General features: G+C 50.0%; 1 protein-coding gene and 1 long non-coding RNA gene across 2 annotated transcripts in view; both read left to right on the top strand.

Annotated features, from left to right (window-relative positions):
* Positions 1–7,733, top strand: part of LOC129387670 (uncharacterized) — an 8,444-nt gene extending 711 nt beyond the window's left edge. The window contains exon 2 of the long non-coding RNA XR_008614861.1: positions 5,092–7,733. This is a non-coding gene — a long non-coding RNA (uncharacterized lncRNA). The remainder of the gene's footprint in view (positions 1–5,091) is intronic.
* Positions 7,734–28,034: 20,301 nt separating this feature from the next.
* On the top strand, positions 28,035–58,809 carry LOC126541699 (uncharacterized). Its single transcript, XM_050188587.2, has 3 exons — positions 28,035–28,440; positions 51,605–51,874; positions 53,340–58,809. The coding sequence occupies exons 1-3, from the start codon at positions 28,335–28,337 to the stop codon at positions 53,678–53,680; spliced, it is 717 nt and encodes a 238-aa protein (XP_050044544.1). The 5' UTR covers positions 28,035–28,334; the 3' UTR covers positions 53,681–58,809.
* The last annotated feature ends 12,987 nt before the right edge of the window (positions 58,810–71,796 follow it).

A 71,796-nucleotide genomic window follows, 5' to 3' on the forward strand; every position in this document is an offset into this window, starting at 1 on the left:
TGGAGTGCCAAGCGGATAGATTTAAAGGGACATTATAAAGAGATGAGAAACAAAAGGAAAGGAAAGGCCAGGCAGGTCAGACTTGCCTGGTTTACTACCCTATTCAATGGGATGGAAAAAAAATTATGCGTGATTGAGCGGTAAATGCAAGAGAAATCATTATGTCACACCTCTTTGAGGCCCCGGAATCATGATTTAAAACTAGTTCACCACATTACGATTTGTTTTTCAGGAGCTCAGGAGCTCACTCTACACACGTCCTATGCTTAGACGATCGCTTACAACGCTCTGTGAAGATGGTTAGAAATTGAACGTGGCCAGTCTTTCGAACTTCCTCAGTGCAAAAACAGCCGATGCGCATGAAGACACCTTGAAATCCGTTAATTGACACAGAAGTATATATATATGTATATATATATATATATATATAGTCGTAATATCGTAAGAAGTCGGCAAACAAATGCACCTAGGACAGCATAGGGGAAATTACATGTACCTATTGAATAAATTAAAGAAATTATAAATTAAGGGAAATGAAAGTGAACGAAAAAACAACTCGCCGCAGGTGGGATACGCAACCACGTCTTCGCAGTATACGTGTGACGCTCTTACCAGTTGAGCTACCGGGGCGCCGTGTTCTCATCCACTTTCCGGGGCATTTATGTTTTATAGTACTAGAACTAGAACGCCTGCGACAGAAAGGATGTTCCACATCGGCCGCCTAGCTAGGTTTGTTAGGGGCGGCGCTGGTTAGCCCTCCCAGGGTTATTTCTAGTAGTAAAACATAAATACTCCAGAAAGTGGATGGGAAATCGGCGCCGCAGTAACTCAATAGGTAAGAGCACCGCACCCGTAATGCGAAGACGTGGGTTCGTATCCCACCTGCGGCCAGTTGTTCTGGTTTATTTTTTTCATGCACTGTAATTTTCATTAAGTTACCATTTCTTTCACTCAAGTAATAAGTACAAGTAACTTCCTCTATGTTGTCCTTGGTGTCATTGTTGGCTTCTTATAATATATATATATATATATATATATATATATATCGACTGAGTATGGCATTTCTTCAAAACTTGGATGATTTGTTTATTTATATGGAAGGATGGTTATGCTAGCGGAGAAAACAAATACCAAATTTCTTTATTTGAGTTAAGCGCAATAACAGCAATGTCAGTGCTTCTGTGTCACTTCACGGATTTCAAAGTGCTTCATGCGTTTCTGCACTGAGGAAGTTTGAAAGGCTGGCCACGTTCAATTTGTCACGATCTTCACTTGGCGTTGCAAGCATTCCTCTTCAGCTAACCGCCCTCGAGCAGACGCTATCAATATGCACGACGTCACAGGGTATTGGTGCAGGAATTTGAGTGTGGGGTGGCCATTTTTATATTCGCCTCTTTTCTCGTCTACCCAGGCGTCAGTTTGCACAAAGAGGGATCTTTTTGCTATTCCAGAAACACAATTTACCAATACAGCGTAACTTATTATTCCTCTTTTCTTTATTGCATGGTATTTAGGAGACGTTGGCGCCTTCAAGCGATGCATGGTATACCACTTTTCACAAAGAACGAATCTGTACTAAAACGAAATAACAAACCCGCACTGAACAAAACAAAGGTGACAAGAATGAAAGAGCCACACTTAAAGTCGGGTCACATAAATGCACTAAAAACAACTCGCAACAGAGATCACATAACGAAGCACTGAAACTTCGTTCAGTTCACATGAGTCAGAAATGACAACTTACCGAAGAACTCGCATAAATCGCACTGTAGGATGTAAAGCCATCTCCCATAAATACAACTAAAGACAGATAACGTGAAGTCAGGTCACAGAAAGCAATGCAGGCTGTAATCAATGATTTTCAAGAATGTTACTCTCTTCCAGGAATCCCTGCAGGTCCACTAGCGTTTGCCTTTGTAGCATAGCTGTTGGTCATGGGCCTGGGATCTTTTTGAGGCTTAAGGGCTTGCGGCGGACCAAGGCGCGGTCGCCCTGTGGCCAGTGCTTGGTGTCCTAAACGCGCATTTACCCTCTGCCGTGTAGCTCAGTGGTTATGGAGCTGCGCTGCTGAACACAAGGTCGCAGGTTCCATCCCGGAAACGGCGGCCGCATTTTAATGGAGGCAGAATGAGAGAAAAAAAAAAAAAGATAACGCACCGTTAAAAAAACCCACGTGGTCCAAATTATCCGGAGCCTTTCGCTACGGCATCCTTCATAATCCATTATGCAGTTTCTGGAGACGGAACTCCACAATTATTATTCATTCTTTTCACTCCCACATTTGTAGTTGAAACGCAGCAGAGTTTTCTATACTGCGCCTTGCAACGAATACTCGTGAAAGCGTAATTATGTTTTTAGAAATCAATGGTACATCAGGCTACAGAAAATGACGGTGAACTGTAAGACGACTGTAGATGTAAATGACGGTGAACTGAAAGGCTCTTGCGGTAAATATCTGAACGAAGCAGCCACAACTCTACTTTTTATTCGTTTGGTTACATCTATTTAAGCATGCCATGCGACAAAGTGTTTGTGTACTAGAAGAAAAGGACTTAAGGCAAAGGCCAATCAGGTCACAGATTTTGCGTTTATAAGTCAGTCTAGTGCGACTTCGACGTGAGCTCGACCTAAGTTTGATGGTGACGCCTTAATGCATCCAAATGCCTTAGGAGCCAAGCAGAACACAGCAAGAAGAGGAAGGATAACGGTGCTGCACACCCACATCTGGAAGGCTTTATTAAAACCACATATATAAATTGCACCGAACAAGCCTCACTCGAGCCACCAGTTGCAAGTAGCGCGCCATTCTCCATCGTTCTATTCGTATAGTTTTCTGCTTGACGCCTAAGGCACTGTTATGATCGACCTGTCAAGTATGAGAGACATTCAGGCGTACGTTCCCATGACAGGATGATTTGCCCCGTCCCAGAAAAGGCTGTAACGGTAAGCCTGGACATCGACCTGTCAAGTGTCAGAAGCGTTCAAACGGGCGTCCCCATGTCGACATAATTGCCCTCTTCCCCGAAACAGCGTCACCCCTTTTATTCCCCGAGCTGTCACAAAGGGAAGGACGAAGGGAAGAAAATCCCAAGGTCAGGTGCTCGATGGCAGAACCTGACGAAAGCACTAATACTTCCACAGGCTCCCCAAGAAGACGTCGACGACCACAGGACCGCGAGGGGTTATTTAAGGCCGCCCTGGTCCCCGTGTTAATCAGAACCGATCGAGACTCGAATGAGAGTCGCAACCATGTACTAGTGAAGTGAATACAATCTTTTCTACTTTTTTTTTCCATCATCACGATGCCCGGCTTCGTCGTGGTTTCCCGATTCTTGCGGTGAAAACCCACCTCACTCGGTCCAGATAGTACCAGCACCATGATGAATCCACGCAAACTGCCCCAAATTGCAGGTATTTTTCTAAAGATTAAAGGTATACTAAAGAGAAAAAAATATTATAGCTGTATATAATTACTACAATTCGACAATACAAAAAAGAAAAGAAAGAAAAAATGAAAAGTCACTCTTGCCGCGAAAAGGCGCTTGGTATACCAGAAAAAAACACCAAATCCGAAAGACGGGTGGTGACACCGCCTTGAAATTTCCGCACTAGTACCTGGTGACCTCATGGACTTCGACGTCGTCTGCTAGAGCACACAGTTATTTCCTTTTTACCGGCAAAAATGGATTAAATTGTACTCTAAAAGACCAAAAGACTTCACCTTATTAAGCTTCAAGAACTTTTTATGAAATGCCACGGACGAATTCAAAAAAGGTACCTTGGAATCAGTGACGTGACCCTGACGTTCCGATCGTTGGGTGTTAACGATGATTTCAAAAATGGAACATTGACCGTCATTTTCTCTTCTAGCAAGCAACCAATTGCCTCGAAACCAACGAAAGTAGAGTTCTTCAAGAATACTTTATCAACATGAACTGATTCAGTGCTTCTCTCCAGAGTATATTTAATGTTGGAATTGTCCCTGAAATCACACTGCCGTTCGGAGTGTTTTTGAGCGCATGGACGTTTATCAAAACCGTAGAAAAAATGGCGTGTCATAAGTGAACGTTCACATTACTGCAGACGGGATGAAATGCAGATACTATAGTCTCGTCGCTGTAAATAATACCGTTTCCTGCCGACCGTTCTCCTAAAGGTTTAACTTTAGCATTACTAAATTATTAATACTGAAATACTGACAAGCATACTAACTCTACTGTGATAGTGACATTGAACTGATGCCGTTTTGCTGATGTGCGCTCATTCTCTTCATTTAATAATTGCGTTGGCCGTACGCTGTCAACCTTCCCGTGCTTGTTGCGGTCGCTCAAGCTCAGCAGTCGGTTCTGACACGCTTAGGACCATGTTCAGGACTCGCTGCCCCTTCGCGGCACATAATATATATTCAGCTCGCAAAACTCCCAGACATGTTGCAAGACTCGTCTGCTAATATGACATTTGGTGTAGGGGAAGTAGCTTTGCAATGGCGATGGTAGCTCGTCAGTATAACAATCTTAAGTACCCCACGACCGTACGTGTGATTGACCATTATACAGGCAAAACTATTGACGCGCTTGCGGCGCATGCTGTACAGTGCCCAGCAGGCTAAACGTGTTCAAGCGCAGTCTTCAAAAGGCAGGCAACCAGCTAGTCGCGGTTTCTTGTCTGTCGATAGGGTGACGCGCTTTGTTTCGGGTTTCTCACAAGCTTCTGCAGTCCCGTGATGTGACAGTATGCTTTACTGGTTGATATCTCGCTGAGAAATTCTGTAATGACGTACGTCCTGCGAGCTAATGCGCAGAGCCTTGAACACCGTTGCATTGCAATGCAGTCCACGCCTTCCTCCCATTTCTCATATTTATGCGCAAGCCGGCGTGTGCGCTGATTTCATGCGATAGCTATTTATTTTCACACAAGACCGTCCGTTTATGCTTAAAGACGTTCTCCTTCACCTGTGCGGCCTTTCCGAGTTATCTCCTGCATTTCCATCGATAATCTTCTTCGGGGCTCCGAAGGAGAGCTACACGCCATACACAGTAGCGCAGACGATTTCGCCTTTCACTTTATTTCTCTCTTTGCTTTGCATTGCAGGGTGGCCTCCCGACGTCATTTTTTGCTCCTTTGTGGCGGGCGCCTTCTCCCGTCCATATGCTGCTGCGAGGGGCGGCCAGCCGATAAGAGCCGGCGTCGTCTGCTCCTCGCGGCGTTGGCCTCTGTGCGTGTGGGACACGAACAGACGACTCCCCTCAACCACGGCATCCCCCCGTGGGTAGCAAGGAGACAGCGAAACTGTGCTGCAGCAGACGACAGACGCTTCGCGCTGGGCTGCCTCCTCGCCGACGTATCGCCGCGAGGCTTGAAACTGTTTGAAACGGACAAGCAAGACCAACGCTGGATCATAACTGGAGAGGAGGACCGTGAGGCATTGGGCAGAAATCCTGTCTCTTCCCTTTCCCTTCTCCTCGAGAAAGCCGCGTAGGAGCTGCCGGAGAAACGGCCACCCTCTGAACCTCGCGCACGCTTATCGGACGCGGTCCCCGCGGCCTGCGACACACCGACGCCTTCATACTTCGCCGCGTGCGCGCGGTCGCCCGCGCCGCTCCGACGGGAAAAAAAAAAGCTTTTAGTCGAACCCACGGCGGTGATACGGGCAGCCCCCAGGCGTTCTCTGGGCTGATTGTCTTCGCCGGAAAGACACGACAGCAAAAAAACGAAGAGAGAAAGAAAGTGGTGGTGCGCCTGTGGACCCCCAGATGCCTTCTAGAAATGGGTGGCGAACCTTTTAGGACGATTTTTAAAGAAAGACCGGGACGCATCGCTGTAAAGATTACAAACCGGGATCGTGCTAAATGGCTTCAGCAGCTGATGACCGTCGTGACCTTCGTCGGAGCCCTCGTCTCGAACATATTCCCCCATTTCTTTCTCTCTCTCCCTCTCGCCCCCTTCTTAATTTTGACAACACGTGTGAGAGGGCTCTTGTTGGAGTTGCTGCTGGAGAACATACACTGGTACGGGGGAATGTCTGATTGTGTGAGCCGTGACACTATCTTAAAAGCGCCGCGAAATTCGTCTGGCCGGCGTCGAAGGAAGTGCAGGCTACATTAGGGAGGCCATGTATCGGTGAAGCAGCCACAGCCGTCTGGAATGCCTCCCTGTGTGCCATGTGCAGCAACGTCGACGCATCCAGCAAAAAAAGAAAAAAGAAAAACGAAATCCAGGTGGGACTGCTGTTAGCTAACAGTGGGTAACGGGAGGAACACGTACGAGACCAGTAACAGCCAGATTCGGTTTGAGTGCCCGATTTTGTGTTGTCTGTCGACCTCCCGTGTGTGTGCAGGAGCCGAATTGTGCGCAGAGGGAATACAAATAGGCCACGGGCCATTCTCCTCAATTAAGCTATCAGAGGCTCCAAAGATGGAAATTGAGATGGGATATGTCTTTCCCACAATGACGCAAGGAAGCGGTGATGCATACAGGCAACAATGACAACGACTTGCAAGCTTCATTTTTGCCAATATCATGGTTTCTAGGTCAGTAGATGAAGATGCGCTCAGTTTAGTTGGTTGGACATGTTTTAATGTCATTATAGCAGTGTACAGAGTATATACAGTGATCGCCTTCTGTTCTCGTTCGCAGTCTGTGCTAACTACAGAAAACTTCAAACTTATATTCGTTTTTCGCCGAGACGAAGTCTCGCAGTACTTGGTGTGCCTGGTGACACCTTAGCAGATCGGTAAACACACATGCCTCTTGGGAGAAAGAAAGAAAACGGCCATGAGAGGGCGTGTCGGCGCCTGAAAGGTAATTCACGCCTTTCAAACGTGTATCTTTTGCTCGCTCACTGGGCCAAAAGTGGGTTCCGTGAAACATATAAGCTTCTGGCGGCCACCGTTCTCACATTGCGGGAGAATGCGAGGTTACTCTGGCGCGGAAGGCTATGTTCCGTGGTAAACTAAGGTTTTAGACGTCACACTATGTAGGCCTTCTCCACTAATCATATTTTGAATGTCGCCCACTTCTACTCTATCTCTATCCATTTTATAATTTGTTTCTGTGCATCAGCCGCCACATAGTCAGTAAGCATGCAGCACAGGAACCTGCGTACTATGCAAGTTCGCGGACCAGCCGCTGAGATCCTGCCGGAACTTTCTCACGTAAAGGTTGTCGCATAGTCGGAGTTGGAAATCTGATCCTGACGCAGTTTACAGAATCGCTGCGGCCCGCTCTGTGGTGAAGTCGTTGCGAAGGTGACCACTGTTCACCTTCGAACGGCGGTACCGCACGTTGAACAATCAACAGAGGAAGAAGAGGTCTAAACGTCACGGTGCACGAAAAGAAGCAGAGAAATAGCCAATATCTACAGCATCAACACGCGCACCCCGCGATGTTGCACGTTAATCTTTTTTGTTTAAGCCAAGCAAAGCGGTTTTTCATACGACAAGGGGCATGAGGAGACGGTTACACTGTGCGCGTGTACGTGCAAATGCGACTTTTAGCCCCAACTAACGGAGGTATTGAAACATTTTCGCGTTCATAACATAGTAGTCAGCAATAAGAAACGAGTCGAAAAGCGATGATGTCCCTGAACTGTCTTCGCATCTGCGGATAGTCATTCAAGAAAATTACGGAAGCCATTTTCTTTTTATCACTATCACTGAAATCCCCCTAGCCCTTTAGGCCAATGAGCCATCTTTTAGTTAATAAAACTTGATTACCAAATACTTGCTCGTTAACGGACAAGGCTGCTGCTTACTATATGGCTGTATTCAGCCGCCTAATTCTAAGCGGGCGGCTCGAGATAAAGTCGCCCAGTCGTGCTGCTGCTCACAGGTGTTTCCGTGTCGCCCCGTGTAGACAGTTCGCCGCTTGATTTATGGCGGCCAACGCAATTCAAGGGCGCCCTCTTCGGACCGTGCACATAACGCGTGCGTACGCGCCGCTAACGCGAACCGGTAAGGTGAGTCACACTGTCCGCGGACTCACCTAATCGGCTCTGCCGATCTCGCTCTGCTCGTGTGATCGCTGCGGTACGGTTGCAAACACGTTCGAAGACGCGTCGATGGTGCCACTGGGGAGGCGATAGTCGGTACACCTTCATGGGATCGTCATCAAGGAGCTAGGCACGGGTTTCGATTCTCCTGACAAATGCTCTAGAGGTTCTCGCTTTTGTATAGCAATGCGGATGGCGGACGTAGACATTTACGACCTGTGAGCGCGCTCGCAGTTGTAACTAGTTCGGATGCAGGCATAGAAGATGAAATGGTCTGTCCGCAGTACCCGCGCCTCAATGGCTATGCCGTTCTGCTGCTCAGCTCGGGTTCACGGTTTCTCTACAGGCCGCCGCGGCGCGGCGTTTACGAGTTTGTCCATTCAGTCCATCACTGCCCGCCGCTACACTCGGATACGGAAATCAGGCGCCCATGAGCCGCTGCGTCGAGCATCGTGCATGACCCTTGTGAAGCTGGTTCGCTAGTTCGTTCGTTCGTTTGATTGACTGCTTGTTTTTAACGCTATAGCGTTAATTAGCCCATGTCGCATGAAATACGGTGTCGGCGTCGAGCGTCGTTTCAGCAAAAATATTTTCGAACCCCGCCTACAGTCCCTCCATGTGGTATACGAAAGGAATTTACTAAAGTAATTGAATTTCTCAAGATAGAATACGTGGAAAAATCGTAAACTACGATTTACACACAACCTACAGACATGATAGCTCTCGGATTGTGATTGAACTATACGAGAAAACATGATTCTGTTACGCGAAAACTCGAAGAAACCCCTTTTCCATCGTTTCTACAATGCACAGACCGGCCGCGACGTCCGCCATTTACGCGCGGTTGGGTGTCTTGGGGGCCACAGAGTGGCGCGCGTGGTTCCTTGAAAAACCTACAGCTGGCGCTCGCCTCCGTCGCATCGCGGCCCACGCAAGAGGCCGCGTTTCTACGACAAAGCCCACCTTCGTGCATAGCGTTCGCGGCCAGCGTTTCCCGGTAAACGTTACTGTTACATATGCTCCAGTTGCCGGGAAGCGTTAGAAGCAGTCAGGGATTTTTGAATGCTATCGCGTTCCAGTCTTAAAGGCGAAGCTTAAGCGCTCTCCAAATTTTGTTTGTGTCAAATTTGAAGTTAGCCCACACTTAAGCAGGGCATAAACTGATATTCCGGTGCAGACAAGGGGACGCAGATGAGCTCATGTGGCTATGCGACGAGAAGAGCATGGCAAGGATGCCCTCGCCAAGGAACCACCCTCGCATGTGACGCTCGGGTAATCGCTCCATTCCCCAGCTGTGAGGCGTTACGTTCAAAGCAAGCGAGGGCTTTTCGTTTGCAAGCGTTCGCACCGGCGTGACCGAGGACGGTCGCAACACTTCATTGCGCCCAGAGATGCGCTGCCCTAAGTGCGAAGACCGCTGCGCGACCGTCGCCTCACGTTACGCCGTCTTTTCCTGATATGCAAAGCACGTGCTTTCTGCTGACGCAGACGTTTGCACCTAGGGCATTGATTGATTGATTGATTGATTGTTTGATTGATTGATTGATTGATTGATTGATTGATTGATTGATTGATTGATTGATTGATTGATTGATTGATTGATTGATTGATTGATCGAGTGAGTGAGTGAGTGAGTGAGTGAGTGAGTGAGTGAGTGAGTGAGTGAGTGAGTGAGTGTAACGTACCATTTGGCACATCCATCCTTACGAAGAAACGCCGTAGTAGAGGGTTCGAAATTAGTTTTCATTTCCGAGATCCTATTATTATTCACCCAAAGCTTTGTACGGTTTGCAAGCTTTGTACGCTTTGTGGCGTTTATTGCATTCATACCTTAATGTGGCCGCCATTGCCGGGAGTCGAACTCGCATGACCTCGTGCTCAATAGTGCAGCGCCATGGCCAGTGAGATACACCGGAGGGTGCCAGACTCAATCAAAGAACACTCGTCTACTACGCTTATGTGCACGCTTGTAAGAAATCCTGGGTTGTGAAAACCCGTAGCCCTGCACTGGCAGCGTCTCTTACTTGCTTTGGGAGGTTCAAATAGACACTGCATGTACTAAAGAGAAACCCTAAATCATTACAGAATGACAAACTATTCGCTCAAAACTAAATTTGCATTTCTTTTACTTAAACACAAAGAAAAAGAAAGTTTATTATTACCTGTAAAATGGCGAAAGGTTCAGTACTTCTTTTAAAATTTTTCACTAAATCCGCGACGTCGGTGACTTCAGGCTGAGGCACTGGCGGATCCAAAGGACGAGTACTTTTCTCGAAGCAAACGAAATACTTGCTGTCTTCTTAATCACATCCTTAGAAATAAATCTATATTTAAGCGATAACGGGACACACTATTCGGTTTTGCTGGTGCTGAGAGTATCCTTCACAGAGCACAAGGAGAACGTATAGGAGAAAGTAAAATCATAAAAAGGCGGAATGGAGGAAGTAATTACAAAACGAGAAAGAAAGACTAAAGCATGCACGAGCAATTCTGCCGTTGTTTCCTTGTGCCTACATTTAGCGTTGCAATCTCTATATGGAGAAATGCATTCGATGGCTGTAGTGTGTCGGTGCCTCTAGCGTAACCGCCCGTAGGCCTATACGTGCGCTCCAGATGTTTCGCAATCGTGCATACTTCTTCAATTTACTATTTAATCGGCGATTGTATAGCTTTATCACCTTCCTTGAAACTGTTAGCCACCCGCCGTGGTTGCTCAGTGGCTATGGTATTGGGCTGCTGAGCACGAGGTCGCGGGATCGAATGCCGGCCACGGCGGCCGCATTTCGATGGGGGCGAAATGCGAAAACACCCGTGTACTTATAGATTTAGATGCACGTTAAAGAACTCCAGGTGGTCAACATTTCCGGAGTCCTCCACGTGTCTCATAATCAGAAAGTGGTTTTGGCACGTAAAACCCCATAATTTAAACTGTTAGCCGAGACCGGCTTTAAAGGATACCGATATCCCTCTTATTTTCTGACAGCCAAACATAATTTCTTCATTGTCATTTAAGAACTGATTATTAATTAATCTTCAGCATGACACCACACTTCCGCTAGTTCTTAATAGAATAACGCACAAGAGATAGCAGCCAATCCAAGGGCTTGTATTGAAGTACGAAGCATTCAGCATACTTTGCAATGCAGGCGAAGTTTTTTTCTGAACGGCTGCTGCATCACTGGAATATCACCATGAGTTGCAAAAAGAAAGGAAGAAAGAAAAATTGTGCAAAAATCATCGATGATTATTTTCAATGAAAGCGAATAGCTGAAACCAGTGGATACGAAATGTGTAATATGTTGTGAGCTTATAGGAGGGAATCAAACGGCGATTCAGATAGGACGAAGCAGAGACGCGACAGGCGCAACGCTGACAATCGCGACGTGTGCCGTCTTCGGCTTGTCTAGAATTAGAGTTGTTCGATTCCCTTCTAAGAATGCACCAACAAGCAAAGTTCAGCGCACTCCTGCACGTTGTGATGGCTTAAATAAATAAAAATTCTCGCAGAAACCCCACTGGAGTTGCCTAAGTATGCATAAGCATTGTGTTACTTGCTCGTATCCACGCAGCCCGGTGTCATTATCAATCTTATCAAACTTGATCTGACCAGTGTATAGACTTATCAACCCTTATCGGTCCTTATCAACCTTATTGGTTTAGTAGATCCGGCGTTTATCAACACTCATCCATCGTTAGCAACCTTATCGTACTCTACCCGACTCTTATCGAATATTATTGGACCTTCTCAAACTTATCGGACTCAATCCGGCCCTAATCAACCCTTATCGGTTATCAGATTTGCGCCGATCATTGTAAGCCCTTATCGCTCTCATTTATCATCTATCAACCCTTAACACACCTCATCCATTCGCGTCGAACCATTATCAACAGTGATGAGACCCACATAACCCCTCATCACTACTTATGATCCTTATCTACTCAATCACTGCTTATCTCTCAGTGTAGCGCGACGGGAAGCGCATGGTCCCTGAGATCGGAGGCATTTCGGCTGGTGAAGGAACGCCCCAATGGAAGGCGCATCTCGCAGTCATCGATCGGGGATCTGACATGTTTGGCAATACATTTTCGCAAAGTCGGAATTTTCCTGATGTCTACAAGGCTCTAAGTCGGCTCAAGATGTGGTCCTAGAGTTGGCTTTTATTCCACCATCACCAAATCTTTCGACATAGCCTTCATAAAAACTGTTCGTCTTTGAAATTTTTGTGCCGCCGGTACAAACGTTCATATGCAGAAATATTCACTTTCCGTAAGCGTGGGTGTTAAACTTGGTGGGTAAGAGACTCGGCTTCTGAGCGTGGTGTCGTAGGTTCGCAATTCACCACCGCCAACGTTTTGCCCATCGAATTTATTTTATTTTATACATTAATTTCTTTATAGCGATTCGTGTTACCAGACAGACGGACGGGCGGGTTTCCTCGTTCGGTTGGCATTGAAATATTTACGCATTTGACATGTATGTAATGTCTGTAGAAAGCTATTCGTTGACAATCGCCGTCAGTGGTCTCTGCACGATTTTCTTTCTTTCTTTGTTTCCTTCTTTGAGCGATCGATTTACTTTTTTATAGCAGAACGTCTCCAGAAAGCTATTGACATCTTCAAACGACAAACGAATGACGTCATTGGAGGCGTTTATTTGTTGCAGCGAGGATATGTGGGTAGCGTTAGTTGTTTCATTGCCCGATTCCGTAGAGAACAGAGCCGTTAACCAGCACATCTGTAGCGGTATAGCATATGTGGGTGGGGTGTACATGCAAGCCGATTCGTCCTATATGTGTAGTCTCCAGAGGCGCGAGCGCCGGTGTGGAAGGCGACGGTCATTCTCCTCTCCCGCCTTTGGAGCTCTCTCTCGCAGCCGCCGCATTGGGAGAGGCCGGCGTGAGAAAGGGTAAGGCTGTTGTCCTTCCCGAGCACTCCTCCACCGCAGCATCGAAACACCGATGCTCTCGCGCGACAGACCGCACAGACGGCCACACTTGTCTAGAGTTTATTCTAGAGAGGTGAATCGGCTGATGTGGCCGCCATCTCTCGGAAAAAAATGAAAGCACAGGCTGACGCCGCAATGAGACCACGCGTGGTCATGCCGCATGCTATAGGTACATACATGCGATATGCGACAAGTATATGTGGAACCTAGCAGCATGTGCTAAAGCGAGGCACAGCAGTTGCGGACGCTGGCCCTGTCTGCAGCCGGCCACTCGGCCACTCTAGACAAGTGTGACTATAGACCACTGGCGTAGGCGAAATTTTTTTCCAGTGGGGGGAGGAGGTTGGCACGTGCGTGGTGTGCCAACCCCTGGCTATGGTATATTCTAGGCACTATACCCTGGCTACACCACTGATTCAGGCTGTATACGTCTCAAGGAGCTACAATAGCTGGCGTTTGGTGGTGGATGCGCCCCACAACTATGTTCATAGATCGTATTCCTGCGAGGTAAAGTATGAGATAAGGAGGACGCGGCGAAGCAGCGATTTCTATACACTCTTAAGCAAAATTACACCCTTTTGCCACACTACGATAATCGTCATCTGTCTTGTCTGCATTTCCTTTCTTTAACGCGGCGAGCCCGGTATTTTCCAGTAACGAACGGCATGCGCGTTATCAGCATGACATAGCATTCCCGACAGGAAAGTAACGAGCGCAGCGTTTTCAAGAAAGGAAATGCGGGCAAGACAGATGACGATTATCGTTGTGTGGCAAATATGCACTCCAAAGGGTGTAAACTTTTCTTAGAGTGTACGCTTGCAAAGTTTAAAGACGAAATGTTGAGCCGTTTGCTTAAGGCGAAAAGTTGGATTTACTGCCTGGAGGAACGCTTTAAACGCTCTGACGGTATCCTGGAAGTTTCCTATAGCAGCTTGAATGTACATAGAACCGTAAAAATCATCCGGCGCATTTCTACCGAAATGTACTTCATTTCTGCCAATTTTCGTCCTAGTATGTCCAGTAGTTCGGGAACTAAATACAATTTACTCTTGTATAATCTTGCACACTGTAGAGCAATTTTATTTTTTATTGTTTTCTGATTTTTTAAATCATATTTCTTTGTTTCGAGGAGGAAGTTCTAATCACGTTGATGCCAGCATGCGCAGTAGACATACATGCTTCATCCGAGGCAGTATCCGAAACATCTGAAAACGTTCCTCTGGCGAACTCGTATTCCTTCCGAAGTACTGATGTTGATATACCCAAGTGTTCCTTGCCTTCATATATACGTAGCTCAGGATACATAAGGGCAGGATAGAGAGAGACGGGCATGCAAGTAGCACACAGTTCGTCGGGGACGCGTCACGCGAAGAAGTAGGAACCCGCAATAGCGCATTTTTCGATTTCCAGGTTCGCCAGCGCTTGGGACAGTGGCTTGGTTCAGGCTCCGACGCGTGAATAAGTTCCTACAGGATGGTTGGACACAGGACGCGCAGCTATAGAGATTGCAAGTATTGCTATGTCGAGTAATCACACATATATACTTATAGTATAGAAGCGCCGAATCACAAGATATGCAGTTAGTACGGGTGCTTGCTTCAAAATGAGCAGCGTGGCGCAAACGAGCACCAAACGTCAAGAACAAGGAAACAGAAAAGACATGCGCACGTCCTATACCTATTTGCTTGTTCCTCGTTTATTCGTGGTCGCGACGAACTGCTTATTGGTTCAGTCCTTATTAGTTCACGTTCTCCTGTTCACCACAGGACAACGTGGTATTCCGGCGACGACGTAACAGCCATTTGTAAAATAAAAGTTGATCATTGTGTCTCTCCTGTTCACGTTTCGATTTGCGCTGGTGTTACACTTGGAGCATGCTCAATCCAAAAATAAGTACTGTGGGTTGAAGCTTCAAAACTGTCATTTCTTGGCAGCCCTATGCGTACAGACGGCTTTCGAGCGAGAATAATCATGGAAACCGAAATGGCCTTATTTCACTTTTTCTTTGTCACAATTATGCGAAATCAACGCAGTTCTTTCCTTGGCTTCATTGTCTGCTCTTGCCTTCCTATATAGTTGCGACTACGCCCTGTGATGCAGCGTTGTTCAACGCGAACGATTTATCGCGTAGCGTATAGTCAAACTAGTTAAGGTAACGGATTAAAATGCCCGTTTCGACGCTCCACCCTGCAAACCCAACAAGAAAGTATAAGCATAGCCAACTAAAGCAGTCAGACGACGGACAATCAATAAACAAACACATACAGCGCGCGGTTTCAGAAAGCATTTGAATACAAAGACAAAAAAAAAAAAAAGAAAGCCACGGAACGAGTCAGCCACGCGCTACGATTCCGCTCGCGCTTGCCTACCTTCGCGAGATTTCCGCCCTCGGAAGAATTTCTGCTCGGGCGCCGCGCGTTATCTTCACGTTTGGTTGTTCTGGCAGCGCCACCAACAGGGCGCGGCCTGCAGGTCCCGGCCTTTAGCCGCCCTGTGCGTTGAATTCAAACGCGCACGCCCCGCCTAACGACGGCGTCGCCTTGCTTTATATACATATATCGCATACGCGCGCGCGCGCGCGCGAGCTCTGCTTGTGTAGCACGTGCAAACCGCCGCCTCCGCGTATCTCCGGGCCATCGCCGCACCGACGGCGCGATACGCTCGCGCCAGGCCATTCTACTCGCGACCGTTCCTCCAGCTTTGCTCCGAGACGCCGTCCTTGGCGAGGTTTAACACCCGTGGGTATATAGCGCCTTTCAGAGACGTCTCCCGGCGGGAGACAGAACGTTGAGACGATTACCCGAGGTTGAGGAAAAAAAGCGCTGGTTTCGGTTTAATTGGTAATTCGTAACGCTGGCGAACTAGCGCGCAATAAGGCAGAGGACAGAGCCGTGAACTGTACTGGCACAGCAATAACTTCCATGTGACGTTTAAAGCCGGACACTTCGAATTTATACGCATTCGGGAACGATGAAAAAAAAAACACACAAAAAAAGACAGAAGAATTATGAGGAAAGTCAACCGAATCACACGAAGCGGGAGTTCTCGTCCATTACATAACGAGGGTCTCTAATCCGGCAACATTGATGCCTTCAGGTAGCATGTGTGGGTTTATTGACCGGTTGCAAAAAGATCACGTACTCGTGACGCCTGCGGCAGAAAGGATGTTCCACATCCGCCGCCAAGGTTTATGAGTGGTGGCGCTGGCTAACGCTCCCAAGGTTAGTTGTAATCGTAAAACATAAGTACCCAAGAAAGTGGATTGGGAAACGGCGCCGCGGTATTTTTTGGTTAGAGCATTGCACGAGTAATGCTAATACATGGGATCGTTCCTCACCTGCGGCAAGTTGTTTTTTTCATCCTCTTGCATTTCCATTAATCTATCATTTCTTTAATTCAATTAGTACGTACAAGTAATTCCCCCTATGCTGTCTTTGGCGTTCTTGTTTGTTGGCTTGTCATGATATGATTAATAAAAATCGGCCCCTCGCCCTTTCTTCTCGTTCACGAAGCGGGAGTGCATTCAGCAGCACCGGTACATACCATATCAAGAAAGTCGAATTGTTTCTTCGATAAAGAAACAGATGGTTAACTCATCACTGCTGCTTCTTCGACAATCTCGCGCGCGCAGCGGTCTCTTTCACGTGACACAAGCACCGCGCTGCTGAGCGGGCGCTGATGTTGAATATTCCGTCGGCAGATCCGGAGCCGCCTGCAAGCTTGTGCCACAAGACGCAGTTCTCTGACAGAGAGCACATGCGCCAACCCTGCGTTTGGAATATGCTGTAAAATAATTTGCACTCTTAAATGCGAACAAGGAGCGCCTATACTCACACCCTTACAATTGAAAGGGGTGTAAGAGTGGGAGTTATAGAACAATATACACCCGTTTTCGCTTTTAAGGTTGTAAATTATTTTTTACAGTGTACTCGCGCTCCAGTCAGAAAAAAAAAAAAAAGAAAGAGGAGGCACACACCAGCATAAGGAAGAACTTGCATTTCACGCGCGGGAGTGACGCTTGTCGTCTGTACATAACTTGGGACGGCAACGGTTTCTAATGCGTGATAAACGGTTTCAGCTGCTGTCTGCCGTCAGTGCAGTCAGCGGCCGACCGCACTGTCGCGGCAAGATGAATTGCTTGAGGGACGTCACATGCTTCGTCGCATAAAAACTAAAAACTAGAACTCTGGGAAAGTTTATTTTGATTCACCCTTCTTTTTCTCATATTTTTCACCTGAGCGGCACAGATCGCCATACACAGTTTTGCGACCGGGAGGGACTTCGCCGTTGTCTGCCGCTTTCTTCATCCTAATAATACAAATTACCGCTATAGACTTTACTTCCAAGTAAAGGTTTTGTATTCTGTAACAGGACGTCCCATTACAGCCTTGCGCCATGGGACCTCCTTCTGTATACTGACATATCAATGTATTTGTATACGTTGTATGGACATATATGATTTATTTATTTATTTATTTATTTATTTATTTATTTATTTATCGCTGCATTAGAATGACTGCTATCAGGCATCCTCTGCTACAGGGAAGAACCTAGTGAACATCCAGTGAAGCAAGGAGGTACGTGCCGTATGCTTCCGATCGAATCCACTGATTTGAACGGAGAGTGCTCGAGTGCTATGCGGTGCGGTTTCGGCTGGAGATCCGCTTTCGGTCTGTATTTAGAGCAGACTTGCTCCAAGAAGAGCAGAAATATTTTATCCGGATGCGCTCCAGATTTGCTATCGGAGTTCCGCATGAGGTTGCGTCAGCAACGGTATATATGCGGTCGGCTGGCCGCACAAATATTGTGCATTGAAAGAGCAAAGTTCTGAGCCGCTTTCGGTACGAGCTGGAGGCAGAGCGTCTCTGCCGAACACGCTTCAGTTGCCGTCATGTGGACGTTTGGGCATTTCGTGATGATGATGATGATAACGATGATTTATTGGCATCCCCTTGGAAACGGGGTAGTGAAAAACGTTCGCCTAGCCTGCTTGAGCTGATCAGGGATTCTATATATGATATTCAGTCTAGCATTTTGCCTAGATCTTCTTAATAGTTTCTTTTTTTTTCCCTTAAAACAAATATATGTATATCTTGTGCCGTTACCTATGCCTGTAACGACTCCGGTCTTATCAATCTGTTCTCTGCTTATTGTTCCCACCAATACTCCAAACGTATCTCGCCTATCTCGACTGCTGACCGGTTAATGCTTTCATCCACTTTAAATCCCGGCGCTTTTGGAAAGTGTACGTGACGCATACGGGTCTCGCTGGGTGAATGTATCTTCGCATTGCACTATGGGATGTGCTGGGTTGTCTCCGGATATTTGCTGCAACAGACACATGCGTCATGCTGTTGTGAATATTTGCTCCGGTATATGTTTTTGTCCTTAGGCAAACCAGCTCGATCCTTAAATATAGCAATGCATTGCCCTTTGCGTTATCGTACAGATTTTTTCTTCTAATTTATTTCTTGCCATTCTCGTAAATCTCCGTGTATTCTTGTAAATCTCACACAAGAAGGATGGGCTCAACGCACGGACACAAGGTGCGACATCCCACCCTCCCCACATTTCGAGTGCTCTCCTTCAAAACGCCGAATATTGGACCTCGCTGCAGAGCGCTCCGGTGCTTCATAAAGTAAACGTCAAGCCGAGGATTGTCATAGCTGCAACCACGATGAGTTAACGACCTGCATCTTGCTGGCAAGATGGAGGACTCCCTCGGAAACCTGGCATGATATCGCTTTAACAAACATGCGGGACTGACAATAAGTAAATCGCGTTCGTGACCGTGTAAGTGAATTCGTGTGTCTTCCCGACGAGATTTTGGACAGTGGAAGCCCACCGCGACAGTTAGACGACGTCAATTCGGGCGCACGAGTGGAAAGCCGTGTCAAATCAAACTCCGTCTCAAATAAATGGCCTAAATAAGCTTGTCCCATATAAACTTGTCCAAAAATAGCGCAGAACAAAGGGCACATCGTATTGACATCCTGGCTGCTTTGCGTCAAACTCGGCTTTTCTGAAATTTGTACTGCGATTCTGCAAATGTCCCCACAAGTCAATATGTCACCCGGTTTCCTTTTTCTTTACCGCCTTTTTAAAACCTTCTTTTATATATTTTTTTTGCGTGTGTTACGTACGGTTGGCCAGGTCAGGAAGTGTTTCCGGAGACGTTATAATGACTATTTTAGTAAAAAAGCAAGCGGTATAGTTGAGTCACGGAAGCCGTAACTTCGCGTTATCTTGCCCCCGAAACATAATTAATGCCGGGAGACGCTATAACCTGCCCTGAGAGCTTCGTTGAGCTCTGTCTTCTTTGACCTCTTTATGCAAATGGCTTCCGCACGTAAAACTGTAGTGCGTTCTTAGCATACGTAATGCCTTCCTCGTTCTGTTTACTACCGTTTGTGTCAAGAGATGAGAGCTCGAACTCTCGCGCGATGGCAAGCGCATGTTAATGCGAGGCCACGAATTAAGACGTATACCTGTTTAGCTTCGATGAACTGTAATGTCCTGGGCGGTTAATACAGTAAGCAAAGTAAGGTTAGGTTTGAGATACTTATTGGATAGAAGAACGCAAGAGTTCATACCGCAGTGTTATAGGTCAGCAGTTTCCGGAACATTGAATCCTAAGAGTACTGACAATGAAGAAGGCTGCGAACACGGGATAAATGTAATTTGCGCGCAGTCAACAATGAACGCGATCATTCTTGAACCTTTTTACTCAATTTCTTCTTTACCTTATAAGTAGGTTAGTCCGAGCTAATTACGAACTGCCACGCGCAGCGAACGATTATATTTACAACAATATATATATTCTGAAGTAGCATAATCGTAAGATGTAATTTAATTTAATTTATTTGCTCTCAAGGTAACAGCATCACAGCGGGGAATGAACCGTGAAAAGAACAGCACAGTATAATTACCTGAAGAGAGGGAAAAATAGCGATCGTAACTTGTTGGCATCGATGACGGAGGGCGATGTCCGCGGCGACGTGGTTACAACTCCGTGTTTGTGGTTATTGTTCTTTTTTCAAATTTCTATTTGATGAAAACGGAAAGACAAAGTAATTACCAATAAAATTCCATACGCGGTTCAGTTCAATTCTCATTATTTACAGTGTTTTTCTGAATCGGTAAAAATACAAAAGGAACAAACGGCACACTGAAAATGTTTACACGCTTAAGGGTGTCTTCTTGTCACTCTGGTAACACCCTTACCGTTAGGGCCTTATAAAAATTCCTAGAGCCCCACAACGGAGCTCTAAATATACGTACGATGACAAAAGACGCGGTTGAAAATTACGTAATCATTCTGACAGCCTTGGCCGCACAGAGATATCCGACAGGATAGTTTCATATCTCTCCCTGTGAAATTCTCTTGTCGGATATTTTTTTCTCTGCGCCCAAGGCTGTCAGAATGATTACATAGTTTTCAACTACGTCTTTTGTCATTGTACGTCCAGTTAGAGCTCCGTTGTCGGCCTCTATCAATTTTTTGTCAGGCCCTGACGGTAAGGTGTTGCCAGTGCGACAAGAAAACACCCTTAAAGGTGTACACATTTTTACAGAGCAGGCACAAGGAACACACACATGATGCACCTGCTTGACAGGATGTATGTTTCCTTTGATAGCAGCAGCAACTGCCACTGTGGTAAAGTCGAAGGCTTAACGTTGTATGCAGGGTGTATAAATGGGCGTGGATAAAATGTGGTTCATGACACTCTGATGTAGTGTGTTGGATTGCAAGTAGGCGGATTATCCTTGCAGCATATATATGTCCTAGACAGCGGGAGTGGTAGCCGGTTGCCGTCTTCAGAGATGACCGAGCAGCTTGATCGGCACGTTCTTTGGCAATGATAACGCAGTTACTTGATAGCCACTGCAAAAGTTATTTCACGTCCTTTCTCAGTCATATACTGCACGGCTTCTGTGATTTCGAATACCAACTGTTCATGCGGACCGCGCCGTAAGGATGACGGTAAACACTGCAGCGCCGGTTTCGAGCCGCAGAAAACCGGCAATTTGTGTGTTGGTTCGTCATTAATAAAGTAGTGCGACTCGAAGCGCTACGAGTTCTGCGGCTGTCGACGTTGTCAAATGAGACGTTTTCAGGTTGATAGTGATGGCTTTTGCTGGAATGACGACGAGGACAGGTTCATGAGTAGAGCTGTTCGGCGAGACGGAGCCATCAGTGTGTACTTGGGTGTAATTCTGGTACTTCTCACATAATAGCAGAAAGGTAAGCTGTTTGTCAGCCAGCGATGACATATCTGCTTTTTTCCGCACGCCAGATACTGTAAGGTTGATCTTTGGCTGAATGAGGCACCAAGGAGGAGTCGAAGGTCTCGCGGCAGGTGTGAAGCAAGATGGTATAGCCTCGCGATGTGCGGATAGCGTTCGGCAGAACGAGATACGTGGTCTCTACGCAGATAGGGAGGCTAGATGGCGGCAAAGAGTGCGGGCAAGGTGCCTTACGCGCACCCTTAGCGCTTCAACTGCGAAGTGGGTCTTGATGAGGTGGTCTCTGGCGATCGCAATAGTTGCCGCCGTTGACGCTCATCGAGAAAGGCCTAGAAAAATCGGGAGCGCCTGGGCCGGAACACTTTGCATAGTACGTAAGCTTGCCTTTCTTGCGTTAGTCAATGCTGGCAAGCTGTACCGCAAAAAGCCGATAAAAAGTATCCCATATAGTTGCACCACAGCGCTAGCGGGCATTCCCCAGGTTTTTCCAGCAAAGCACTTCAAAAGGTGACAGATGCCTGTCAACCGCTTTTTCATGTGCAATACACGGGGGCTCCGTGAGATATCTCTGACAGTTATGACACCCAAGAATTTGTATGACCGTACAGATGGTATCACCTGCCCATTGATTAATACACTGCAGTGCGTCATGGGCTTACGCGTAAATACCACAAGTGCGCATTTATCAAATAAAATCTCCAGGCCTTGACTGCGGAGGTGGAGGGTAGTCTGAGTGGCAGCGTTTTGGAGCCTTGCGCGCAGCTGTAAGCGTGTCACTCCGGACGCCCAAACACATATGTCGTCCGCGTACACTGATAATTTAACTGTGCTTGGAAGGTGATCAATCAGACCAATCAGCGTGAGGTTAAACAACGTTACGCCACCCTGGGGGACGCCACAGTAGGTGTAATGTATAGGAGTGAGGCCGTCCTCGCTGCTCACAAAGGAAGATCGCACAGAGAGATAGCTATGTAACCATCTAAACATCCGACTACCGAGGCCAATACCCCTTCGAGATCAGCGAGGATGGCTTCATGTGTAACGTTGTCGTACGCCCCTTTGATGCCGAGGAACAAAGAAGACGTTCACATCTCTATTGGTGCTGAACGTAGGTAACCAGGTCGACAACATTGTCAACAGATGAGCGGCCACGTCGGAAGCCTACCATGGCATCTGGGTAGATTTTGTGGTATACCAGTCAAAGCGTCGGATTATGATCCTCTCCATGACTTTGTTCACACAGCTCGCCAATGCAATTGAGCGGTATACGATGAAAGCTCCAACGGAGACTTGCCAGAGTCCAGTAATGGCACTATACGCGACTAGTCTTCCATCTTGTGGGAAGTGTGCCAGGTCGCCAAGACTCATTATACATTTCAAACAGAACACTCCTAGCCCGCTCATGCAGATGACACAGAGCTCTGCAAGAAATTCCGTCATGTCGTTATTATGACGTACGCCTGCACAAAGCTAGCGCCGCCGCGAGTTCATGGATGGAAAATGGTAGATCCATGTGGGGCTCACATGTTGTCAGGAAGCTGATGGAATGTGATGAGTTGTTCGAAGCTGTGAGCTGCGAGTTCACCTATAGTTTCTTCGTTTCTTTTTACTACAGTGCCTCTTCCAACAGCGATCAGATAGTGAAGCCGCAGAAGACTTCTTCACTGTAGTGAAAAACAACGAAGAAACTAGGAGAAAAATACTGAAGAAAATATTCTGGATACAGACACAGGCACGTTCTAAGGCATTTCCCAACTGGGTAGACCGAAACAACAAGAAGCGATGGATTTCCAACGTGTTTCATAACTTATCGCGCCGCATAATGTGGCTTTGCGTACGCATGGAATATGTGTACAGTTTATCATTGTGGCAAATCAGCTTTGCGGAATCCCGCAAGGTGGAGGATGGTTTATGATAGGAAAAATTGTCGTCCACCCAAATGGTAGCACGAAGCTTTACAACGGAAACCTCCATACGGGTTTCACAGAAATAAAGTTTCGCAGCTAGGGAAAAAAATTCGTCCTTGTCTGGGATTCGAACGCGGGACCAACGCCTTATAATGGTCGCTCCACCATTTGAGCTAACCAGGAGGCTGGTTAGCTCAAAGAGACCAGACCGCAGCGCGAGGGCGAATTAATCAACAACTCGAGGCATTTTAGTCGACGAGGCTTGCGTCGAGTTGATTAATTTACCCTCGCGCTGCAATCAGCCAGACGGCTGGTTAACTCAGATGGTGGAACGACCGCCCCGGAAAGGTGTTGGTCCCGGGTTCGAGTCTCAGACAAGGACAAATTTTTCCTCAACTGCGAAGTTTGTTTTCTGAGCAGGCCGCATGGGGGTTCTCTTTGTAGTTTCGTGCTACGTTCGGGTGCATGACAATTTTCTCTTTCGGTTATCGTTATGCATTTAACTCTCGTTTCGTTTCTTCGCGCTGTCCAAGTAACATTATTACAACTGAGACTGTTCAATCCAGTTTGTAACGTGTTTGCTCCCTCCGTATGGTTACTGTTGTTGACACTAACTTGAATATTGCATAATTTTCTCTCGTTCTTACTTATGTACCAACTCGTGCCACGGTTGCTAGAAGGTCACCGGGCAGATATCATGAATAAATATCTAGAGCTACCTGGATTATTTTATAGGATATCTGCACAACCATCTAGGTAGGACAGAAACTACAAGAACAAGAAAGAAGCATAAAAAGTTTTAATCAAATCATTGGGTTTAACCTTCCTAAACTGCACAGTGGGACTCTGTATTGGAAGGGCTCAATATTAATTTTTGACCCACTGGGATCCTTTAACGTGCACCCGCTGCACGGTAACACGAAAATGGGCATTAGGACACGCTAGAGCACGACCCGGAGTAATAAGGAAAAAATAGTTATAAGCCTGCTGTTCAACTTCCTCCGAGACACCATGCTGATGAATGTTTGGTGAAACATCCGTGCTAATAGTGTGACAGATGCTCACCGGCGGAACAAGTGAAGGCCAAGCACACTAGGCTAACCCTGCCTGTTGCACCACCACATGAGACCTCTTCACACACACACACACACACACACACACACACACACACACACACACACACACACACACACACACACACACACACACACACACACACACACACACACACACACACACACACACACACACACACACACACACACACACACACACACACACACACACACACACACACACACACACACACACACACACACACGCACGCACACACGCACGCACGCACGCACGCACACACACACACAAAAGTAGCTCCGTGGGGGAAACGGTCCTATCATGTTTACACGACGCAAACGAACCGTAACTTCGACCTTTGCGTGTTCTCGACCGCGTAAGCATTCCTCCCATAAAGTTTGGGCGGAGGACATCCTGTCTTGGCCGGCGGGCGCATGTTTTACGTTTCTTGACATGCGTCCCTGATAAAGAAATAAAAATTGGAATAGTGTGGAACCTGTCAGAAGACAGCAGATGCAATCGAATATCTTGCACGAACGAAAATACACACACAGTGCATTCTTACACATATGTGAGATGGCGCTCTTTAATGCCTTGTAATCCAGTGGGCTCTTGGTTTACTATATATACAGGCTCGCAGTCGGCTTTTCGGGCAGGCCGTCGCTGCCTGTTCCGATACGAGTGAGTGAGTGATGAAACGTATTTATTAAAAACTAAGCGAATAAAATAAAGAAGAAAATGAAATTATACTAAGAAAATGAAGAAGTTATTTGTGCTAGGCTTTGCCGAATTAGGTAGATCTTGCGAGATTATGCATCTACTCCTCTCGGGGACTGTATAGAAAAGCGTTTCTTCGAAGCATAAAGATAACTAGTGCAGAAGCTAGGCATATATAACGCTATAAAATCTCTGAAGCTCGCGCGTTTAGCCGCGGCTCTGGATAAATATGGTGAGTTATTTTGTGTGTGTTTGAACGCGTATCGGTGCGTTGACTATGATTTGGCCATTTATGCATGGTTTTCGCATCCTAAGTACTTCAGCTAACGTTGACCATACCCGCAGGGATAACAGTATGGCTTTCGGCGATGTAACGCCGCGACGGACGATCTCCTTTTGAGAGTTGCGCGTAAGCTCACAACGACGCATTCGCGCAGTCGAGGGAGCCATTTATTCGCTTGCACGCTTCTACAGAGGCGCAGCCGTGAGCAAGTAGCGCCCACCACGGTATACATCGATGGCTCAACATACGTTCCACCGTTGAGCATGCGAATTCACCGCTTCGTTACCTTACCGTGGCCGGCCGCAGGCGCTATGCGTAAGCGCCTGCGTACTGAGATTTGAAACCACTCATGTGGTCAAAATTAACCTGGAACCATTCACGCAACACCTGTCATAGCTTAGATGTGGCTTTAGAACTCTCAACGTTATCGATGCCAATTATACCACGGCGTATCAAATTCTCGCGGTGCGTCGAACAAATTTACAACATTGTTAAGCGACAGTGCGTGAAGACGAGAAATGTAATTCTACCGCTGAACCAGTGAATGCGCGAAAAAACTAAACTGGCTACATCGAACGGACAAGGCAGGCAGGCATACGCGATGTACCAAACATACCAGACTGCCAAGCTCCCCTAGAAGTTGGTTTTTTCCTAAAGGAGGCACATGCGCGATGGGTTTAGAAGGTCGATGTACAATATGTTGCAGCACTGCAACAAAACTGAGTCATTAAAATCTCGTGGGGCCGTCTAACTCCCTGTTGCAGGTGCAGTGATTATTATCTACCGCACTCACTATGATTAGTAATTACATCGTAATTCAAAGTTTGGTAATCCGGGTCAACGGTCGCTGACATGGTGCATTGCAAGGGGAGTGGAATGAAAACGTCCGAGTATTTAAGGGAGCCCTCGTTATTTTTTATCGCACTCCAAACAAAAAAGAAATAGAGCCACGCGTTGTGTCTCAATCAATCAATCAATCAATCAATCAATCAATCAATCAATCAATCAATCAATCAATCAATCAATCAATGCCAGGTTTGCTTGCCACGAACCTGTACGGCCAACTAGAGAGGCACGAACGACAATCACACCTGTGTGTTCAGATATGTGTGCTTAGCGGCAGGAGAATTAGGCGGAGGACGAAAGAACATCCGGTTTGCTCGAGTCCTGATGACTGAGCCACGGAGTCGAAGAAAGAGACAACGGCCATCGCATTCCTGTCGAATGATATTCTTTCCGAGACCCACCGCAAACGAGACGTAATATGAGTCCCCGACATTGTACTCGGAGACAGTCCCGCTCTCAGGACAACGATGCGCAGGAAAGGCGATAACCACAGCCCTCGCGATGCATTCCGGTTCCTCGAATACGACCGGGAGCCCGTCTGCTCTATTATTCCGCCCCGAAACACCGGTGCCTACGCAGGTGCCTCTCGCGGATCACAGGCCCACGCACGAGGCGCCGCAAATGACTTTCGCGAAAAGGCACTCGTCATAACGACTCCGCTGGCGGTGCCATCTGCCGAGAGGAGAGATTCGTGAGTGTCCCTTCACGGAGCCGTGCCTAATGTAACACCGGCGCAAGTTCAAGGCTGCCGCAGGATGCACTGCTGCGTGAGGAGGGTATCCTGCTAATGTTGTTTCGCGGTTACGCCCGCGCGCCGGACGCTACGCTGGTTCGGCGTCGCAGTCTCACGGGGCGCCTCCCCTAGTCGTGATTTTGATCCTCCTCCGTCCGAGCGGCTCTCCGCTCCGTGCGAGTAGATAAGTGATGCAGGCCGCCGCCGCCGGCGTTGTTGTGGAGAAGCCCGCATTCCTCGTAGATGGGCTTCGGACGATAGAAGCAGCACGCCCGGCGTCGGCGCAGACAATGGTCGTCTCACTCCTCCTCCCCTTTCGCTCTCGTTCTCGGAGCACTGATCCTGCTCCCCAAATGACACGTCCCGCACCGCCGGGCCCGTTCCGGTGGGAAAACTGAAATTTCGCGGGGCGGGACCGAGAGTGCAAATAAGCAAGTGCAACGTTCCGGAGAGAGAATCTTTGTGTGTGCTTCGACCTGTGATCGGAAAGTGGAAACCGCAGCAAGCCGGAGACCACGTCGACGACGACAAAAGGAAGGAAAGAGACTATAGCTGCCGACACCGCCTCTCCTTTCGTCGCCCCAGCGACCACAATCCGGATCCGAAACCGACACTTGCCGAAAAGTGAAATAACACGCGCACGCACGCACACACAAACACATCCGACCTCGCAGTTGTTGCAGCTCTCGGACCACAGACGAAATCGCCCCCTCACGCGCGGAGGAAGGAGAGTGAAGAAAAGGGCCCCTGATAACTCTCATTATGCAGGCGCATACAAACGCACATTCGACGGACCGAGAACTTTCTAAGGTACTGCGGGCACGCAACAACTCGGCGGCAGCGAGGGTCCAACAACCGCCGGCGAGAACGAGAAACCGCCGCGCTCAAGCAAAACAAAACGAGTGCAACGCAACGTGACTGTTGCTCTTTGCTTTCTTCGGTTTTTCCCTCACATTTGAGCCGCACGCCCGCAGCGGCTGTAGAATCAGCGCCGGGCTCGCCGGCAGAAGCACTCAGCCAGCGACCATTGATAAAGCGCCATCACGCGGAGCCGCGCGGCAGCTGCCGGCACTCAGCGGCGAGGAAAGAAACGAAAAGATAATAGGCACAATTAGGGGGCCCTAATGACCCCCCGTACCGCGTGCGCTCAACATGAGCCAATCGGAGGGCACGTCTAGCCAGCAGCGCCCAATCACAGAGAGGAGAGCGGTAAACTCTAGCGAGCCGGGCCTCCCCGAAAAGTTTGTCCGCGTGAGCGAGCGCTTGTGGCGCCTCCGCGTCGTCTGCTAGCCTGTCGGCCTCGCAAGGCACGTTCGCCGCGCTCGCTCATCAGACCGGTCGTAGTCGGAGGCCGTCAGGTCTGGCGTGCGTGTATCGTGGAGGCTCACTTCACGAGTGTCACTCGTGCGATTCGCATCGGCACGAAGGTTTTCCTCGGGTGTGTGCGTTCTCCGACAACGAGTGTTATGTGCATTTTGGCTTCGAGCTAACCGATCGTCGACGGGCGAGACCTTGTGGTGCACAGCGTGTAGCGACGCCGCTCCGGGTGTGTGCTTCGGGACGCGTCGTCTGCTCAGCAGCAAGAATCCAAGATGGCAGCGCCCGGCCGTACTGCGAGCGGAGCAGCCAGTTTGTTTGCAAGGACCCTATGCGGACTGCTGCTCTGTGTTCTGCTGAAATGCACCGTGGTCGCCTACGGTAAGTTTACCGAACATCAACCCTGCTGTGTCTCGCGATTGTATCGCCTAGTGCCGTCCGCGACATGCGTCTGGAGCGTGGTCGGGAGCGACTCGGAGCTGAGCCAACTTTACATGTGCCTCCTTCTCTCTACACTTCGTTCGCTGCTCTTAAATGTATCGCTGTTCCATTCCCCTTTGCAAAGACCTGACGGTGTGGCAGTCTCACGTTTGACGAGCTTCGCCGTTCGTCTGCAAGCTTTTCGCAAAAACTTCATAATTCTGAGTGTCCTTTGAAAGGTATTCCGGCGTGTGCGAAATCATCAGCCACTTTGTGACAGTTCACATCGTTGAAAAATACATTCATGATCATCGGGTTCGGTCTGATGAGAGTTTCGTTAAAGCCGGCCTCGGCGCGGTGTGCTTGTGTGGCATCGTGTTTCCGCGTTTGCTCCGCGCGCATGCGTTAGCGCGTTAGAACGTGACCTGGAAGAGAAACATGTAAACGCACGCCCCGCCGCTCCTCGCCGTTCCGTTACTGTGGCCGGCGTTGGTTGCGTCAGCGGCGGCATCGCTCAAGCGCGAACAGACGTCTGGCGTCGCGACGACCGTGGTGGCGCCGCCGCCGCAGCAGCAGCAGTAGTAGTAAGTGAAACAGTTGGAGCTGACGCCGGCCGGGCACCTGTCTTGTTTGTAGGAGCGGGCGCGCGCCGGCTCAGCGTGCTCTCTGGAGTGTCGCTAGGAGAGCGGGCGTCCTTGCCTGCTAGCGAGGCTCGGTCACACGGCGCTAGCTTGCCTTTTCTTGAGCCTGGCGAAGCCTTGTACGCCTGGTGTGGTGCAGGCGTGAAATCGAGGTCGGCGCAGCCAGTTTTCCGAAGGACCGGCCGGCCGGCCGCAGAACCAGCCCCCAGCGCGTTTCCTTTTTCCGGGATCATCGTGGCCGATCCGCTCGTTCATTACGATCTCCCTGCTTTTATTTATTTCTACTCCTCGAAGTGCTTTTCTGTTCCTCGAGGCGCCTTAGAGTGACTAACCTGTGCGAAGTCGTTTCATTACGCGACCGCATAGCAGTCTCTGCGCTATCCTCTAGGCAGCCGCAGTCGTCGTCAATACGTTCCAATCAGTGATCAAATGTCGCGGAACTTTGAGCAGAGTCGTTGATTTTGTCATCGCGGGCTCTAGTAGAGAGACATGTAGGGTGATTTACGAATCGTCTTTACATAAGCCGGCGTCCTGCTTTTGCATGATTGAACCCGCCATGGTTTTAGCGGCCGTGGTGCTGGGTTGCTAAAAGCACGAGGTCGCGGGACTGAATCACGGCCACGGCGGCCACATTTCGATGTGGGCGAAATGCGAGAACACCCATGTACTTAGATTTAGGTGCACGTTAAATAACCCCCACTACGGCGTGCCTCATAACCAGATCGTGGCTTTGGCACGTAAAACCCCATAATTTTTTCTTATTTTATTTTATTATTATTATTTTTTTGCATGATTGTGGGGCAGAACTGTGGAGGCTCCGTCAAAACTAGAACCGAAAAAAAAAACAGGGCCGCCTAGGTTTCGCGCGTCTTCAGCTGCGACGTTGCGACATGCCCGGGGCCAACAAAACGAGTCCGGCCAGCGCCGAACGATCTCGAGCTGGCCTCCCCCTCCTTGCGCCGCCAAAGGAATGCTTTCCCGGCGGCGCTTCGGTGACCGGCACAGGCTCGAGGAACTCGGGGGAGGGGGTTGAGGGGGCGACGTCCCAAGCGACGCGCGGCATCGTCGTTGACAGCCGGTGTCAGCGCGTGTAGTAAAATCTGCTGCGACCGACCGACCGGGCCCTTCGGCGCAGCTATGCGGTGACATTCAATGGCAGAATGGGTGTTGCGGAAGATCAGTTCGGCGGAAGCCCGCAATGTAGAGGACGTTTGATGGAAAGGAGAAATTGGCATCCACCTGAAGGTAGCGCACGGTACGAAGGGAACCCGTGGAAACATAAACCTTCCTCCGCATTGCAAATTTGCACGGAACTACTGTTGTTAAAAAGTTTATGAACCACAAGATGTTTCCGCCCCCAGGAAGTGGATTGATTTGCACCCGCCGCTATGGCGTTGCGTTGCTTGCTAGAGGTCGCGCGTTTGATCCCTGCTTCGCGGGCCGCGTTCTGATGAGAGCGAAAATAGAAATTAAAAAACGATAATTTACATAGATGTAATTGCACGTTAAAGAAACCCTGGTAGTCAGAACTGATCCTGAGAGCCCGATTATACCACGTGCCCAATCATATCGTCGTTATGGCTCCCAAAACACATGATTTTTTTTTTTTAGAACTGGTTTGCCATATTCAATGCCCCTGTTCTTCGAGTTGTCGATTTATTTGGCCTAACTGTGCGACCTTCTTGCCTCGTGGTAAGTTCAGATGGTAGAGCGACCACCCTGAGGATGCGTCATGGTCCCGGGTTCGATCCCCGGACCAGCACGAATTTTGTTGCTGCGCCTAGTAGGCCTCCCCGCACAAATTTGTTGCTAGAACGAGGAAGAAAACTGACGGCACAATTCCTCGCCAAAGACGTGCGTGTGGTCTTCACTGTAGGCGCACGCAGCCGGCGTCAAAAGTTTACGGACCGTGAGGTCTAATGAGACGTTGAACTTCCGAGCAGTTTCTGACTGTAGCCAGTTAAGCCGGGTATAGAACTCTGTGTCGCTCGCATACACTAAATACAGGCTGAAAATTCTAATACTTGGCCGCTTGCTCACACTACGGGAATGTTCATTTTTGTTTTCAGATGTCGCGGCCCGTAAAGTTTTGCCGCGGACCGTATACGAGTAGGAAAGGAGCTGCCCAAAGTTGATACCGTAATTTGCGATTCGCGTTTGTTCAGTCACATGGAAGAATAGTTCATTGTCTTTTGACTGAGACGGCCTTGTCTTCGACATCAACTGCGACATTTACGAAGAGTATACCGCGATTTGTGATAGTTATGTCTTACTCTAAACAAAGCTAACTCCAACAAACTCTAGTCGCTCTGAATCGCGTACTCACGCATAATTGCGCTCACAGGGAGCAGCTAGGCCGCTGCTGAAACACGTCAGTTGAATAGGATAGCAGCACAACGTGATGTATAGCGGTGCTCGAGCTCTTGAGGCGGTGGTTGTGCGCCGACTACCCTCCGCGTGAGTTGCAGTGGAGTAAGTTCACAGTCATATGGAAGGAGGAATGAATCGCGGCTTGCTTATTCCCTCGCGCGCGCGCTTTCTTTTCTTTTTTCGGCCTTCGCGTGAAAATTCACTAGAGAATCCTACATGTTTGCCTTGTCAGCTCTGATGTTAACGAACATTTCGCTGGTGTTTATAATAGAAAGCACCGTGTGACATAATTGGCGCATTCTGCGCCCCTTTTTTGTTTGTTGTTCGTCTTCACCGTCCATCATATATCCGGAGTATACGTCAATTTGTAGCAGTGTCTGTTGGTAACAGAAGATGTAGCAGACCGTTTTGTGGCAGTATGGCCATGCATAGCCACTGTGGGGAGATGGCTAGAAATCAATAAAAAGTAAATAAAACGCAAGTCGAATGTAGTCATGTTGTTATCGCTAAAGAGGGGGAAAAAAGACAGAATATAGATTGATAAAATTAACAATAATTAAAGTACCGTCTTCGTTTACATAGTATTCGCGGTGGCCTTAAGCGTGAAATTTCAGCGCTGTTGTTTGTTCGCCATGTTCTAGAGCACCTCGGAACGCCTGGATTGACTCGATGATGATGATGATGATGATGATATATGTTCACCCTTCGTAATCAGGCGGGCGGGGGAACCAATGCGCTAGCAAGTTCGATTGAATTAACAGTGTCTTTAGGTGCCGAAGCTGTCGAATGTGCGCAAACGCCGTTGTTGTGCAGGAAAAAAAAAAAAAAGTTTTGTTTGCGGCTTTCAAGAAGTCGCCGAGCGTCAGGTATACTTTTCATTTGTTATGAAGACTTAATAAGCAAGCGCTATTGCTCCAGGTAAGCGTCGTCTTCGTTGTTTTCGTACCGAAAGAGAAAAGTTTCTATTTTCGGCTTCCGCCATTTACCACCGAGCGTCAGCCGTAAGCCTCATGCGCAACTAACCGCCGAGAATGGGTAGTGCAATCAGCCACGAACCCTTATTTGACGGACAGCACCTCGTTAGCAGGAGAGATAAATGACGAGTAGAGCACAAGCGTGCGTCGACGGGCACGCTGTTCTAGCTGTTCTCCTTGGCGGGAAGTAATAACACGGGAAGCGACAGGGACAAACGGCGAACCGTGTCGCTGCAGTCGCGTCCGTATGGCTCTTTTGTTACGCTAAAGCTGTGCATCACCGTTTGGCTTTGGTACAGGTGGGACGAAGTGGCCAGGATGCACCCTATAGATGCGCACGTAGGCAGGGCCAATATGGCCCGTACCGTCGGACACCGCTGGTCTTAATGAAACCAATGTTGGCCCTGCATTTGCTTCACCGTGCTGTCCGGGCAGTTAGCAACAAAACTTAGCGCGCCACTTTAATCAGTCCCTGTTTCTCTGTATAGTCGGCGACAACCTAAGAATGCAATGACAGATGCACCGCTGTACCACTCGAATAGAGCTCGTACGGATGCGCCAGCCACTTGAGTTCGCGCATTTACATGACGTCACGGTCGACGCTCCTTCCATCGGCGTATCTCTAGAACTATGTTTTGGCGCGCAGAAGTACAGAGAGCAGACGCATCGCGGTTTTGTGGGCGGAGCTGCTACCGAACTCTTATTCGTTGATAGCGAGTATGTAATACGTAACATTACGGATGTAATTATGTAATGTAATACTCCGTTATGCAATTAGTACTCTCATATGTTCAGCGAGGGATCCTTATGAGCGATTAAATGATTATAAGTACGGTTGCTTACATGCACTTTCCGTCCTTCTATGGCCATTTTGGCAAGGAAATTCTACATAGGCCGCACACTGGGCAATGTTGACCCAACGTTGGCATCGCAGTAGTACTTGGGTTGCGAGCATCAAAAGGTCGTGTCGCAATTGACTGGATTTGTATGGCTTTTTGTAGGCACCCTGTTAGTTCTTCCAGGGATTCTTGCGCGAAGGCCACGAGGTATTCGAATGAAGGGGCAGTCAGTAACGTTACTTTGATTCACGGTGCTTCAGCTCTGGCACGCGGTCGTCACGTGACAAATTAATGCGACGTGCAAATGTGATAATCGTAGTGCGAAATTTAGGATGTAATTATGGTATAACGTGTAAGAACAGCGCGAAGAAGAGTTTTGAATATAGCTGTGGCGATAACTGTATAATCATTGCAGAAAAGATGCAGAAAGGAAAACTGAGCGACAAAAAAAGACATTTTCAATAGGGACACACTGTACTAATGACTATAAAGCTAGTAAACTATTGTCAGCTAGAAGTGATAAATATGTTCCTTGTCTAGGTGTGGTTGTCCACAAGCGCGTTAGCATGCTTTTCCGTGTTGATAGGTGGACCTACCTCCGGATGTTTATATGCATCTCTTTTTAGCTACTTGTGTCTGTTATGCCGACAGTTTCCACCAACTCGACAGAGGGTATGACAGAGAGGTCTTTCAGTATGTCGTAGGCAGCGTATTTATTTCTCTACCGCAGAATAAGACGTGGTCGCAGATGCGCAGTTAAATACTGTGCATTCGCAAGTGACTCGCTCCTCGATTGACTTGCGACAGCTGCAGGTTCCACAGCGCTGCACCGATTAAGCGGCAACTCGTAGCAGCACGGGAAAAAAAAAGAAAAAGAAAAAGCGGCGTGCACTAGATCGAAAACAAGCGCTCCCCTTTCTCTCGCGGAGGAGGAATGCTAAGGCGACGACGTGTCGCCCGCCCGTCCGTTGGCCGCGCACAGATACATCACAAATTGCGAGAAGAAGCAGGGAGGGTTCTGGGACAGACGACAACAGGCCATGTGCAGAAGTCGTGTGTCACGCCTTCCTTCAGGTGCCCGACCATGCCGCCTGGATTAATAACACTTGCGGGTTGTGGTGTACCGGTGTTCGCGAAGGAGACGAGACAAATGACGTACTGTCAGCGTTCCTCTTCGACCTGTATTTTGGCATTTTGCTCCTCATGGAGATGTTTACTGCTGCGCCAGCGCGGGCCTTTCCGAGGTTGACGTCAGTGGCACTCTATCGGCTCAGGTGTACGGGCGAGTTGCGCTGTAGCCAAGCAGATTGCTCTGGCATATGGCACAAAAGAATCTCAGTTAGTGGTAGCTTTCCTTCGTTTTTCCCCTCTTTATTATTATTATTATTATTATTATTATTATTATTATTATTATTATTATTATTAGTAGTAGTAGTAGTAGTAGTAGTAGTAGTAGTGGTGGTAGTAGTAGTAGTAGTAGTAGTAGTAGTAGTAGTAGTAGTAGTAGTTCCTGTTTTACTTCTCGCTGCGTCTCCCGCATTTCATTTGTCTGCCAGATTCATCACATAGTGTCGACTTTCGAACTTTCCGATAGTTTTCTTTATTACTATTATTTATTGGCGTATGTGGCTGACAAGTGCCACAAGCAGCTCTTTCTTTCTTTCTTTCTTTCTTATTTGCTGAGAAGCGCAGTTCGGTATTTCGTATTTCTGATAGGCAGCAGTGGTGCACGTTTCTATGAGTGGCGCAAAATAGTACAAATGTTCATCCGTGTTGTCACTGGATAACAACACGGATGAACACGTATTTTTCGGCTTACACAGCGTACGCTAGTGTTAGTGTTACGTTTTTCAGTGTTCTACAAGCAATGATTTGCTAAAACAGCCTAATGTTTCTCTTCAGCGTTCCTTTAAAGTAACTGGATCACCGGTTCACAATTTTTTAAGACATTTACGCCACGGACATTCTTTTAAGTGATGAGGCTAGATTACTTACGGACAGCACTGCATAATCCCGAGACCCGAAGACAGACCAGGAACATAATCTCTTTTCAACTAGGTTCTTTTTACCGACCGGCATGTTCTGAACGGGAAAAATGAATTTTCTTTTTCGTCTTAAACAACACGGTTAAATACATACACAGAAATGAAGATGTAGCATTGTGTGGTTGGCTGGCATGTATTTATATGCTGCATCCTGAATTTTCGCGTTATCTCGCTGTACTCGAAAACGACTGCACGGGGCCCTTTTCGTCTACCGTGACAACAAGACTGTCTGCGCCAAATCAGCGTCAGGTTTCTCGCAAGCTGACTGCAAGAACGTTATTGAACTACTCGCGCGCAATTCCGAATGCATGTGATATCATATCATCCTGAGCAAACACTTTACCTAACGACTTCCAGAACTAATCTTGCAAATGTTTGAAGACAGCGCATGCGATATCATATAAAGTGCAGGGAGTCTCCGAAAGATATGAAATTGAATGAGATTTCTCCTTCGCTTGGTGGGAAGTCGTCCTTTTCAGCAGCAGCACGAAAAAAAAAAAAAAAGACGGCTTAGTGAACGCACGATGAAATGAAACTTCATCCTCCGGACAAAAGGAAAGCTGGAGGCAAGATACAACCGCGGCGTCAATGAATTTCACGAACTGGGACTGTGAATAGGACCGCGAATAGGCAGCAGGTGCAACATGAATGAAGTCTCATTAGCACCATCTTCGCACAGCGTTTTGTACCTGATACAAAGCGGACCAAGGCGCTATATTGCCTGCGTCGGCGCTTATTTAGGACCATTAGTGAGCAAGAACTCGGTAACGCATTCTAGTGTTCTTGCGAAATGCTCGTCTTCGCAGCTGCTTTGCAAGTACATTAACGGAGCATCGTGTAGATCCGCGTGTACACAGCTTCTATAGCGAATGACCCCGCGGACAAACGGAAACACAGGCGTCGTTCCTGGAAGCACGTTGTCAACAAACTACAGCGCACATTGATACAGTGAGCGTACTGGGCTAACAAAGGGGCCTGTGAGCAAATGCTGGCAATAATGTCTCACGTGAAACTCGCTCGGCCAAAGCGCAGAATGCTACACGTATGCGATCGATGTGGCACTGGGCTCAAAGTTGTTGCGAAAACCGTAGTGTCTACTTGTCGTGCGATCTGTCGCCGTTTACGAAGAGGATCTTTATGCAAGTGTACACAGACTCTCTTACTTACACAAAGTACTCCTCTCCTATATTATCTCTCCCTGACCTTTACTCCAATGATCCTGACTATAAGTCTACTGGCCGCCGTTTCTGTGTCAGCCGCTATACTGCTTGACAGTTACAATGCGGCCAGCAGGAGCTTTCTCCCCACCCTGCTTCCATCATATTAAATATAAACAGCAAGTTACTACTACTACTACTACTACTACTACTACTACTACTACTACTACTACTACTACTACTACTAGTACTACTACTGAGGATAGCTATAGGAGCTGCTAATATAATATTCCTGTTTCCTTAGACTGCTTTGTTTTCGTGTCCCTATGGACAGTGTTAAGAATATATCTCGCTCGTAAGTATTCGTAAATGGTGTGCAGCACACAATCCTTTTAATCAGAGAACCTCACGATTGATTCTGGTGGGGACTATGGAAGAGTGCGTACCGACAACACACACACACACACACACACACACACACACACACACACACACACACACACACACACACACACACACACACACACTCACACTCACACACACACACACACACACACACACACACACACACACACACACACACACACACACACAACTGAGAGATGAAGGGAACTCGAGATGTTAAGGGGAGACAGCAAGATAAAGAAAAACACACAGAGAAAGAGAGGGAGATAAAAAATGTAAAAAAAGCAACAAAAGAAGAACGATAAAAAATACGCGTATGCACATCAACACCAAGGGGCGCGGGAGATCACACTCGTTCAACTAGGTCGCTTGACCGGAGGAACTTCAGCAGCGCCTTCGTCGCCTTCTGGTGTAAATAAATATCGTATCAGCTGGCACTCCACGACATCTGCTCAGAAAGCGGCCGATCGTCGAGGCCTGCCAACGCCGTCACCAGCGACTGTCCCTGGGAGGTGTAGCGAGGACAAGAGAAGGCGTGTTGGATGGTTTCCTCGCTGCCTCAACTGTCGCAGGTAGCACTGTCAGCCATTCCGATGTGGCAAGCAAATGCGTTCGTAAATGATACTCCAAGCCACAGTCGGCAGAGAACAGTTGTCTCAATTCGGCATAGTCCAGATGGAATGCGCCGTCGAAGGGATGGGTTTAGGCGGTGCAGACGAGTACGCCGGAAACCTGGCGTGTTCCACATTTATCGTGTGACATCACGCGCGAGCATGCGAAGCTTCGTTGCCGCATAGGTTCTTGAAAGCGGGATGGGGCTCCTTCACGGCATCTTCGTGAGCCCTCGTAGCAGCTTTATCTGCATGTTCGTTGCCCATGATGCCGCAGTGTCCTGGAAGCGACTGACAAGTGATGCCATGTCTTGGTGATATAGCTGTCTTACTTCCAGCACTACTTGGTATTGTGGTCCACAACGTAGAGCGAATAGCAGACATTGCAAGGCTGCCCTGGTATAGGTCAATATTGACCACCATTGGGCACACACTGGCCCAGTATCCTCTGTTGCTATAGGGTTATACTGTCAATTGTGGGAGGTTATCTTTAGGAGGGCGTAATGGTCATGATGGCCTTAGCCGAGCCAGCGGTGGCCATACTTCCTCTGGACTAGGGGGTGAGCTGAGGCCCCATCGCGTTTGGTGCAGCGGCAGCTGTTCCCGCTAACACCTGCGGTATCGGAGGAACCGCGGCTGGAGCGCGGCGGCAGCTGAAAGCGGAGGGCCCGTGTCTGGGGGCCATGCGAAAATGCGGTGAACTCGACTACATTTATACCTCTAGCCCCGCAATCACTATGCATGCACGATGCGGCTTAATGGAGGCGTAGGTTATAGTTCTCACGGCTCGCATTTCTGCGGACTAGTCACGAACGCTGCGTTGAAGAGAGTCGGGAAAGGAGGGGAAGAAATTTGAGGAGCAAAAGTAGGGTGCGTTGTTTTTGCCTTGATAACTTAACTTTTGAAGCGATTCTCGCCTTTCGTTACCTGCATTGTACTGCGCAAACTACCATTCTTTAGAAATCAGTCGCGGGATTAGTCGCATTTTCAGGAACAAGCCCTGACTTTAGACATTCAGAGCCAATGTTCCGCCATGACGGTTGCGTTTGCGCACGCCACTTTTATTATTGCCCGAGAAATCGTTTCGTAATAGAGGATAGCATTTCCGCTAGAAGCGTCTTTGGCTGCCGGAAAGAGCAAATTCAGAAGCGTTGATGTTTATTTAACCGGACGAATGCGAGCACGCGTGTTGAAAAGGCGCATGGCCCACACACGGACGCTGCGCATCCACGAATAAATGCGTATCATAATTGTTCTGGCGGTCCGGCACGCTGACGTAAGACCGACATAAAACGAAAGCATTGGCGTGCGACCAACCTGCAGGCACTGAAACATGCTTTCCGCCTCGCAAAATCTCATCCGGCCGCATCCACTAAACGCGCAACTGCGCACGCCGTTCGCGAAGCGTTCCTGCTGTTAGCAGGTGAGCGTCTGCAGGAAGCCGGCTTCGGCAAACCGAAACTAACACTAGTGCCCACTCTTCACCCGGTTGCTAACCTGAGCACGATAAACGCCACGGGAGAACAACGGGAAACGGACTTCACTGCGGCGGCGGATGCTGGCGGCGCTCGGCGCTACGGGGAAAAAAAAAAAAAACCCTTTACCTGAGGGTTACACCCAAGACAGACGCGTATCAGGAAGCACGTGCTGGTCTCTTGACCTTGTTTGTTTTGCTGCATTGAAGGCAACTTCGTAGCGGCATCCGACGGCAAGTGGAATTTGCAGGCTTCGGCCCCGGCCTCATTGTTAACAGAGGACGAGGTAAAACCTCAACGACTCGTTGTCCTTTGTGATTGCTCGCACTTCCACGCGGTGTGCTTACACTCTGCGGGTATTACTCTGCCTTCGCCACGCGGTTCTCTAGCACCCCCCCCCCCCCCCCCCCCCCGCCACCCATCTTCCTATATACGTGTCGAAAACTCTGCGCTTTCACTGTGACCTCCTTTTGGAAGGCTCCGTAGTTTGGAAGAAACACGATCTTACCCGTGAGGTGTCGCCCTCCCTCGATGGCCGCAGAGCTTCTCCCATGCTGGCCTCCCAGATCACGGAATACCCGTGCTCTTTGAGCACTGGTGTCATGTGAGAAGTCAGACAGTCCATTGAAAACGGTGCTTAAAAAAAAAAAAAGAAAAAGTTGGCCCCCCCTCGGGGGGGGGGGGGGGGGGGGAATGAGGGAAAACTAAATGAAATTCTGGGGTTCAACGTCCCGAAACTGCACACAGAGATTGATTGAAGCAACCTTAGATATTGGCTAATCTATATATGCAGTACATAAAAAGAAAAAGCTTAAGGCAGTAAAGCTAAATGCGAGGCCGTGATATCCTTTCCTGTATCATGGCAGTTCTGCTAATCTTAAGCTTTTTAAGATGATGGCACCCAGCGCCACTCCCGTAACACTTAGTAGTGTGCGGGCTCAAGAGCTTTTGGCGTGACGTCCCAACTAAAACTGCGGAGGCTTTTTTTTTTCCATTTCTTTTCTTTCTTTCGTTTTCCATAGGAAGCGGTTCAGCGCTCGGTGCATTACTACAAGAACAGCCGTTGATTTCAGGGCCGGGTGGCGGGGAGGAGACGCAATCTCCGCCGCAAGCTGTCCAGTGTGCACACACCGCCGACAGGTCGCGTCAGGGGAAAGCCGCTCGGTCTTCCATGAACAATGTGCGCGGAGGGCGGGACCGGCCGGGACGACGACGGACGCCGACGCGACGACGCCGCGGTTTTACCGCCGCCGCCGCCCGACGCTGCCTCCGGCACGCCGTGACGCGGCCTTTTCCGAGTGCGGGGCTTTTACCGGCCGTTGCGAGACGTCGGCTGCAATGGGCGAGCGTTGCTTTAGGCCACGCGTAACGGCGAGCGCGGGTGGCCGTGGAAGTGGTGGGCTGCGGGACACAAGGCGCCTGTAGCGTTCACAGGGAAGGCTATTATAGCCTGTGTGAAACGATCTCTCCTTCGGCATAATTAGTGAGCGCGGGGATCGAACGAGGAAACCCCGCTGACACAGAGAAGCTGGCTTCAGATGCGGTTTGTGCGGATATTCCGTGGTACGGCTGGCGTCTACTGACCGCGCAAGGAGCGCTGGAACGGAAAAGGTTAGGTGTATAGCTAAGAGACAAAAAAGGGCGGTAAGGGTTTAGAGAGCCGTAGAGGGTAGCTGATGAGGAGTAAAGAGTGGTAGCTGATGTTCTGTGTCGAGATGGATGAAATGGTGTCGATTTGGGCAGGTCATGTAATGCGTAGAGCTTTTGGATAAAGGGTGGTTTGTCAGATTAACTGAATGAGCGCAAAGGAAGGTAAAGCGAAGTCGACGACGGCAGGTGATGTGGTGGCGTAAAGATATCAGGAAATATCCACGAGGCACGGCTGATTGGGGATCACCGGAAGAAGCCTTTGTCCTGCAGTGAAAATGAAATAGCATGATAATGATGACAATTACTCACCCCAGCACGCGATGCGGCGCTAGGCATATACTTCATCAACAATGCTCCACACGTGATGCGTTGCTGCCTTAATGCTTTTCGATCATTTCCTCACGAAATGAGTACCCGATCCGCGAATCCGCGTTTCGCTTTGAGAAGCGAGATCGTAAATCTTGTTCCATCTTGCTACGGAATGAGACTTTCATCAGACGTAATATGTGCTCCAATTACACATTGCTTCACTCCGGCCGGAGACTATGACCGGCCGGCTTCTCTGGCTCTCCCCGATCCCCTCGGGATATCCAGAAGAAGCGCCATCTTCACGGTCCTGCGGTCTGTGGCGAGCGCGCGCATTGGGAATGGAATATATACATATAGCGTGCGGAGAAACCGTTGGCGCGGCATGGGCGGCCAGGTCTTCGCGAGGCGTGGTTGAGACGCTCGCTAATACTCCCTAATGAGAGTCATAATGCAGGCACCCGTTTCCTGTCCGGCTCATTCTCCGTAAAACGAGAGAACTTGTAAGTCCGGTGGGGCTAAAAAAAAAAAAAAGAGAAGAAGAAATGGGGCAAAATGATAGTGCTCGTTTTTGCAAGATGCGCAGCTGCTCTGCAGGTCTGTGTACTGTATTCCGGAGGCATGCGGGGCGGCAGCAGCACGCACGTCTCGTCGGGGAGGAAAAGCGCGTGACTACTCTAATTCTGCGCCTCCCGTCCTCCCTTCCTACACGCTCAACTGCCCCACGCTATCTCTAGGCGGGCGAAAAATACCGGCCGGCCGGCCGTGCCGTAGGAATGACAAGGGTCGGGAGTTCGAGTCCCACCGCAGTGGTGCGGAGAGGTGTACACCGCCGCCGAGGCGGTCGAGAGACTTCGACGAAGCGATTACGAAGTGACCTGGCGGCGGCAGCAGCGGCAGTCGTAGAAAGAAACAGCGCGTCGAGCAAAGACACAGCCGTGTGGCGTGCGTGTATGTGTGTGTGGAGGGGGCGAAGAGTTCCGTTTGTGCCAGAGGAGGGATTTACTTCTGTGCGCTGCCCCGCCGCTGTCGGTGTGGCGCGTTCCCGCATGTGGATGCCTGCGCCGCTCTGCTCTATCATTACATCTCTCTCCTCTCCGGCGGCACCGGAGGGGGGTAGGGCCTCCCCCGCCACCAACCCTCTTTCGGCGGCTCTCGCTATCTTCTTTTCGGTGCAAAGAAAAATACAGAAAACGAGAAAGGTTTTTTTTTTTCTCTACTGCCCCCAAGAAACTGGGCGGCCCTTCCTCCGTTTCGTTTATTTTCTCGTAGCTGTTTTTTTTTTTTTTTACCACTTCATTCTTTCTTTCCTTCCTGCCACCGCTCTCGGGATGCGACTGTTCTCCTTCAAGGTCGAACATTCGAAATCGACGGGTCCCCCCCGGCTCTCTCCTCAACTGTTTTCTCTTTACTCCGCGCTGGGCACCCATTATGCGCTCGCTGCGGGTCCTTTTCCGATGCCCTTCTACTTCTTCAAGCTGGCTACAATTTGGGGGCCGGGGCATCCGCCGCGCGTGTAATCGCCGCCGTGGCATGACGCGCAGCGTCTCGGAAAACGGGGCTGGGCTGCCACATCGCGCGGCGAAACACAACGGTGTCGTGTGCTAACAGGTCCTGCTGGCTGGCAGGCCCGGTTGCTACAAGGTCCTGTAACTCGAGCGGCCCAGAGGCGCGCGCGAGCGCGCTTGTGGGCGTTTGTATCGAAATCCGTGCCCAGTCCTCTCCGGTTGCCGGCCGCAGCGTTGCCGGCCGTGTGGGAACGGCGGCTCCAACGCGCGCGCCGGTGTTCTTGGTGTTCGCCTCTGCCCACGGGCGCTGGATTACCGGCGCGGATCGTTCGCAGTGAACGAGAGGGAAGCGGCCCGCCGCCATGGCGGCAATCAGTAGCTAAGATGGCGAATTCCGACAATGCGGTCTACATGCATACCGTAAGCATTATGAGAGGGAATATCGAATTCGCTCTCACGCAACGACTACGCTTGGATGTGCCTTCACGTGAACTGTCAATGCGAATATGTGTCCCAAGTGGTCTTCTCGTAATCTCACGGAGTATTCTTATTTATGGCAGGAGTACATGCATGAGCTTCTATGGCGTCTTGGATTTCATTAAGGCTCTGTGCTCTCTCTCATATTGCTCATGACAACCGCTTTCATCATCCCTGCGGGAAGCATTCAAACAGTAATCGTACTACGTGTATCTGCAGGGCATAAGTATTAGGGAAAAAAGAGAAAAAAAAAGATAAATTGAAGGAAGGAACTTGTGCTCGTTCGGGCGCGTTTTCGGGCTCTGGTCAATAAGGAACGGGTATCCGCTAACATTCCTTTGTTTTGGGCCTCCGTCCCGTGCTTCTTCTTCGTCACATGTCATGACATTCACTATCGCGTCCACGGCCAGCGTGCCATTATTATGGAAGCAAACTTGTCACGGCACGCAAGGCCGAGGCGCTTAATTTATTTGTTAGAATAAAAAGCGCGGTAACCGGGGGCTATGCAAAGGAAAATAAGAGAACCCACGCGCAACAGTTGTTCGCCGCTGTGCGGCGGCTGACTCGGCCCACAACCGAAAAAAAAAAAAAAGAAGAAGAAGAGAATCAACCTTTGCGGATGATCTGTCCCTCCGGCTGAAGCGGGGAAACAGAAGACACCCTGCAATTTCCACCGGAGGCCGCGCTCTGGGTTTCTCGTGCGTGCGCGCATCACTTCTCCGGAAATGTGCGGCCAATTACACGCGCGCCGCGCCTCGCTCGCATCCACGCCGAACCAGAGAAGGGAAATGAAAGGCAGCTGCGGCGGCGGCGGCGGGACTTCGTCTCGACGCAAAAATTTGAATGTCTGCGTGAAGCTGGAGGCAGGGAGAGGACTGACTGCTTCGGCGTGTGACGGGCCGCACTTTTTACTTCATTTTTCGGGCGAGCCGTCAGCGTCTAATGACGGGGGGGGGGGGGGGGGGGGGAGAAGACCTCTCCTGCCTTCAAACCGACGGCATGCAGCATCTTGGCGGAGAGAGACGCCCGCCGCCGCCGCCTGCGGGCCCCGCACGGCGTCGTGAGTGGCGCGCGACTCTCCCCCTCAGAAAAGCAACTGCCGCAGCAGCAGCACTAGCTCCGAGCGACCCTTCGCCTTTTACTCCTCCTCATCAAGCTTGTTTTTGCTTTGCTACACCCTCTCCTTCTGTTTGCTCGGCCGGCATTCTCAGGAAGGAAGGGAGGGAGAGTGAAAGAGGACTCCCCGAGGAGTGTGTGTGTGTTTCTGTTTCCCGGCGGCTTGCTTCTGCATCTTTGGCTGCTGCTGTTGCTGCTGCTGGCCGCTGCCGGCCCGTCCGTCGGTCGTCGTCGTCTTCCGAAGCCATTGGAGCGTGCGTGAGCCCGCGCGTCGTGCGTTCGGTCTTCGGCTCTTTCTCGCTCCCGCCGCCGCCGCAGAGCTTTTCCTTCCACCTCACTCCTACTTCCCCCCTCCGCCCCACCACGGGTTATTAGGATAATAACGGAGACCGGTTCTGGCTGCGGTGAGGCGAACTCAAAACTACCCCCCGACCCTGCTTCTTTTCCGCGGCAGCTTTCTTCTTCCGTGGCCGGCCTGCCGGCCGAGAGTTGGATTCTTTCTAGAGTGCTGTTGCCTGGTGGCTGTGTTGTTTCGCTTTCTCAGTGAAGCGAAGGGGGCTGGATGGAAGGGGGGGGGGGGGGTTGCGCAGATATGCATCCTTTACTGCCTCTCTCTCGCCTGGAGCTGCTGGCGTGCTCCTTTGTGCCGCGGCTTTCCACCGAGGAGTTGTTGCGTCCACGTCGATCGTGACGCAGGGGTGCACGCGGAGGGGCCAGCGTCCTTCCACGCCGAGGTGAAGTTAAAGAGAGGCGGAGGAGAAGCGGTGGGGGGGGGGGGGGGGTCGGCGATGCGGCGGCAAAGACAACCGCTCGCGGCGCGCGGCGGTGAGCACGCGATGACTTCTCGTGCCACCGTCCATTTGATAGCTCAAGCCCCCCTCCCCTCCCCCACCGTCGTCCCCCCCTTCTTCCGCCTTCCTATGGTTGAACGTCGGGTGGTGGGGGGGGGGGGGGGGAAGGCGTCTTCTCCTTCGCGAGGCATCGCCAAGTAGCCAGAGCGCGCGGAGGAATTTCGGACAGGACTGGCGTGCACTGAGGCGGCAGTAATAGTAGCTGGCTTGTCGCGGCCCAATGCGCGCGCATGCTCTCTTTGATGCAAGAGTTCTGTGGTCGTCCGTCCGTCCGTGTGGTTGACGCACCGGATGCGCGCGCGGCCACGGGACGTGAAAGCACGGTGCCTCTGAGGGGCGGTGGTTGTCCTTGATGCGGTTGTCTTCGAGAACAGCGCGCATCTAGCCGAGTTTCGGAGCATCGGACTCGACAAACGCGCTCCGCTCTTTCATTCCGGACCACAGGCAAATTTAGGCTAAAGTTTTCCAAGCTGGCTGTCAGGTCGTTGAGCTAAAAACGAGGACAAAACACGGAAATGAAGAAAAAAAAAGTGACGTGGTAGCACCAGTTATATTGTATGTAGTCACTTGATCACTTGCTGAATATATTCGCTTGTTCGCACTAACCACAATACTGAAAATATTCGCACTAACCACAATAATGTTAACAAGTCGCTAGCAAGGCCGAGCCAAAGGACTTCACGTTACGAGAATTCTATGTAACGTTGATCCAGCCAGCGGGCAGGACTCCTGCCGGGCTGCTCGAGCTCTTGGAATAAATGAGGCCGCGGTCGCTTGCAAAGGCGACCTTCACATATGATGGCTCGTTAAGAGGAAGCTTTAGCTCGGTTGCTCCTATCTAAATACATGTAAAAGGAGAATTCGTTTTTCTCGGCAACCACTGCAGCAAATTTGACGAGGTTTGTTGCATTTAAAAGAAAAACATATAATCTAGTGACTGTTGGTTTCGAATTTTCGATTTAGTGCTCAACTTTTTAATAAAAATTGGCAAAAATCGATAACTTTCAAAAAAACGAAACTATCCAGTTTACAACTCTGTAACTCAGAAACGAAAAATGATAATGCAATTATGTTAATTGTATCTAACAGTACATCTAAAGCGGACAAAATTGATGTGTTATGCACGAAGCTCAAAAAATTTAGTAATATGGAAATACAGCTTTTGCAGAACCTTCGTAAACAACGTAACAAATTCACGTAAGATATAAAATGAGATACCAAGTTTGATCGCTTTCAACGGTCTAATGGATGCCGTTTACAGAACTGTGATATCTGTTTTTGATGCAGAGTTATGAATTTGTAAACTTCGTTGTTTATTTCTTTCAAGCTTCCGAATTTTTGAGAATTCTTTTAACAAAATTCAGGACCTAAATTGAAATTCCGCTTCCAACAGTCACTAGAATTTGACTTTCCCTCTCAAATGCAGTAAATTTAATTAAAATCGGTCAAGCGGTTATCTCAGAAAAACGTTTTTGCGTTTTACATGCATTTGAAAAGGCCGCATCGGAGTTCGGCCCGAGCTTCCTTCTTACGTCTTGTATTCTGATCCAGCCCTTTTTCACACACAACGCAAGGAAATGTTCTCTAGCCCATATTCAAAGCATGCTTGAACGATGGACTACGCATCTAAATTTTTCTGTTGCCCACCTAACACATTGGAACGCCTCATAGGAATCGTGAAGACTATAGGCAAACTGTACGCTAGCGGGACCAGTAGCTTCGAGGTTTAACTTCTGCTGGATGTAGCCATGCGTAACTTTCATTTATTGTATCGTAAGCGATATTGTATAGCGGCATATTAAAAGAACAGCCGTGGCTATGGCTAGGCTTATTGCACTTTCTCCAATATACTTGGATATACTCCAATATACTTGGAGAAAGTGTAGGACCAATACACTTTTTTCTCGGTGCGCGCGCTTTAGAAAAGTCTTCGGAATTCGGCGCAGGACACGAAACCGAAACACGTCTCGGCCTCCTCCTGATCGCGCTGGCAAGGCTGCCGACGGACTGCAATACCTTCTTACTTATTCTTTCTAACGACCTCATTACGCGTCATGACAAAGAACAAACATTATTTAAAAAGAAAAAGAAAAATGGGTGCAGTCGTGACCCCACAGCTTCGAACACAATGTCAAACTTTAAATAGCGCGAGGCTCACATAATTCGTCAAGATTCTTTCGAAAAAAATGAGCCTGCAACTCATTTGGGAGAAGCTCTTTGTTTTGTATTTGCCTTGCCTGGGCAGTATTAAATTACGTTCACCGGTCTTAGGACGTGCACCGGCGTTTCTCTCACTCTCTCACTCCCTCAGTCACGTCTTTTTCGTCGGCCATTAGCAGGAAGAAAAATATGCGCCGGACGTGGTGCGAAAGTGGATTCTCTCGCACTGCTGGTTCCTGGCTCGCGCATTTGATGAGGAGAGAGAGAGAGAGAGAGTTGGTCTTCCTCCTCTCCCGCCCGGTTAATGAGTAGCTGGGGGTGGGGGGGACAAGAAGGCGCGAATGCGGTTGAGCGCACTCTGTCGTATACTCATTTTATCTTGTCTCCGGCACAACGAAATGGCGCGCTGCTGTTGCTCAGTTCTCCTGCAGGCAGCACGCCGCGTAGATTGCGGTACTGTGGCCGGAGGGCCTTTATTCAACAGCCCATCCGAAGGCCCCTGTGTCTGTGGCGTCCTTAAGCGAAACAAAGATGAGGTTTCCGATGCGAATCCCAGATGCTTCATGTCGCTGAGAGTGCGACGAAAAACAATTAGCGAATAAAAAGAGGGGGAAGTCATTGCGAGAGAAACGTGACTGCACGAGGAAGGAAGGATGCGTCGTCGAGACTGGTTCGAAATGGATGCCTGGAAGTGTCTCTTACACGGCCCTGATATCGTTCTTCTCCGTGCAATTTCGCGTTCCCCCAGCGCAGCCTTTTGCTTTAGAGAATCTTCTGGCTTCTTACGGCAAAATGCCGCCCTCCCTCCCCTCCTCTCTCCGTGCGCGTATTGTCGCCGCCATCCTCGCTTCTTACCTTAGGAACTACCCTTCTTGACATAAAAATTGTAACAGCGCAAACACATGCGACCACAAAGTAACAAGGACGACACACGAAAGACACGAGCGTTACTTTGTGGTTGCATGTGTTTGCGCTGTTACAATTTTTATGTCAAGTATGCACCAACTGGCAAAGAAAGAAGTTTTAATGAACTAGCCTTCATGCCGCGCTTTTCGCATATAACGTGACGCGCAGTACTTGGACTAACTAGTGAGGGTGTGCGGGAACAGCTGATGCGCGAAATGGAGGGAGCGGAATCCCTCGTGCAGTACGGTCTACAGTTCAATGGGACACCAAATGAGTATGCATCAACAGACTCACACGTGCTCGCTGTGACGCGTTAGCTAGTCCTCTAATGACAATGTTGAGGCCTTCGCGTCAAAACTGTGCCTAACGCATACCATAACCCGATTCTCTATGTAATTTAGACGCCGGACGTCAAGCAGCGGACTTTCTCGTGCAGTGGAGAACGAGGCACATATGCCCGTGTCTCCTGCGGTCCTCGTTTCTCACCCCCCCCCCCCCCCCCATCCCCCCACCGCCCACCCCACATGAGCGCGCAAAATCTTGGGGTAATCGCGATTCCGCTTTGTCGTCGAAGGACGCAGGCGCGGGTCGGGGTGCTGCAGCAGCAGCGAGCGAATGGCCCATCGTCGTCGGCTCCGGCGCACTCGGGACCGGCCGCGCAGCGGCGAAGGACCCGCCGAAGGAAACGGCGTGGCGATGCCCGGCAGCGATAGCGAGGTCTCTCTCCCACGAACGCGGCGGCGGTTCCCCTTTTCTGGTGAACGGCGCGGTGGCGGCTGCTGCTGCTCGTCCGGGGAGATAAGGGACACGCACCGCTCGGAGACGCCACCAGATGCGCGCGCTGCACAGCTTTTGGGAAAGATGAGCTTGCAAAAACGGCGGCTGCTTGCTCAAAAGGAGGAGCAGAAGGGCCGGGGGTTTGGGGGGGAGGGTGGCTACGCAAGGCCAGACGCAATTTCCTATACCGGTGCGTCCTCTGCCTCGCGAGGGTGCACGTCGGGACGACTGGACGGTGCGCGTCGCCCTGGCGCTTCGATATCTGGCCATCGTGCGGTCGTGACAGCTCATTGTGCTATGCACAGAGGCTACCAATGCGCAGTTCGTCGAACGTTCCGGATTTGCTCCCCGTTTCACACGGTCTAGCTGTTGCCGCGCTGTGAACATAGGTGGTGTCCAAACCGCACCTATATAGCGCCGTCCCGGCGGTGTTATTCCGGACACGCAGTAATCCTAGCATATCGTCGATTTTTCCATCTTGCCAACTCTGATCGGTCCCGTAGCGTTGTCATGATCCCTCTAATTGGTTGAAAACGCCAACACAGCAGGGTTGCACTGTGTCCAGGATAGCCCCGGCTTTCTCGCGTATGTATTGCGAAACTGCCACATGAGATGTGGTATGACAAACGGTACAATGTTTCAGAATCTAAGTGGTTGCTCATTGGCCCGTTCTATCTCCATACGCGCACGAGCAACGACTGTGAAAAAAAAAAAAGAAAACCTGTCTTGTGATTTCAGCAGTACACCGCTCCCGTGATAGCGTCGCATACACAGTTTCATACTTGCGAGACTCGTAATTTGCGTCCGTAAGTTCTGCAACGATCAGAGCGTTTTGCTGCCCAGTCATTCAAGTGGAGGTTACTCAGCTGCAAGCAATAAGGCCCCAAGGTTACCCGGTTGGTGTTGAAGCCTACTACTGTTCGCCGCTGATCATCGAGCCACTAAACGTCCGCGGCAAGTCCCGGGAAAAGTATGACTCCACATTCCGTCCACTTTCGTTACTCTGTGTTATACATGTCATGGCTTATCTCTGATTTCGGCAGGCGCGATGAGTTGGTCGAGATTCATCAGGCTCCTCGCTTCGTCGGCACAAACGGACCCACGGCGAAATGGTTCCGATGTATTGTTCTCTCTCACAATACGTCATTCCGCGAACAATGCCGCCTGTATCGTATAGGTGTACGTGCTCTGCTTTTCAGTCGACCTGTGAAGCCATGCCGCGCACCTCTCTCTCCTTCCGATCGCAATTTAGGACGGCCCCGGCCGCTCGCGCTCCACCGCCCTGCTGTATTTACAGAATCGCCGACGAGAAGGCCCCTCCTCTTCGCTTCGCCTGCTGTGCGTAGTGTCCATACAGTGGCGCCAGAGTGCTTTCTACGCTCATTGTTTACGAAAAACTCTCATTTAAAGGTATATACCGCTTACGCGTGCTTCCAGTTATACCTGAAACACCGCTGCCGCTGCGTGTCTATAAGCTCGTGGCCTAACAGTCGTCCTTCAGCCTTCCAATCGTTCGAGTGTTGACGTTACATCGCCGTTATACCCACAAAGGCGTTCCCAACCCCTGCCTCGGTGCAAACCGCGCGGACACAAAATGCCGTCAGCGTCGACCGCGTTGTTGACAAAGGGTTCGCTCTCCCTCCACTTCGCATCTGTTGTGGGCGTTGAGTGCTTATACGACGTGGTACCAGTATATAGCCACTTCCACCCCTTTCAATGCCGGTTGTTTGTTCCCCGTTACGGGGACAAACCGTTCGGCACGAACTGGCATCTCTATATCCCGTGCTGCTGCCGTGTCAGTGTGTCACGGTTTTGTCGATTGTCGTTCCGCTGCCCAGGTCGGCACGCGCCCAAGGTCCCGTTGTGCCAACAAGACTCGAGAGGGGTTGCTCCCGGCGGGGAGGCCGCGAGTAGTGGGGTGCGGTGGGCGGGCGGGCGCGCCGCTGCTCTTCTCGCAGCGGGGAGCGACTCGACACCCCCCGGCCTCCCCCCGACACGACGACGCCGTCTCGCCGCCGCCGACGCCGACACGGGCTGCGGGCAATTTACGATGTGCGGCGGCTTCGCGGCGCTGGCTCGTCTCTGCACCCCCCCCCCCCCCCTCTCGCACACACACACACCATTTTCCATGCGTGTGTCGACGACGTGCGTGGACCCATCAGCCCCGGTCGATGACGGGCTGTCAGTCGCGATGGTGACGCACACGCACGGCACAGACCGCGTTCCTCCTGCCAAACGTTTTGTGGATGGAGGCTGTCTGCGTTTGTGCGAACGCGTGGGAATGGTCCCGCAGCTTCTGCTGACGGTCCTTCCCCCTTTCAGGTATCTTGCGAGTGCGCTGACCGACGAATGCGTTGATGCGATACCTTTTCTGTGATTGCGTTTATCTTTCTTCTTTCTTTTAGTAGGACAGTGTCCCGAGTCAAACTAGCCCGAGAAAATGTGTTCAATGCTCGGTCGTTCTTTCACTGCATCGAAACGAACCCGAGATGCGCAAAACTATTAACGGCGCGATTTTAAAGGCCGATTAATCTAATTTTATGGCATCTAATTTTATGTTGTACAAGGTTATCCACGTTATTAAGGACGAAACTGGTCTTACACAACATGATTACTGTTTACGGCTTCATCTCTCACCAATATAGTCGCGAAAACACAGCGTTCAATACAACTCGTCAGTTACACATATATACTGTAGCGCGCTTCGAATTTCTGTGCGCACGCGCTCGCGAATGCGTGCGTGCGTGTGTGCATGCATGCATGTGGTCGGGTGTTTGTGTGTGTCTAACGAGCACACGAGTTGTGCGTGTAGGAGCGCTCTGACACGCGCTCTTTCTTCCGGGTTTCGTTCTCGCAGGGAAGCAGATCACGTGCGCCTGCACGACGCAACACTGCCGCGACCAGGGCACGAGCCGCTGCAACACGACGTCCATGTGCTACACGCAGTACCTGCAGAGCCGCGACCCCAACACGGATCCGATCACGCGCGGCTGCATCAACAGCCGCACGCCGCTGCTGTGCGAGAACCGGCGACCCGCGGTGCACTCGGCCGCCCGGTGGCCGCAGCTCGTCTGCTGCAGCAGCAACCTCTGCAACGAGGGCATCCTGCCGCCGCCGCCGCACGGAGGTACACGCGCTCGTCTCAGAAACTTGGGAATGACGCGGCGAAGCTGTGGCGTCGTCGCGCTGCAGAAGCGCGAGAAAGCGTCGTTTCTCGGCTCCCCGAAAATAGACACTGCTCAATTCGCGCTTGTTTTAAGCTGGAGGATCCGGGAACAAACGGAAGACAGTCAGTGTTGCACGAGAGCTCACTGGTGTGGTGGTCATCGCGGGAAGAACGACACACAGACTCACGTACGGTGGTAGTTATTTTCCCCCTTGTCTATATGTACTAATCTCGCTACATTGAACCCCTTCGAGAAGAGAAACATTTAGTTAAGCGTCTATACTAAAATAAGGGATAAAGTTCACCACTCGGTGTTAAACTTGAATTTTTTTTCGCGTAGCTCTTCCGCGTTTTCGTATCTGCGAAACCGTCGCAAATGAGAGGCTGCGCTGATTCAGTGTCTGCTCCAAGAAACCGAAACCGAAAGTTCCGTCAAGTTCTACGTGCGGTAATTACTTGGAGCAGTAACAAGCCTACAGAAGTGCGTAGATCTCTGCCTCCGTAACTTTCCCGTGATCGCCATAGAAAGTTGACCGCCGCTATCCAGCACCCTGCACCTGGCGACAACTTTCCGTGGCAGCACGGTCAAGGCTACGTGCTTCGGCTCCGTAGCCTTGGTCGTGCTGTCACAGAAAGTTGTCGCCAGCTGTAGGTCGCAGCCACTGCAGCCAGTTGATCTACAGTTGATTCCGTGCGAGTTGTGATGTTTCGTCGGTGGATTCCAGTCAAACAGCTGGACGATAAAATTTGTAGCACACTTACCCGATAGCGAACACGGACTTATCATGTAACGAGACAAGTAAAGCTGCTTGCAGCCGAACAGTGGAATATGCCCGATGGGGACAAAAAGAGAAGCCGAAGTTCTGCGGCGATGATATGCGGATTTTGCCTTGACGAGCGGTAGGAGGCAGTAGTCTATACACCCCGCCTACGGTGACTTTCCCGACACTTCGTAACAAAGCGCAAACAGAGAAGGGACCAAGTGAAACAGACGAACAACTGCTGATGGTTTGTCTCCTTCACTTTGTCACTTCGTCCCTTGTCTGCTCGTACTTCGTGGATGAATGTACACCAGCTTGCCCCGGTTTCGGTTCTTCTCCGATATATTTCTCGAAAACGCGTGCCAGAGAACAAACAGCTGAAACTATAGAAAAGCGATAGTCTTCTTCACTTGTGCTTGACTTGCCCGCGTCAAGCGAGCCATTTGTAACGGCCGGTTCGGATTCTCATTCAAGCCCATCTGCATTGAGCCCTTAGGGCTTGATCGAAGCGCGGAGCGTGAGTGCGCGCATGCACAGCGCGGGCTCGCTCTCTTGAGGTTGACGGGCCGCAGTGCTTGATCCGGGTTGAATCCGTTCCGCATTCTCGCCCGAAAGTGCCAGTGCGGCAGCCGGCTTCAAATGTCTTCTCCGCGCGTTCCCTGCAGAGACGGCATCTTCGTGGCCCGCGCTTCGACCCGACGCAAGCAGCAGCGGCCTGGGCGACGGCGCGCCCGCTTCCACCGAGTTGCCGCAGCAGCCGCCCAACGACGACGTCGGCGACGACCGCCTGCTGAGCCCCGTGCACGTGGCGGTGCTGTCGGTGGGCGCCTGCGCGCTGTTCGCCGTGGCCCTCCTCGTGATCGTGGCCCTCGTGCGGCGCCACGCGGGACTGCTGGGCGCGCGCTACGTGCGTGGCAACTACATCAAAGGTCGCCGGCAGAGCGCCTCCGACGACGGCACGCCAAATGGTGGCACCTACGACAACAAGATGGCCGTCGTCTCCTGATCGGGGCCCGTTGCCTCAGTGTGTGTGTGTGTGTGTGTTCGTGCGCGTGCACCTCTCAACGCGCCATCACCAGGGAGACTCGTTTTCTTAGTGCACTCTGGTGGGGCGGACGCTCGAACTTGGGACCGCACGGTGCGCGCGAGTTAGGTGGAGGAGTCGTCGAATGGCACCGCTGTTGGGACACTCGTGAGGAGCCGGCGAGGTATCCGGGAGACCACGTGCAGAGCCAGCCAAGCTGTTATGGTGACATTTGGAAGTGTGGAGGTCTGACCTCTACCAGAAACAATCCTGCGGGTTCGCACTTCGGCCGGGAGAGGCCTAAACGCTGACCCATGCTTTTCGTGCGGCAGCGAAAGTTGTCCTAAGAGTCAGTGCCTTCGCCGAAAACATTGCAGCGTCGTGTGTTTCGCGCCCGAGCGACCGCTCTTGCGATTGTGGACCAGTTTAGCTCGAGGTCGTGCGATCCGTGACCCTCGCGAGCAGCGCGTATCTGGGTAACCCAACTGTACAAAAGCGGAACGTGCTTTTGTGAAAGACAAGTTGCGTCCGGTTGCGTGCCCGCTGGCTTGCAGGTAGACTGCACCGCCGGCACTTGCGAGGGCAGGGGAACTTTTCGTAGCGGATCTGGTCGCGACGTCCTGTTGATTCCGAGAAAATCCGGGACCCCGCAGGGTAGGCGTGACGTCCCCGCGGCCCTACGTTGACCGTGTAGTGTAACACTGCGATTGAGCGCACGGCGATGACCTTCGGAACGGGCGTTCCCGATCGCGATCGCTCCCGTGACCGTTTCCTGTTCGCCAGTCGCAGCCAAGAATGCGCGCCTGCCTGTTCGTTAACTGCCAGCCGTCGAACTCTCGCGGGTCACGATCGGGAGCAGGATTTCTAGTACCGGCCTTCGTAGTAATCGACACCTTATCCGATTAGGCAGTTTGTTAAACGCTCATATGCCATTGAAATAAGTTTTCGTCGGCACCTTCACCCATGCACTTGTCACGGCAAAGTGGCCAATCGCATTGAGGCCAAATAGTCGGTAGATGATATGGTGGGCCACTGTTTAAAACTGGAGCTGTATAAGTTACTGGTTTTCATCGGACAAATTGTCACTCTGAGAAACGTATGCAAGTTCGCTGGTTCCGAAGATGTAGGTTCTGCTGTAGGAAGCGTTGGCGTTAAATGATTGCCGAATGGAGATGCGACGAATGACGTGGTGTCGCGTAAAGCTAATGAACGCAAATATTCCTATATAACTTATGCAAAACTATCTTATATAAGGAAATATAACGTACTAGGCGATATTCTCGAGCGAAGGGAAAGGACCATGTACAAAGTGCAGACTCATACTTCATTTATTAGACGGACAGTCTACGTTAAAAAAAAAAAAATCTCAGCACCATGCTAATTATGCACATCCAATACTACAGCCACGAAAGGGGCGCGTATTCAGGGATCAACTTACTAATCGTTTCGCCATCATTCGTAGCGTTAGTAAGTTGGGCGTACAAATACAAACGCACGAGAAATAATGTTACACTTGTTGCTTTCACCAACGAGCCAGAGTGTTGCTGCCTTTTTTGAACCGCGGGAGTACCACGACTTTTGTCGCGTTCTCCAAGATCACATGTTCCCGATCGTTGGTTGTGTGCTTCGTGCCCCCTGTTCACTTGTTGTTCTCCGTGTTGTTGTTGACCGTACAGTGTTGTTGTACACACGTCCTCCAGTGTACAGCGAAAGTGTTCCTCTCGGAAGTGGGACGCGCACGCACAGTTTTACGCTCTCAATTTGTGCACTGTAAATATCGCCTAATGGGCGCTCCGCCAACTTTTTCTCACCTACGCTATACCTGACCAGCCACCCCCGCCTTAGTCGCTGTGATAGGGGGTTTGTTGCTGGGATCGCTGCTGAAATACTGCCGAGAACAAGGGACGCAAATTCTGCAGGCATTCGTTCGAGATTCGGTTCGTTTCTGGTTCTTCATAAGGTCGCATTCAGATCTGCGTTAAACTATACCGTGGGCAGCGTATTGAAGGTGTGCGTTTGTCTCGCTAAAACCGGCAGCCTTAAAAAAAAGAAAAGGAAAGGACCTTATTATCGAGAGGATATTGGTGCCCCGTTAGTCTCTCGATGAAATAGCACAACTTATCAAATGGGGCTGAGGCATGCCCCAAATAATCCCAGCTCCTGATTTTTGTACAAAAGACACCAAAATGTGCCTCGTTGATCGTGCCTTTTCAAGAGCTTCGCGCGAATTTGCTGTCATTGTTTGAACCTGATCGTCATTTCTAGCGAGAATGGACCGAAAAAGAAGGTTTTGATGCCTGCAGAATGTGTCCCGAATACGCGGATCCCTACGCATGGGTGCGCAGTGAGGTCGCACGCCCGTCTTATGGCTGGCCTCTTCCTAACTTTTCTCTCGAGAAACACAAGAGCAATGTTTTGCTGCCTTTAAGTGGCCTCGCTCTTGCCTTAGCCAAACAAATGGTGTCACCTGTAGGCTGCCAGTTTTAGCACTGCCTTCTTGTCAGCTGTGCCTTCTCTGGCTTCTAGACAAAGACACGGATGGTCTGCAATACAGCGCCATTGTACGCCTTTACGGCCTGCTGGAGGCCCGTGTCCGAAATCACGTCGAGTGTTCTTTACTAGTTGCCAGTTCCAATGACCGTACCTTTTCTGTAAGGCAGGTTGCACACGACGGATGAAAGTGCAGACTCCGCGAACGGACAGCCCACCACGTTACCATGAAACCAGTCCGCGCGGCGAAAGAAAAATAGAGCTGCAGAAGGGGAAGAGGGGGCAGACATTACGTCAGGATATCGCATCGTCTGCTCATGCGCCAGCTTATCGAGCACGGCTCTTCACTCATGACAGTTGCAAAACGGTAAATTGACTGCACGCCACCAGTAACCGACAATACGGAAACTTCGCTTCGACGCGGCGCCACCAATCGTCTTTTGAAAGGGGATCGATTCGGCAAACTCGGTTGCCAGAAAGGTACGAATTGGAAATGCTGTTTATTTGGCGTTGCGTAATGTGCTTTTCGCCAGTCACTGTGGCCATTTTCTGAAACACGGAGAATTTCGCAACTTTTTCATGACTGGAGAGCTCTGCCCTTGGATGGTTTACGGGGGACCACGACCGGAGCAGACCTCTGCTTTCTACCACGGCCGTCGGAGGGCGCGCTGGGGCCTGAAGCTGTAAACCAGCGCGTCTGCTACGTACTGCGCACCGCCGTAGACTGCCGTCTGCATCTTGCTAACGAAAGAAAGGGTTCGGTCGAGCAGAAGGCAAAACGAGCACCCGTTCCTCGTTGCGGGCACACACTCCATGCTCGGGTACCGCGGCGCGCAGTTGGAACGCGACCGCCGCTGCGCCCCGTTCCAACTGGGCTCCGCTTCCAGTCTGCGAAGCCAAGGCCGCAGCAGACGTTTATACATTCCCAGATATCTCGCACACGTCCGCTGCTGCCAACGGACTTCTTTACTTTCCGGGCGCGCGAAGACGTGTTCAAAGTGCCTGCGCGCGGTTTCGCTTAAGGCCTGTTGCAGAGGGGTGCGCGAGAGACGGTAGTTTACCAACCAGCACCAGTGATATCGCTGCACCCGTCTTGCATTGCATTGCCATGGCCAACAGGCCGGTGCCTTCGCGCCTTGTTCTTCATTTCTTTTCTCATTTTCGTTGCGTCTTCATTTTTGCGGCTTGTACTTGAAGACTAACTTTCTCGTTTCTATCGTCGCGGTGTTTTTGAGATGTTTACTCGTTGCATCATCCATTCCTGTGCCTTACTTTCACTTTACCTTCCTTTTTTTCCCTGCAAACCTGCGTCGGTGCGGTACTTGACTAGAGTTGTATGAATCTCGCTGTTTCGTTGTGTCGCAGGACGGAGTCTCCCTGCTCCGTCAAACGCGTTTTTCCGCCGAGAACCCACACGCAAAGTGTTGCCGTGCCAAACTTTGAGTGGCTGCTGTGCTTAATGATTGCAGTGTGAAGTTGCCGGAGGGGTGGAGGGGAAGGGGGAGCAGTATTTGTCACTCGCACAGAGAAAGCTCTTGGCGACCGCTACCCAACACGCTCGATACACACGTCGCAGACTGCTCTGTTAGAGAAGGAGACGTTCTTCGTCGTTATTCGTATTTAAGTTTATTTTTTACAGAGAAACTTGAGGGCAAAGGACAATAAGGCACACGCCTGTACTCAACTAGGTTACTAAATCCTGTACATACTGATAAGAACATCAATTTTTCTCTTCAACATTGCTTAGTCTAGTGTTTTTTATGCGGCTACTCGAAGCTGTCCGGATATTTGGATAATCGGAGAGAACATCGGGAGTGCGATCCCGTCATGGCGCCACTGGCTGTCTCCAGGGGTGTTGTCAGGATACCATACACAGCTTGGAGAGTCGCTTCTCATACGTAGGTGAAACACATGTATACAAACACTCACAGCAGCTTGCCGTAAGAGAGAATGCCTGCCAATTATTTGATCATTGATTGGTACCAATCTTAGTCGCGGTGCAAAAACATTTATTTCTTAGAAAGCAGCGACAATGTTAAACTTTATCCTGCCTAAAATACTAATCGTGCGCACCCTCTAACAGTGGACCATCATGTATGCCTTGCCGAGGCGGGTCGGCGTTTGCTGTCTTTTAAGTGCCAGTGAGCGCTGTTTGATAGATGTAAGTATGCTTGAGCTCTGATGAGTGAACACGCACGCTTTGCATGTGGGTTCGTCGCGTGTGACTCAAAAATCTCCCCCATGTTGCACTCGAAACGATCGTCTAGTTTGCTGTCACTTCGGCGCGAACGGGTTCCCCGCACTATCACTGTTTTTTCTCAAGTCATGTGTTTTTTTTTTCTTGCACAGAATTGTTGTCCTAACTTATTTATTTATGCTCTTATTATTGAGTTATCATTATTTGACTATATATTAGTAGTATATAAAGAGAGATGCTATTCTATTGATCGACATGTCTCAGTTAATTCAATGTGTCTTTTCTTTGTTGATTGACGGTGGCGTGGTTGTACATAAGAGTGATATATACATATGTGCGTTTGCGAGTTTTCGTTTTTTTTTGTACAAATGTCTATATGCACAGTTGCCAAGATGAATGAAACACCATTGTATAAAAAAAGAAATTGTTGTCCGTATGGTTATTTCGACCGAGGTATACGTTGGCGAGACACAATGTTGTGGCAAGAGCCATGTTTTCTGCCCTGAATTTCTCCAGCACATACAGGGAACTTCCCATCCTCAAAGCAACACGTGATGTTTTACTAGCGACTACAGCTGGGACGAAGAGCTGTTTGTAAAATAAAGTTAATTCTCTCTCTCTCTGCTTACAAAAGCTGAGTTGTCAGCGTTTAGTATTACAAGCAGAAATGGCGTTCGTATAGAATTCATCGACCTTTTTCTTTCTTCTGATTCTGTAGAGAACAGAGCCATTAATCAGCACATCTGTACCGGAGTAGTATACGTGTACTGTGCTATAAATATACTATATACAGAGGAACGGCACACCGGGACAAGACGTATTCGAAATTTCCATTGCCACTAGCGACTAAAAGCGACTGAAGGCGACCGATGCTCACACCCGCAAGCCCGGGCCAGCGCGATCTGCAAGTCGCAATCCCGGAGATAATCGTGGTGGTGGTGGTGGTCAATTGTAGCAACAGGCGGGTTTAGCCTGGCGATCAAGGCCGGCTATTGCTCCGCCTGAGCGTCTCTTACAATACCGCCGAAAGGGTTTCACCACATGACCATCAAACCAGTCTTTCTTAAGAATTCGATAAGGAGACGTGAAGTTTCTTTGCGGGCTATAACTGATTCCTCGGGAGATATAAGGCGGTGCAGGCACGCATGCGGAAGGTCCTTTTTTTTGCAGATTCTTCAGGAGAGCGTCCCTTTCATCTTGGAATTTCCGGCAGGACCACAAAAAGTGTTCAGTGTCTCCTGTCTCGTTGCATGCCGTACAGTTCGTGCGCACATCGCCGGTTTCGCGTTCAAGCAACAGCCATGGATTTTAATTCGAGCGTAGAGGAAGACGTCACTGTGCTGACGTGCGGTGCCGTGCGTGGTGTCAGCTTTGGCAGCCCAGAAGCCTGCGAAGAAAAATCGATACTGCTGGATCGCTTTTGCCGCCGTTCGCGACGAGTGGCCGGCCACGCAAGCCGCCTCCTGCCCGAACTCCGCGCGGTTGACGAGGAGTAATGTCTAGAGTAAGTTATAATTTATAGTTCGCGTTCCGTGGGAATCTGCGCATAATTTTTGTGCTTTCTTCTTGCTACGTTTCCTGCGAATGCTACCGCGTACATTCAACACGTTGCTGCTGGAGCTGCTGCGGCTGTAAGAGTTGGGGACGGGCATGAAACAAGTGGTAGCTGGCCCATGCCGTCGTCCGACTCATCCACGCTAAGGACGTTGTTGAAGGGAGGGACTTGTTCTAATCGAGAACGAGGAATATGGGATTTATTTACAAAATCTACATGAAGGGTGGAAAATGTTACATTTCATCAGTCTAGCATGACTGAAAAGAAAGCACGAAGCCCACAGCACACGACTTGACGAGCAGCCGAAGACTGCTGCTTAACAACCCTCTGTCCTCCCTACATCCCTAGGTGAGGGAAAACTGTTCAACCTTCGTCCACTGGGAGCGTCCAAAGCCATCATAGTCGAACCGCCTTTGAGGCGGAGGGTTCATACACTCACTTCCGCACTTTAGTTTCACTGAACGCACCGAGGGGAGCGGGTCCTCGTAGACATGGGTTATCACGCTTGACCCCAGCCGGCGCCTTTTGATTGCAGAGCGGACTCCTCAGGTACACTGTAAAATAATTTACACCCTTAAAAGTGAAAAAAACTGTAAATTTGTCTAACTCACACCCATAGGGTGTGATTTGTATAACCGACACCCTCAGGGTGTGAGTTATAGACACATTTACACCCATTTTCACATTTAAGGGTGTAAATTATTTTACTGTGTAGGCGCCGCGACTGTCAGCAGACTGTGACGAATTCAGGGGCCTGTGAAAACGCGCCGCAAAACACCCTTTTCCAGGAGCTCTCTTGCTCCAAGTAAACCGTGAAGGCGACAGCGAATCAAGTAACAATACTCGGTTCGCCGAATGTGGCTAGCCTTGCTGGCGTCGCCGAATCTCCGAAGGAGGCGCATGGTTGATTAACTTTGCTGTGGTCTCCAGTTCTCCGAAGGAGGTGCATGGTCGCTTAGCTTTGCTGGCGTCGCCAGTTCTCCGAAGCGACTTGTCGCAGCGGGCCGGGAAGGGTTCGAAGGTCGCTTTTCCGAAGGACGCCACCTCCGCAGGCCGATCGTAACAGCTCCTCCATGGCCCGGAAAATCTCGACTGGCCAGCGCTGATAACCGCTGGGCAGGAAGAGAATGGCTGGCGAGCAAGAATATGGCTTTGCTTTCTGCAACCACTGCGCACGTGGAATGCCTTAAACCATCTCACAACAACCGGCACAGAAGAGTCGATCCCGGCAGCGTATTTCCAACTGCTCGTAGGTACAACGGGGCGTGGAACTTGCGGAGACGACGGTCGTTTGCGCGCATGCGCGAATGAGAGCGGGTGCGAGAGAGGAAATGTGGGGAGTTTTGCTCCTTGAAAATACGACTCTGCATAGGTACTACGGAGGAGTTTCTTGGCGCGCGGTGTATGCGCTTGTCCCTAGGCGTGCCGGCAGAAGTCGCGGGGCGCGGTTGTGCTGAACATAGCATCGCAAGTTGGCGCTCGACGCAATCATATTTAATCGATCATGTTTTTACTAATGAAAACAACGTGTCATTATTTCGCATTATTGGCGGCGCCTCCAGGACACCAAAGCGGCAACGGGGATATCAAAGCTAGAAGCCGGACTGGTCCGTGGGTTGGGGCTCGCAGAGGCCTGCGCATGCCAGGGGAGTATAAGATCGGCTGTCCGCTATCGCGGACAGCCAATGTTTTATGCGAACACCCCCAGGCACGCTTCGGCCTCTGCGGCCCCAACCCACGGGCCGCCCAGCTTCCAGCTTTGATCCCCCCGCTACCGCTTGGGTGCCCCGGAGATCCTGCGCCGCCTGCTTTAATATAACCTCAGGTGCTCTCCTGAGGCCTCCGTTTGCCGGTTACATGTGCCCTCCTGGAGCAGTGCTTGTAAAAAATCCGATTTATCGTCACGACGAAAAAAGCGACCCGCGACTTTTAAAAGACCAGTCAGAACATTGTCCCTTCAGACACAGCGATCACCAAGCGGCGTCCGCGCCCACTGCCTCACCGCGCGGGCAGCCAGCGGCGGAGCGTATAAACCAACTCGACCGAACTCCGCAATGCCGGCATGTCTAGGGGACAAACGAATACAACGCGCTCTAAGAAACCTCCTCTGTAGTGCCTAGGCTGTCATATATTCAAGGAGCAAAAGCCCCCAGATCTTCTCTCTCGCGCCCGCTCTTACTCGCGCCTGCGCAGAAACGTCGAGCTCCGTCAAATGTGGCACGCCCCGTTGTACCTACGAGCAATTCTAAATACGCATCCCGGCAACACAATACCACTCAGCGTGCAAACTCCAGGAATCGGCTGGTAACCCACCAGGCTTCCTATCAAAATTTCAATGTAAGCCGCTCAACTGGGAACCCCAAATTTTGACCCCAAAATTTTGTGCCGCCAAGGCGAGCGTTCACGTTCCCCCCGAATCTAACCAGACCTGACCGTCGCACTGCACAAGAGCAAAGCTTTACGCAGAACTAAACCGAAGGCTCTCAACCACCAATACCCGAGCATAACTTTAGCAGCCTAACTTCACGAACAGCCTGTTCTTACCCTATCGCAGTGGCGTACTTATCGCACGTACTGGTGCCACTGAACAGTCCGGTCAACTCCACAGGTACGTAATCACAATCGCGCTAGCTTTGTGTTTCCTATTCAGAATGCGTCCTTGCGTCGCACGCAAACGTTTCATCACGCGTACCTGCGTTTCTTCCTCTATAGTCCATACAAGACACGTACCTTAAACGAACAACTAAACTTTCGTAACTTACACACTCCGCAGAACCCCTAAAGAAGATGCGTCTTCTAATAACTAGTTCCACGCACGCTTACTAGAGAAGTCAGAACGCGGCCGTCCCCAACACACACGAGCGACCCAGTTATAAACATTCCGCTTCTGTCCGCACAGGACACGCGCTAATGGAACTATAAGAACGCTTCTCAGTGCAAGTTATGCACTTACTGAAAACCTACGCGTTTAACTTTAGAAACTTCCAAAATACTTCTAAAAATAAAGAAGGTTAACTAATACTCATGCGCGTTACCACAGACCTCTCACCGAGAACCTTGACGCTTCAGTTTACTAAAAAAAAAAATCTAATTAATACCTCGCGAAACTAAATGTTTACATAAAGCAACTTTTAAATCTCGGAGCTTTCCAAACAAAACATAAACAGAGCTCATACCTTAAATATTAAAAGAAACTGTAGTCTTGAATCGCGAAAATTGTCATATGCTCAAAAATAAACCAAACCAACACGTTTCACTTCTACGGAAGCTGTCTTGGTCTCCCGTTCCAAACATTTACGACTGACTCGTACTTTTGAGCCGTACTCGAGGTGGTCGCGGTTCGAAAACTATTCTGGCTACCCAGGAAGAACAAAACGACTGACACACTATCAGCTCCTTCAAGACGTTACAGTGTCTTGCCAGTTTGCATCCTGGCGCCTGGCGCCAGGCTTTCATCATGAACTCGACTGACCGCGTCGCGACTCCCTACCACCTCGTCTCGTCTTGTCACCTTGCGCTCCGTTGTACTACATTCTGCACCCCGAAAAGAACGAGGGAACGACGAGGAACATAACTGCCCCGTGCCCTTTGTCCGCGCAGAACATGCTTCTCGGTCTCTTCTTGACCGAGAAGCGTCTATCGCCCTCAAACAAACCGTCCTTTCATTCTTACATGAAAAACACAACGAACGCACTCACGTTTACACGGACGGTTCGGTCTCCTGTAATAGTTCAGCTGGAGCAGTGGTACTTCCCGCTCAATCTGTCACTATCAAATTCAAGACGTCTCACGTTACGTCATCGACGGCTGCAGAACTCGCAGCTATCCGTGCTGCTCTGGAGTTTATAGGTCCCAATTCACCACATTCATGGTCCATCTTTTGTGATTCAAAGGCAGCTCTCCAGTGTCTGCTGTCCCCTTTCAACCACGGACCAAATGTACAATTAGTCGCAGACATCCGACTACTCCACCATTACGCAATCGACAAGGGACACAACATCATCTACCAGTGGATACCGGGTCACTGCGGAATTGCGGGGAATGACAGTGCGGATGACGCTGCCCGGTCGGCCCATGATGGTGCCCAGATTGTACCCATACCGCTGTCAAGAACAGATGCAGCCACAAGTCTTCGCTCCCTCGCACGCGAGCTTACGCTAACTCTGTGGAACACCAGCGAATTCACGAACACACGTCTTCACAGATTGGATCCAAGTTTGCAACTCCGTCTTCCACCAGGGTTGCCAAGAGCGGAAGCAACAATTCTGTGCCGCCTATGGCTCGGCGTGGCATTCACGAACTCATATTCCTTCCGTATTGGAATGGCCGACAGCCCTGCTTGCGACACCTGCGGCTGCGAAGAGACGATCGCGCACCTCCTCTGTGACTGTCCACGTTACAATGTGCAAAGAAAAGTGCTCGTGACCGTGCTCGAAAAACTGGACAATCGCCCCTTCACAGAAGAGAAAGTTCTAGGACACTGGTCCAGACGGGTTTCGGCACTCAAGGCCTTAAGGGCCTTGCTCAAGTTCTTAAGGACATGTGAATTGTGCGAACGACTTTGACTATTGTTGCGCGTAACATCGCGTTACTGTGTGCATTTTTCTTGTTTTTTTTTCTTCTCTCTTCCTTCTCCTTTTATTCCCTTTACCCCTTTCCCCAGCACAGGGTAGCCAGCCGGTATTTACACTGGCTAACCTCCCTGTCTTTCCTTCCCTTTTGTCTCTCTCTCTCTCTCTCTCTTCTTGACCGGTGGCTCGAACGTGCTTGATGCGCCAACGTCGTCAACGACGACCGCACCTTTCTTTTCCTCGCGCCCTGCCTTTTAGCGTCTGTCGCCGTCTTTGGTTGGGCAACATTAGCCACCGCCTTCCGATCTTTACGGTGCTTCTTTCTACGGTGCTTTTTCTTTGAACTCCCTCTCATGCCGCCTTCTCGCGCCTCAAGCTGGCCGGTACACGTCTCGTCGGCCCGGATCGCTCTCCTACCCGCACAGTCTGAGTGATTTTCATTTAAATCAACTCTCTCTTTGCCTCGACTGGCGGACAACTCAACCGACTCTGCAACAATGCAGCAGTCTTTACTCGAGCTATGCAACTCGCACTCCTGCGAACTGCCCTCTACTGCATTGCCCAGCTCACGCTGTGCATAGGCACACAGCTCGTCGGTCTCGATCGCTGTCTCACCCGCACAGTCCGAATGATTCTTAACTAAATCATCCCTCTGTTGGCTACCTAGACTGGCGAACAGCTGCACCGATCCCTGAACGATGCAGTTGTCTTCCCTTGAGCTATGCAGCTCGCAATCCTGCGAACTGCCCTCAACTGCATCGTCCAAATCGCACTGCACTTCGGCATGCAGATCTGACTCGACATGGGTGCTCGCGTCTGTCGGGTCAGCAGTACTCTGTACTTTGTTACCACCCTCGTTAACATTACAAGCGACGCACACGCGCAGTGACTGTGCCAATTAATTCAGAGCTGGCCTAGCTGCCTCTACAGTGCTCTGTTGGCACAGCACCTCGTCGCTCTCACTACGGCCTTTAACGGCCTCTGTTGCCACTAAGGCATCGTTAGCTGCTAGCACTTTCGAGTTCACCTATGAACGTGCTGCTAATCTCGCAGGTACTACTCCTTCTCTCGGCTTTCGACCAAAATCGGCTATCGACTTCTTCCCACTTTCGCTGCGTCCAGCCTACAGGTTTCTCAAGCCGCTGTTGACTGCGTTCGATTGACTGTTCCAAACCTTGAATCTCTTTTTCAATGCAGCAACGTACTGCCTCGTTACTTCTGTTACGCCTTCTTCCAGCGAAATTCTTTTCAGTTCCTGCCTAGCTTCTTCCTGTTTTTGCCTCATTTCTTCCTGTTCTTGCCTAATTGCTTCCTGTTCCCGTTTGTTTATAATTCAGTTACCTAGATGTTCGATGAATTTCAAATCATTGTCACTTTGGAGAATGGTTTTGTGAATTTCTGCTTCCGTCAAGTCCTCCTCTACGTCTACCTCGAGCTCTTCACACAACCAAAACAGGTCAGCTCTCGTCAAACACAATAGGACCATAGGCGCTACGTTAAGCTTTGGCTCTGCTGTGACACAATACTTGCTGCGATACCCATGCAAATCAGAATACAAGTAAAAGATCCCCAGCGATTCAAACCTACAAACCCAGAGAAATTGAAGCCTGGTAAATCTTACAGCCAAAATCAAACGCTTACCCACTCAAGCAGCACCATATCACCAGTCCTTCCCCGCCGTATCCAGTCAGTTGTAAGAGGTGGTCAATCCCAAGTAGCCTCCAACTTGATCAGAATATCGGCCGGTCACCATGTCCCAAAGTCCGTGAGATCTCATTGCTGTCTACGAGTTGTAGGACGATCTCACTGCTGCCATCCAGTTGTTAGGTTTGGAGTACAATCTCACCGCTGGCAACGAGTTGTAAGGTTTATAGGCGTAGTTGAAGGGAGGAGATTCCCACCGCTGGCAAAGAGTTGTACGAGTTGGGGTCGGGCATGAAATAAGTGGTAGCTGGCCGATGTCGTCGTTCGACTCATCCACGCTAAGGACGTTGTTGAAGGGAGGGACTTGTTCTCATCGACAACGAGGAATATGGGATTTATTTACAAAATCTACACGAAGGGTGGATAACGTTACATTTCATCAGTCTAGCATGACTGAAAAGAAAGCACGAATGACGAAGCATCAAGCACGAAGCCCACAGCACACGACTTGAAGAGCAGTCGAAGACTGCTGCTTAAAAACCCTTTGTCCTCTCTAGATCCCTAGGTGAGGGAAAACTGCCGTTCAACCTTCGTCCAATGGGAGCGTCCAAAATTATCGTAGTCGACGCGCCTTTGAGGGGGAGGGTTCACACACTCACTTCCGCACCTTGGTTTCACTGAACACACAGAGGTGAACGGGTCCTCGTAGACATGGGTTGCCGCGCTTGACCCCAGCCGGCGCCACTTGATTGCAGAGCGGACTCCTGAGATAGCCGCCGCGACTGTCAGCAGACTGTGACGAATTCAGGCGCCCGTGTTACGGCTGGCGTCTAGCACCTCGTGCAGAAAGGACATTCACCCACCATGCCTCGTTGAAATGATGGGTGACTTCTCCTGTTACGGTTGGCACCTCGTGCAGAAAGGACTTTCTCCCACCATGCCTCGTCGAAATGAAGCGTGACTTCCTAATTCGCCATGGTCATCTCGTGTGTCTGCCGGTCTGGCGGTAGCCCCGCAGTGTTTACAGGCCTCTTTTGTGTGTGCGTGTGTGTGTGTGTGCGACTTTAGAGGGACCCTTTCCTCGAACTGTCAAGCTCTACAGGGGAGCTTCCGCGAACCAGCAACGCCCAAAAGAGAAGGACAAGCGTCTGCAATTCCTGGACCTGAGGCCTGGTATAACCGGAGGCGGGACGCCCTCCTCCTTGCAGCAGGCTCGGTATAACCAGAGGCTCGGTATGACCAGAGGAGGAGGGGCCCTCTTTCCGCGAATCAGACTCTGTGCAGGTCACGTGACGTCGACGGAAGATGGATCCTTCCCACGATTGTAGAGAGCCTATTTAAGGGGCACCGAAATGTACTTTTTAGATCACTTCAATCTCTTCTCATCATCTTTCATCAACCTTTCAATAAACCGTGCAAGTTTCGCACTAGAAATCGTCTCGTCCCCGCTTGGTCGCCATGGTCTACCGGATGCCTGCAGCCCGCCGACAACACCACGCTACCCAATAGTAACGTCGGTCGAGCTTCGATAGGCAGGCGTCGCTACAACTCGGCAGCAGTACGATACGCTACCCTGGAGTACGCAACACCCGTGAAAACGCACCGCAAAACATCATTTTCCAGGAGCTCTCTTGCTCCAAGTAAACCGTGAAGGCGACAGCGAATCAAGTAACAATACTCGGTCCGCCGAACGTGGCTAGCCTTGCTGGCGTCGCCAACTCTCCGAAGGAGGTGCATAGTCGGTTAACTTTGCTGGCGTCGCCAGTTCTCCGAAGCGACATGTCGCAGCGGGCCGGGAAGGGTTCGAAAGTCGCTTCTCCGAAGGACGCCACCCCCGCAGGCCGATCGTAACACGGCCAAGCATCATGAGGCAAGGAACCAATTGCATTCGTTTATAGTCTGCCATGGCGGCGTGGACTTTGGTGCGACGCAGAAGGACGCCGGATGAAAAAAAAAAACATGCTAACGTAACTTTCGGCGCGCCGCTGATTGGTTTATCAGCTTTGCGACCACGGTCGCGCGACTGAAAAATGGAGCAGCGAGCGACTGGTCCAGAATAGTCGCTTTTCCTGCAGAGCGACCATTTGCGACCAACTTGGTCGCGCGACCGCTGTCAGTCGCCGGTGTGAATGGGTCTTCATGCTTGCTAATTCTGCAAGCCTTCCCAATCGAAAGAGGGCACTACAAGCCGATTCGCCACGTGTGTATTGTCTCCTACGGCGCGAGCGCTGGCGTGGGAGACTCACTTCAGCAGCCGCCATAAGGGAGAGAAGGCAGTGGGCGAAGAGCTGTCTTTCCCGAGCGCCCCCACCACATCGTCTAAACCCTAGTCTACCACCGTGTTTCAACCCTCTAAACCGGCTCAAAGCTATCGCGTGACAGCAAGTGCGTCGCGCAGCTCGTTTGCCCGAGAGCACGGGCCTTATTCAACGGCGCCATCGTATGGGCGGTCAAAGTCCAACCGCCGTGAAAACGGGCGAAAGAGCGAAGGTAAACTATTCGCCTAAAAAAAAAAAAAAGTGGGCTACATTTGACCACAGCCTGTCTGTAGCGAGGCGGTAACGGCAAAAAGCCGCAGACGAACACCTCGGCTTTCGCAACGCATTCCGGAGCATCTAAACCCGTGAAGTAAAGGCGACGTTCACTCTCGTATCTACCATCGCTCGCATTTGCGAATGTCGGATGTCAAATGTAATGCTCTAGAAGAAACGAGCCACCGGCGTTTAAACCTTTTGCTTAAATCTACACGCAGATATTACGTGCTTCTTCTGCGGCTAAAGGTTTGACCAGAGTTTATCTCATATTGATTAGTTGACGTCCCAAAGCAGCACTAGAGCGGTGAAAATTAAAAGGTTCGTCGTAATTGGGAGTTCCAGATATTTATCGCTCGGGAGTTCTTTAAGTGCGCTTATGAATGAAGTACAAAGGGGCTTTCGCATTCCGGCCTCATCGGAATTTCGGCCGGAAGCCGGACGCGCGCCATTGTGTTCTCAAATTCTATTGACAATGAACGATTAACTTTCGAGTATGGTAGTACTTCTAAAAGGACTGTCGTCCAGGAGCACGAATAGCAATAGCTAATATAGTGCCCAAAAAGTCGCGGCAATCTCTAGCGCCAGCTCGACGAATCCGCGTGTTTGAAAGGGATCTTGTTTTTAAAGATAAAACATCGCAAAATCATTAGTCTGAGTTAATAAATTCTGGAGTTTTACGTAACAAAACCACGATTTGATATGTAGGCATTCCGTAGTGGGGAATGCGGATTAATTTTGATCCCCAGGGGATTCTTAACGTGCCCCCAGTGCGCGGGACACGGGCGTTGTTTGCCTTTCGTCCCCATCGAAACGCAGCCGAGGCCGTGGCCTGTATTCGATTCCGCAACCTCGCACTTATAACAGCGCGACACCATATAGCCGCTAAGCCACAGCGGCGGGTCCTTAGACTGATCCTAATTTACACTGCCCCGCAGAGTAAGATATGTGGAAGATTAAGGGCAAAAGGCCGTTATATCCGAGTGCTTCGGCAAGCCCATACAAGCTTCGGTCCTCCAAATACACTTCTATGGCCACTGACGTGAAACATGTAACTTGTATTCATTTTTTTTTTCAGAACGTGATTTAAAAGAACGAACTTGCACGAGCTGCGACGTGGTTATCGTTGCAGCGACTACAGCTTGTTCAGACGATGACGCAGGGAATCCAGAGGGCAAAAAGCAGTGACAAAAAGACTGCAACGTCACCGGTAACCACCGTCAGCACAGCCCAAATAGTGAAAGCGCAGGCCGTTGTTTTGTAACGATCTACTTCGGCGTCGCACATCGTAAGAAGAATCGAAAGCGATGTGGAACGTTACGTTACGAAACACGGGCCTTTTGTGGCGGTAATCTGTAACGATTCATTTCCTTGCTTGTTATTATCGCCGGTCGCCCCGAGTGACCCATCCAGGCGATAAGGGTCATAACGGCGGATTGGGAGGCGAAAATAATGGGAAGTGAAAATGAAGACCACGAATGACGGCCTCTGGTTTTCACCATGCCGACCCAACGCGATGGCCCAGCGGCTGTGGCGTCGTGCTGAAGAGCTCGCCAGGTCCCGGGTTCAATCGCGATGGCGGCATCCCGATCGGAGGGGCATACAAAGACACCCGAGCATAGGGGGCACGTTAAAGACACCGACGTAGTCACAATTAATTCGGAGCCTTCCACTATAGCGTGCCTCACAATTTAATTTCAGTTATTCTCTATGTCCGTGCTTTCAATGAAAAGAGCCCAATTCATAAAGACAACTGAGATGAATGGGCGCTTTTCCTTTTTCGGCAGCGCATCTGGTGGCGGTCGCATCCGTAAATACGAGCGACTCAATGATAACTCGCCAAGATTTGTGAGCCAACTTTTCATTCATCGCTCTAATGCACATTTTATTGCGGAATGAAAACCGGTAAGTGCGCGAGGCATGCCCGCGCAGTAAAAATCCTGAATTTCGAGATGTCCCGTCTTCGAACTTTCACAGAATGCGTTAAGATTTCGCGCAGCTTCCTTCCGTATTGCGCAAGAAATGCTCATTGGAAAATTATTTACTGGGATGCCAAATTCTTCCAGAAATTCCCCTTACAGCTGACCCAGCCGTCAGTTCCCGCGTCCAAATAAACCGTGGCGGGTCCTCGACCTCAACGCGGACAGTGCGACGGTGCTGTCGGGATTAATCGCGAAGCGAGACTGCTTTGCAGAATGAAACCTGCGTTTATGTCGTCCAAGGTCAGTACGAGACAGGGAACACAACGCTGATGATGGAGGAGTACCACTATAGCGCAATAAAGAGACAAATAAAATTTAATAAATAAATAAGCGAGTGAGCTGGTTGCGTGTGGTGCATAACAGCAAGTGAAATGGGGCTTGTACATTCCGTTGCCAAGCGCCCATGTACCGGTTTAGAAGACTCGAAATGGTGTGAGTTAATGGATGACATAGAGTGATACATTAATACGTAAACACGAAACGCACACAGACCTTGCGCTGTCAGTGTGCATGTTGCCGGCAGCGCAATGCATATGCCCGCACCAGTAGCGCCTGTCGAACCACTTAAGAAAACTCCTAACACAGCTGCAGGACGTCGACTTGCGCACAGCCCTTCAGGCATGACTTTGGAGAATAAAAGTATCGCTAATTCGCTATTACCGCGCTGGTTAATCGCGAAGGCAACACCAACACTACCCGACGGCGCACTGACAACAGCACGCAGTTGATACTACAGAACCAACAGAACACAGCCTTAAAGAGTTCGCTGGTGGCGCCATAAAGCGATAAATAATGCTACTATTCACGTTAGGAATTCAATAACGACTGAGCACATTCAACGTTTCATTAACTCAACGGTGCTAAAGCAATATAAAAAAAAAGCCACTTTAAGGTCGTCTGAGTGAATAACTTGGCAATGAAAGTGTTTTCCTTCTTTTTTTCCCACTTCTAGCAGCGCGCGTAATTTGAAGAGCAGTGACAGGAGACCGCGAAACGTTTTATCTCGCACGTTGACAGCACTCATGGCTCAACTCTAACCGGTGGTTTTACTTGCTGTATATCGCGTGAACTTATACAGCTGAAGCGTAGCACATTCGCGAACCCTGAAAAGCCATCACTACAAGAATA

Source organism: Dermacentor andersoni, chromosome 2 (assembly GCF_023375885.2).
Source record: "Dermacentor andersoni chromosome 2, qqDerAnde1_hic_scaffold, whole genome shotgun sequence".
NCBI lineage: Eukaryota > Metazoa > Arthropoda > Arachnida > Ixodida > Ixodidae > Dermacentor > Dermacentor andersoni.

Coding starts and splice junctions, on each gene's coding strand:
- LOC126541699 (XM_050188587.2), top strand. CDS start 28,335: ATGGCAGCGCCCGGCCGTACTGCGAGCGGAGCAGCCAGTTTGTTTGCA. Junction 28,441..51,604: donor ATGCACCGTGGTCGCCTACG/GTAAGTTTACCG, acceptor TCGTTCTCGCAG/GGAAGCAGATCACGTGCGCC. Junction 51,875..53,339: donor GCCGCCGCCGCCGCACGGAG/GTACACGCGCTC, acceptor CGTTCCCTGCAG/AGACGGCATCTTCGTGGCCC.